The sequence below is a fragment of the Acipenser ruthenus genome, chromosome 4 (assembly GCF_902713425.1).
Source record: "Acipenser ruthenus chromosome 4, fAciRut3.2 maternal haplotype, whole genome shotgun sequence".
Taxonomy (NCBI): domain Eukaryota; kingdom Metazoa; phylum Chordata; class Actinopteri; order Acipenseriformes; family Acipenseridae; genus Acipenser; species Acipenser ruthenus.
In genome coordinates, this window is record NC_081192.1 from 69,498,222 (window position 1) to 69,570,310 (window position 72,089).

The following is a 72,089-nucleotide window of genomic DNA, read 5'->3' on the forward strand; positions in this document are numbered from 1 at the left end:
CGAAGGTGTCTCATTTCCAGCGGAATCCTCGGATGTCTTGCGCAGTGTGGTAGTGATGGAGTGAGGGTCATTGCCGCCTTCTGTACATTTCTTGAAAAAAGTTGATATACTTTTTTGTTTAGCACCCATGTCTTATAACTATTTTGTTTCTTCTTCACTCATGATTCAAAGTTGCAGTAGCAAAACATTGTGACACTTAACCGATGTGACACATGCATCATTTTAGTTTTTGAAGTGGCGGTGTAATGGCAAATTCCCCCTCCCCCATAAAAGTATATTAACAAACATTATTAATACACGTCAAGACAACCATTGGTGTGTATGTATGAGACTAAATGAGTTAATAAAATGTATTCAAATTAGGTTCAGGGTTTCAATATAATAATTACAAATAATAACAATGTTACGCATAAATACGTAAACATACACACACGTGCATGTAGGGTTTAATTATGATTATATATATATTAGATAGATAGATAGATAGATAGATAGATAGATAGATAGATAGATAGATAGATAGATAGATAGATATAGGAGCACAGTGCAGCTCTGACCTGGATTTCAGGTGGCGGAGCATCGCTCCGGTGCACTCGATCAGCACTACACCCCTGATTGGGGGCTTTTTGGGGGTGAAGGTGGGGGCCCCACTATAGAATCTGATGCGATTAAACTGTCTTTCATTTTTTCTATATATATAATATTATTAAAATAGGTAAAATGAAGATGGAACAGAATATTGTACAGATGACGTTTAGATTTAACAAAAACAATGTTATTTTGATTCTTACACCCTTGCATGTATAGACGTTGTGTGAAGGGTGCTGCTCATTGTGAAGGGTGTCATGACCCCTTGGTTAACTAGTGCAACCGCTCCTCCAATCCATGGCTGTCACGTCATTTCCCTTCCGGGTCGATGATTTAGTGTGTAGTAGCTCCGCCCCCTTTCTAGATGACCGACGTCCTTCTAACCCTGGGAATAAATGGTCTGGCCATCCAGTCCAGGGCACTCTGTACCCTTTACACAGCGCCCTCACAGGTCGGGAGAGAGATTTATCACCAAGAATCATTCTTTCTCTGTCACACTTGTGTATTTCAAACTATTTATTTGATTGTTTATTAGTAGTAGTATTTAGTTGTTTCATAAATAAGTATACATTTGAAACATTTTACGTGTGTGTTTACTTAAGCACAACAACTAATTACATTCAGAAAAATAATCCATGTGATCTTCCTTGGTATGTTCTGATAACATTGCGAGTAGGTGTGTGTTTTGGAGTGATTGTGCTTGGTATTTTCTGATAATATTGTGAGTAGATGTTGTGTGTTTTGGAGTGATTGTGCTTGGTATTTTCTGATAATACTGTGAGTAGGTGTCGTGTGTTTTGGAGTGATTCTATGTAACTGGTGTCAGGGATGACAATATATTATATTACACTTTTTCCAGGTGCAATGTGATCACTTCAACAGATGGGCACACACGGGTACTCTGCTGGAGAGTTAACAAATAGTGATTTTTCATTTATGTACAAAAAATGTGTCCTCAATGGGTAGAAGAATGTCTTTGCTTTGTTATTTTTTGTGTTTGTAATTAAGGTGTAAAGGTATGCTACTATTTTTTTATTTACTGCACCTTATATACTCGTTGCATACTGTAATTTGTTCAATTGTTGTTGTACCTAAGATGCATTTGTAACTGTACTTATTCTGTATCTAATATGTTGTTACCACTGTAAGTTTATAAATAATAACTTCCTCGATATGCTGGTTGTGATCTATCTACCCTGCAATCTAAAACTACACACAAAGCCTTGTTTTCTGTGTTAGAAGCATCTACATTCCACTTCCAAATACACATCGCCGTTATCAAGTTAATTTTCCTGCCCCTGCAAATGAGCTATCCAGGCTTCAGTCGAAACACATTTCTTATTATCATTATCATCTCCAAGAAAGAGCATCGACAGTGACTTAACTCCACATCGCTGTAGTTACAGCACGGCAATTATTGAATTTAGCTGCGTTTAAAAGTTGAACACCCAATGCACGTCTGTGTAGGACTCGGAGGGGCGTTCCTAACAGAGTCTATTTCATCAGCCAGTCTGTATTACAATGTGTTGACCTAATAGGGGGAAGGGTTCTCACGATGTCATTCCTTTTTTTTAATTTTTTTTTCCATTTCCTGAGCCACGCTGCAATACAGATTTGTTTTCTTCAAAAATATTACAAATTGCGCTGCATTTGAGATTCCTGTACAACGGAACAAAGCTTATATAAAATCTTGGTGGGAGAAAAAGTCCAACACAACTAGACCCCTGTCAACACGACATCAACATCTTGAACAGGATCACACATTTCAGGAAGTGGAGGTAAGGGGACATGTAGCCTTAGTATATTTTCTATTAAACACATATTTGCGGCAAAACGGAGCCCCACGTAACTGAAAGCAGGGACTTATCATTTGTTAAATACTTAAGATGTTTCAATTTAAAATAATGGAAGTGAAGTCAGAGTATGGTATGACACTTGAAATCATTGTTTCCGTGATGCTCGATAAAGCTAAATTACCGGCACTTTGCTTTAAATTTAGTGCAGTTTGGGAGTAAACACACCTATACATTTATTTTTCAATATTCAAGTCAAAGATTGAAATCTAAGTTATTCATATATTTCCTACTGTAAGATTAGAAGCTTTCGACTAGATTTTTTTTTTTTTGGTTCCAAGCACCGGGACACGTGTTTGTAATTTTTGTATTGAGCATTTATTTATTTTTATTTTATTACAGTATGTCCGCAACCCGCTTTTGTCAAATTATTTTATTCAGTTACAGTATTAATTACTTCAACCAAGTTTTAATTTACTGAATTAAAACTTGGTGAACATTAAGGAATGTTGCAGATATTTCACTCTGTATTTGGAACTTCAAAATTGCTAAATATGTGAGGTTCACCATGTTGTTGTTTTAACAGAATAATTATTTTCTAACTTGATGTTGTTGTTTTAACAGAATAATTATTTTCTAACTTGATGTACAATAATCTTAATGAGAAGTCGCATCCACGTGGGATTGTGATGTTTTTTTTAAAAAAAACCCTAGTGGTAGGCCTATTTTTTGCACATTTTTCAAGTTTCATATCGCAATGGATAATTAACCCTAACATATAGACAGTTTTAAACGATCTTGTTGCACCTTTTTTTCCTTGTTAAAAAAGCGAAAACATTTTTTCTGGAAGACAGGTCTAACTGTTCATTTGCAATCTTATAAGCAGCATCAACTAGCCTATGGCACTGCCTTGAAATTAGCTAGATCATCATTTTTCTCTAACCTTATTGAAGGAGGTAGTGGTAATTCTAAGCTGCTTTTCTCTACTATTCATCATATGTTAGAGCCAGCATGTACACTTTCATTACCACCCTTTATTGACCAGTGTAAAAGTTTACTGGAGTTTTTGACAGAATAAAATTGACAATATTAAACTTCAAATTCTTTTAAAACTGATGCTGCTCTAACTGCTGATCTTGCTGTCTTTACTCAGACTCTTTTAATTGATTTTGTAGAGGTTACTCCCTTATGTTTATATGAGCTAGTTGTTAAAATGAATTCTACCACCAATTCTCTTGATCCTGTTCAGCCCCTTTTAAGACTTGTTTCTCAGTTTTGTGTTCTTTTGTTACTAGCTTAATTAATGAATCACTGAGATCTGGTCTTGTGCACTCACTTCTCAAATTGGCTGCTGTTACTCCTGTACTGAAAAAAACAAATCTAGGTACTGAGGCTTTATGTAATTACAGGCCAATTTCAAATGTACCTTTCTTGGAAAACATTTTAGAATGGGTGGTAGTGTCCCGCTTCAGTCTCATCTAGTGCTTAATCAGCTTCATGAACCTTTCCAATCTTTCTGGTACTGTCCTTCAGTGGTTCACTTCCTACTTGTCTAATAGAAAGCAGTTTGTTACCTTAGGTGGGTTTAAGTCTGATGTCAGTTCTCTTCCATCTGGTGTTCCACAGGGTTCCGTTCTGGGACCGGTATTATTCAATATTTACATGCTTCCACTTAGTCAAATAATCAGAAGCCATGGCAGTCATTATCACTGCTATGCTCATGACACACAAATTTATCTGCAGACTAAACCTGATGTTTCTTTGGCTGTTTCTGCACTCAATAACTGTTTAGCTGATATAAAACTTGGATGCAGCAAAATTTGTTGCAATTAAACTGTAATAAAACAGAGGTCTTGTTATTGGGTTCTCCCCTTCAGGTTAGCACAGCTGGTCATTTTAAATTGGTTATTGATGGGTGTGAGATCAGTCCAACCTCTGAAGTTACTAACCTAGGCGTGAGGCTGGATTCTACCCTTTCTTTTGAGGCTGAACATCTGCAAAGTGTCCTCCTTTCATTTACAAATCATTGCTCACCTTAGATCATCTTTATCTTTGCCTGATGTTGAGAAACTAATACATGCCTTTATTTCATCAAGGTTGGACTATTGTAATGCTCTGCTTTCTGGTGTCTCTTCAGAACTCATTCATAGGCTGCAGTATGTGCAAAATAGTGCTGCACGGGTTTTGACGAGAACAAGAAAGCGTGATCACATATCTTCAATCGGCATCTCTTCATTGGTTGCCAGTAAAATTTAGAGTCGATTTAGAAGATCTTGCTGCTGACTTTTAAAACCTTACATGGCCTTGCCCCAATCTATTATAAGGACATGCTCTCTCATTATGTACCGCAGCAGAGTCTGCGGTCTGCCAGTAGTGCTCAACTGTTTATGCCTAGGGCAAGACTGTGCACTTTGGCCCCTCGCCTCTGGAATAACCTGCCTGGACAGTTGAAGGACTGTGAAACTATTTAGGCTTTTAAATCTGGACTAAGGACTTCTTTATATCAACTGGTGTTTTTGTAATGTTTTTATTGTTTTTAGGTTTGTTTTAATCTTTCTATAAAGTGCTTTGACATTTCTGTAATGAAAGGTGCTATATAAAATACATCTATAATCTTTTGCTTATTTTACATGGCTTGCATGCAGCTATTTAGGGAAGTGCTGTTTTGAAGCGTGCTCTCCCTCCCTGGAAGTGGTAGGACTCTGGGGTTTTAAGCTTGTATAAAAAGGGGTTAAAGTTGTGTAAAAATCACAATTGTTGTCTTGTTTTGTACAAGGATTGCTGATAGTGAGCTACAGACGTATCCGTTTTGGAACTGGAATGTTTATCTACAATGATTTAAATGGTTGCCAAACATGTGTCTGCAAAGTTACTCGTGTGCATTATAATCAGGTGTGGTAAAATCCAGCGTGGCGCATAGATCCTGTCCAACATAATAAACTGTTGATTTAGTTATAAACCTCAGTGTTTTTTGTTTCCGTGTTTGTGCATTGCTAATAATTTTGGTGTCTGGGGGTTACCCCAGAGTGGTTAAACAGTACGTGTAACTGTGCTGCTCTGGCCTTTGGGGCGTGTGTGACTGAATATCAGGCCTGTAAATCTGTTTTATTAGGGTAATAGGACAGAAAGGTAACATTTGTTACATTTACTACAATAAAAATTATAATAAAAATGGTTTTAAAAAGACCAAATTACCTTTTTTTGATTACGTATTATTTTGCAGGACAGCGCTATAAGATCATTATCTTTATATAAAAAAATGTGCACTGATTAATCTACCGGTCAATCAACTAATGCCCACAAATTAACTGATCAAAATGTATCGCGTGACAGAGGTCACATTAACACAAAATTTTGCAGGACGCACAGAATGCGAAAGAGACGCAGACATGTATATTTGTAGTCATCTATTACACTGCAGCAACATGACCGTAAAATACTTGTTTTAAATGGTTTATTCAGTCTTTTCAAAAGCGAGAGTGTCTTGAGGCACGCTGATTGGTTTATTAAATCTTTCCAGAACTGCCGTCCTATCATTGACTCGTTTTGTATTTTGATTTCCACCAGTGCACCTCATTGCTAAAATGGCATGTAAACAAAACTGTGAAATATGCCGCTCTTTCTCTTGCTACAAAAGTTGTAAATATTTCTTGCTCTTGAAAAAAACCTGAATCTGACACAAGTTGCCAAGGAATTTGATGTCTCCCGTTCTGGTGAGTTGCTTCACCATTCTGTTTAAATAATGTGCATGTCTTGTATATCGCTGCTGCATTTTAACATGTGTAGGGGTGGTGTGTCAATTTAGTTTGACAGTTAGTTTGTCTGTTACTTAATTATTATAGTTTATTACCATACACATACTTATTCACTTAAGTTCATATGTTGATGCACGTGCATCATGACAAGTAATAAATAGTAATAAGCAGTGTGGAGTAGTGGTTAAGGCTCTGGACTCTTGACCGGAGGGTCGTGGGTTCAATCCCAGTTGGGGGACACTGCTGCTGTACCCTTGAGCAAGGTACTTTACCTAGATTGCTCTAGTATAAGCCCAACTGTATAAATGGGTATGTGGCAGGAAATGACCGAGGTTGGGACTCAGAGACAGTTTGAAGTTCAAAATAAAGCTTTTTAATAAACAAAAATAATCAAATAAATAAACCGACACGAGGGCCAAACAAAAAGGTTTTCAACAGAAATAGACAATAAACACAAAACAAAACTTATAACCAAATAAGACTTCCAGGCTGGGCGTTGCCTTCACTGGTTACCAAGCAAAAAAACAGCACACACAGAAAAAACTTTCTAGAACTCTCCTTCCCCAAAGGGGAGGCTGAGGCCTCCTTTTATGCCAGGTGGCTGGGTCCTTAATTGAATGATTAATGGGTTGATTGCTCCCACCTGACGCAATCAATCTTTGCAGGGAGGAGAATTTAACTCCTTCCCTGCCAGTATTTCTAAGGGCAGAGCCCTGCTCTGCCACAGGGTAATTGTATGTAAAAAATAATGTGATATCATGTAACAATTGTAAGTCGCCCTGGATAAGGGCGTCTGCTAAGAAATAATGTAATGTAATTTATTGATTCGTCTTGTGTCTGGTGGTGAACTCCGTCTTGCTTCCCGAGAGGGGTTCTCTTAGCCGGAGACTACTGTACTACAGTGACCAAAGCAGTAGTAATACAGAAAAATGCAAATTAAAAATACATTCTTATAATTCTGAATGGGAGATGAAGTATCCGTGGCTTGTTTATCGAGATGGCAAGATGTACTGTAGTGTGTGAAAGAGCTGCTGGGCATACACACACAGATGTACAGATTTTCAAGAATCTTCACTTAAGACACAGACACGGCGATGCTGTTATTGCAGAAAAAGATGAAAACACACGTAGATGAAGGCAACAGACACTGCTTAGAATCCCGTCTCGTTGTCATGGGAACTGTTGGTATACTAGCATAAAGTGTGTCTGTATTCATATGTGTGTTTATACAAAGTAGGCTTGTAACGATAATCAAGTTTTATCTTTTGATTGGGACCCCACGATAACAAATCGATAATATTTTAATGAAATTGAATATTCCATGAAATTAAAAACGTGTCTTGTATATATTAACTTACTGTCAAGAACGTAATCTATGTTGTTGCTTCTAAAAGTTACTGAGAATGTGTCTGTGAACAAATACAGGATGATGATGCAGAGATCAAGAGTAACCTATTATTTTGTTTTAAGTGACCAAACTGTAGCGTCTGTCTTAAGCGAAACTAATAATATTTATCATTACTACGTTGTCAAGTGCCGCTGTTTCAGAAAACCTTTTTTTTTTACCTTTTCGTTTTGAAGCAATGCACTATCCGCAACCTTTTTCGTTTTTGATTGCTGTCTGAGTCTAAATGCTGCTGGATCGTAGCTTGATGTATGTGATCCGATGAAACATTGCAGGTTGTACAAAATAGTTTGCCACCAGTAGAATGCAAAACAAAAATCATTATAAAGCAAACATAGAATTACGATTTTAAATTGGGAGGTTTATCTTTTATAAAAATCCCCAAATCCAAGCAGGTCATGCTTTGTGGGCAGCAGTGTGGAGTAGTGGTTAGGGCTCTGGACTCCTGACTAGAGGGTTGTGGGTTCAATCCCAGGTGGGGGACATTGCTGCTGTACCCTTGAGCAAGGTTTTATTGTTTATTTAGCAGATGCCTTTATCCAAGGCGACTTACAGAGACTAGGGTGTGTGAACTATGCATCAGCTGCAGAGTCACTTACAATTACATCTCACCCGAAAGACGGAGCACAAGGAGGTTAAGTGACTTGCTCAGGGTCACACAATGAGTCAGTGGCTGAGGTGGGATTTGAACCGGGGACCTCCTGGTTACAAGCCCTTTTCTTTAACCACTGGACCACACAGCCTCCTAAGTACTTTACTTAGATTGCTCCAGTAAAAACCCAACTGTATAAATGGGTAATTGTATGTAAAATTAATGTATAAAAAATAATGTAATTGTATGTAAAAATAATGTGATATCTTGTAACAATTGTAAGTCACCCTGGATAAGGGTGTCTGCTAAGAAATAAATAATAATAATAATATATAAATACTTGCAATCATAATTGTCAAGGCTCTGCTGTTACCATAGACACGGTCTGAAGGGAAAGGGAATCTCTGACTAGCACTTGCGCAGATGTATAATTTGGAGCGAGTCTGTAGTGACCGAGCAAGTAAGAATTAGACAGTCAGGAGTACGAAAAAGCAGACTGACGTTTTATTCTCCCGCCATCTTGGCACTATATCTTTTCACAACACTCGTTACATTTTCGTATCCCATTTTCTACTAGCGCCCTCAAACGGACGAAGCTGAATATTATTATTTAAGTTTGTAGACACAACATTTCCCCTGTTTGTAGAATCAACCATATATTTAAACAGTAACCTTCCCTGTATAAACACTAAATAATAACATCATGTAACGTAAATTAATAATCACCAGTAAGCCCTGTATTACTAGACTGTAAGGAAAATTATTCAACTTACAAATGGTTTATATTTATTTCGTTTCTGTCCAGTTCACATTTGCTATTGAACATAGTCCTTGAGCCAAGCTGGGTTACGTCTTATCCGTTGTGTTCTTGCTGGTGCATCTGAAGGTGTTCCAAGGCGTTTCGGTACTTGAACTGTGGTTGAAGTTGGTGTAAGTGACAGTTGGCATAACAGTCTTAAGTGATTTTGGCCATCCGTGTGCAATCTGGTTACGTAAAGCACTGTTTAGGGCAAGCTGCACAAGCCGAAGCAAAATCAGAGACTGAGAGCGAACTATGCACAGTGGAAAGTAAAGCAATGAATTCAGGTTCCATGTCCAGTTCCGAATCAGGAGCAGCAGGTAAAGGTGGTCTGGAGAGGCAGTCAGCAGTTGCATTCTGAGAACCTGGAGAGCAAAGCAACCGTGTCGACCATCTGGCAATGCGCATTCCTGCGCGTCCTATGCCTTTAGTGGCAAGCAATGTAGTCAGTGCTTGATGATCCGTGCGAAGAGTAAAGCGGCTGCCCCACAAGTACGTTCTCCATTTTTCCACTGCCCAAACACAAGCAAGTGCCTCTTTCTCAGCTGTTGAGTATTTGCGTTCAGCAGCAGAAAGCGTGCGTGAAGCAAACGCTGCTGTACGTTCAGTTCCATCCGTGTGTATCTGAGTTAAGACTGCGCCCAAGCCGTAGTCGGAAGCATCGGTAGAAACTAACGTTTGCAAAGCAGGGTCGAAAATAGCAAGTGCGGAACTGTACACAATCAGGTGTTTAATTTGCTCAAAGCTGCGCTGTGTATCATCAGTCCATACGAATTCCATCTCCTTCCTGAGACAAGCACGCATAGCTTCAACCACAGTGGCATAATTCGGCAAGAATTTTGAGTACCACGAGGTAAGTCCCAGAAAAGAACGTAGTGTAGATGCATCAGTTGGGGCAGGTGCATTAAGGATAGCAGCGACATGTTCAGTGTTGGGCAGTAGTCCGTTTGCAGTGATCACATGACCGAGAAAGCGGAGACTGTCCTGGTGAAAAGTACATTTCTCAGCATTGAGTTGTAATCCTGACTCTTCCAGTCGTTGTAAAACAGCCTGCAGGTTACGGTCGTGATCAAGTGAAGATTCCCCATATATTATGATATCATCTAAGTAGTTTTGCACTCCAGGAAGTCCTTGCAGGATTAATGACATCATTTTCTGAAAGGCAGCTGGAGCCGATGCTAACCCGTAGGGCACACGGCAGTACCTGAACAGTCCTTCATGCGTAATAAACGCAGTTAAGTCACGGCTCTCTTCATGCAAAAGAACCAGATGGTAAGCACTCTGTAAATCAATAGTAGAAAAGATAGTGGCACCTCGGAGTTCAGAAAACAGTTCTTCAATGTGTGGAAGCGGGTAGCTATCAATGATAATGGCCTTGTTAGGTTCACGTAAGTCCACACACAACCGATTGTCCCCAGATTTCTTTTGAGTAACCACAATAGGTGAAACCCAGGCAGACGCATCAATACGCTCTATGATGTCAGCATCCAGCAATCGTTGTATTTCAGCCGAGACTGCGCTTCTGACAGATAGCGGCAGCCGGCGTAACTTTTGTTGCACAGGAGTCACGGTAGTATGGATCTTAACACTGTGCACAAAGCCCTTCGCGCATCCCACCATCTTAGGGTTGCTGGAACTGGAAGCAGACAACTGTAACACAGGTGCAGGCAAAGTAGATTTGGAAGACTGAACTGTATTCCCTGAAATTTGTAAGTGTAAAGCAGTTACTAAGTCCATGCCTAGTAAGGGAGTGCCTAGCTTGACGATATAGAAAGTTGCTGGAGCAGTTACATCATCGTGCAGTACTTGTGCGGAAAGACAACCGAGCACCGGTAAGTTAGTTTTTGTGTAGGTGACAAGTTTCACTGTAGGTGGTGTCAGAGGAGAGTCACTGAAGTAACGCAGGTAAAGGCTTTCAGGCAGGACTGATACAGAAGCGCCAGTGTCAACAACAAGGTCAATAGGGTATGCGATTGCATCCGACATTTGAATAGTAATAGTGCACACTATTTTATTTTTTCTTTGCACGGTGTCATGTAAGCACAGAACTGTAAGCTCTGGAACTTTCACTTTAGGGTTATTCACTTTAGGGTTAAAGTAGGTTTTTAATGTGGCAACAGCGTCATCATACGTCGTCCCTGTATCTGGCAACGTGTAAAAGATCCGCTGTCCTTCTGTCCCCAAGCAGTGAAGCAGGACTGCATGTTTTCTTGTCTCAGGCCAGTCATCCCCCGTAGCATTGATAACAAGTAGGTAGTTATCAAACATCTTCATCCATGTCGGGAACGATATTGCAGGCTCCCCAACACACGGAAGAAATAAAGCAGGTAGCGGAACAGCAGCCGTAGCCATCCTCGTCGCCAATTTGTAGTGACCGAGCAAGTAAGAATTAGACAGAGTCAGGAGTACAAAAAAGCAGATGGACGTTTTATTCTCCAGCCATCTTAGCACTATATCTTTTCACAACACTCGTTACATTTTCGTATCCCATTTTCTACTGGCGCCCTCAAGCGGACGAAGCTGAATATTATTATTTAAGTTTGTAGACACAACAGAGTCGTTTGGGAAGATACCTTCGTTAAGAATTGGCTGTTTATTCCTTTTCCTTTTGTGGAAAATATGGCTTGTTTGCTTCTATTTTGTATTATAAACCTGTTGGATGAATACAACTGGAATGCTGTCTTCTGATTAGTTGCTGTAGAGGGAATTAATGGCCAGGAACTGCCCTCAGAATGTCCACACAACCATCACTGATAAAATACAGTAAAGTGTCAATCCAGCAAAAAGAACATCAAGTATAACTGTCAACTGTCAGAACCACAACAAATACATGAAATAATGGCTATAACCTGTCACAAAAATGAGTCCTCTATAAATAAATTACTGGCTCCATCGCTATCCCAACAAACGAGAATGGTCTTCACATCTTTCCAATGTCTTAACTCCAGCAATTATTGATGTCTACCAGCTGTCAATAGCTGAAAATCAGCAGCAAACCTTCCAACAAACTGCAAACGCACATTCAAAAACCAAAGCCCAGTGCTTTGCTCCACACTTGGAAATTTCAGCCCAGAACATACCCACTGTTTTAAAACTGCACTTTCACAAGAAACGTGCAATTCAACTTGAAATAAACTTAAATGAACTTTACAAAATAAATAACTCAAATATTTTAAATTACTAATTAATTTGTTTCTTTAAGAGTAAATAAATGTGTTTAATAATACTGTTAGCTATAGAATCGTTTTGTTATATTTACCTATTTTAAAACTGTAACTTTTTGTAAAAGCAGACGAAACCCAACAGTCTTAAATAAATTAAAGACTAAACTGTATTTTGATTTTTTTAAATGTTTGGTTTATTTGTTAAGAAAAAATAGTTCCCTTCTCTGTTGATAGGCAGAACTATACCGCCGAAGAACTGCTGGCAGCAGCATGGGACCAGTGCTGCAGGACATAAAAAAATAACAATAAAAGCTTAGAAATCTGAATGTCATTGCTGTTAAAACCATAACGACGGTTTACAATAGCAATAATAAAAAATAAAAAGAAAGCGTAGGTACACAGCACTATGTACTCATACTGGTGTAGGAGTAAATACAGCATATATTATATAATATTATTTAGGAACTGGCAAGAAATGTAATACATTTTAGTTGTAATGGAAATCGTGAAATCCATGCTCACCATGAAAAAATACAGCTTTAGTGATACAACAGCACAGATAAGCAATGTCAGTGAAAGGAAAGCTTAAGAAAAAAAAAAAAAAGATTTTCTGGCAAACTGACAGAAGATTTCATGGTTGGAGTTTAATAACAATAGTGGTCAAATGAGTTGTTCGGTCAGCAGTGTCTGTGCTACTGTAGTTTGCTAAACGCCGTTACAAAACCTGTACAAACAACGCAGCTTTGAAGAGGGGGGCAAAATAAATAAATAAATTTAAACTTGCAATAGAAACTTTGTCAAGGAAATAGAGATTGCTCACAATGACAAACAGCTGGATGTACATAATGTTAGATGTTTACATTTGAGAGACTTTATATAGTTTCACAGTTCTTGAAATGTACAGTTGCAAAGGATTTGCAGGTTTGTTATGGTGCATTGCTGGACACACAATTCAGGAAAAAAAAAAGAAAAGAAACACATGCTGTTTTTAAGCATACACATTCTAACCCCTTTTGTGAAAGCACAAAAACAAAATAAACAAAACAAACACCTAGCTCGTTCCTTGAGCACTAACTAAACACAAAACAGAAACCTAAACTATCTTACAGGACAGCTAAGCCATTTACCTGCCAATTAAACAAAATGTTCAAACAAAACCACACAGGTTTACCAAAATACCCAGGCGTACACCCAATACCTGGCTTGTGACTGTTCAGCAGCAGGGCACCCTCCTTCCTGCTTCCTTCTACTCAGCAGCCCAGGACAGACTGGCTGCTTTCCTTTTATACCCTGCACCTGGCTCTAATTTATAATAATCACCAGGTGCAGGGGATAATCACTAATAAAACAAGTAACAAAAATAAATTAAACAATTAAACAAATAAAGGCTTTTTAGCCTGTGACCTTCTGGGAGATGTAGTCCTTATTTTCCCCCAGGACTACACTCTCAGACACACGTTTTACAAGTTAAAAAGCAGAACTATGTACGGTAGTGAGAATATATAATTGATCCACTTCTCAAGATTGTGTTTCGTTCAACATTATGTTATCTCTCCTACTCGTTGTATAACGCAGGGAGCTGCTACTTGAACCACGTATAGCTAGTCTGTGTGTGTGTGTGTGTGTGTGTGTGTGTGTGTGTGTGTGGTTTTTTTTTTGGTTTAAGAATTTGAACAAAACTAATAATTATCTAGCTACTGTGTTCATTTTTAGCATTGGTGTTTTGGGGGATATAACAGTGAGTTACAAATGCAGCAACGGTCATTGAAATGTCTATAAATTAGAAATTGATATACACTGAAGACATGAAATGACTTAATGTATTGTACTGTTGCATTTTAAAGTATTGCAATTTTAAGCACATAATCTCTTATACCATATATGGTCATAGAATATGTGATTGTGTAATGTGGTATGTTATATGTGAGCCAAACACAGTGGAATGTAAACTGTGCAATTGGCTCTTAACATATGAAGGTACAGCCAATTTCTGCAGTACTTGACAACTGTAAGTTCACATTAATATTATTATTATTATCGGGGACGAATTGTTGTGCACCAATTTCTTACGTGAACATTGGGTAAATCCGATGTTCAGTGTGGCAGCTCTTCTTCCTCCTTTTCTTTTAAAATGTTTTTGAAGTTGGCATGGGCCTCACAGATGGAAAAATCACACAGTGACCCTGCCAGTGAACATGTGATTGAAAATCCCTGGAAGTGCAGTCGTATTGAGCTCAGTCTAAAGGTCTCCACACACCAGATGCGATGCCATTTTTTAAATTGGCGAGACACTTTTGCAGCGACATGACCATACACACCAGAAGCGACACAGAGGTGATGCAACAGGTTTGAAAACTGCCAGATCTATACAACTGTTAAAAATTGCTATTGACAAAAATGTGATCAAGACTGGTACATATTCGTCCACATGATGTAGTAATTATGAGTGTCTTCTCTGACAAACATGGCAATAAATCATACACACAAGGCTTGTCCAGTTCCTTTTGAAATGGACTCCCATATATTGTCTTTCAAATCTCGCTCTGTAGTCACACATAGTATTCTATTGAGCGTATGTCCTGTTCCTATATTATGTAGCCATTGTTTTGTTATAGCCGCCCGTTGTTGGTTTAAAGGCTTACACACAAAAGTACTTTTTTTGTTACTGTTTTTCCTTTTGTTATTTTTGCACCCGAACTCTTTGCATTCCGACATAATTCACCCTGCCGGCGTTCACTGGTGTGGGTGTCTGTCAACGATATGATGTAACAGCGGTGCCAGAAAGGATCCAATATGGCGACGGTCTGCATTTCCAGCTGACAAAAAAAAATTAAATACTGGCTAAATGCTTTACTTTTTAACAAAAGTGTCGCAGCGAGACGCATTTGTTATGTATATGGAGCATTTAGAGAGCCTTGTTATTTTGGGTAAGAACATAAGAAAGTTTACAAACGAGAGGAGGTCATTTGGTCCATCTTGCTTGTTTGGTTATTAGTAGCTTATTGATCCCAGAATCTCATCAAGCAGCTTCTTGAAGGATCTCAGGGTGTCAGCTTCAACAACATTACTGGGGAGTTGGTTCCAGACCCTCAATGCTCTGTGTACAAAAGTACCTCCTGTTTTCTGTTCTGAATGCCCCTTTATCTAATCTCCATTTGTGACCCCCGGTCCTTGTTTCTTTTTTCAGGTCAAAAAAGTCCCCTGGGTCGACATTGTCTATACCGTTTAGGATTTTGAATACTTGAATCAGATCATTGCGTAGTCTTCTTTGTTCAAGACTGAATAGATTCAATTATTTTAGCCTGTCTGCATACGACATGCCTTTAAAACCCGGGATAATTCTGGTCGCTCTTCTTTGCACTCTTTCTAGAGAAGCAATATCCTTTTTGTAACGAGGTGACCAGAACTGAACACAATATTCTAGATGAGGTCTTACTAATGTATTGTAAAGTTTTAACATTACTTCCCTTGATTTAAATTCAACACTTTTCACAATATATCCGAGCATCTTGTTGGCCTTTTTTATAGCTTCCCCACATTGTCTAGATGAAGACATTTCTGAGTCAATTTCAGTATCTCCCATATGATATTTTATAATGCACATTTTTATTGCCTGCGTGCAGTACCTTACACTTTTCTCTAAATGTCATTTGCCATGTGTCTGCCCAGTTCTGAATGCTGTCTAGATCATTTTTAATGTGTTTGCCACTCCTCCTATTTTTGTGTCGTCTGCAAATTTAACAAGTTTTGCTTAATATACCAGAATCAAAATCATTAATGTAGATTAGGAATAGCAGAGGACCTAATACTAATCCCTGTGGTACACCACTGGTTACCTCGCTCCATTTTTAGGTTTCTCCTCTAATCAGTATTTTCTGTTTTCTACATGTTAACCACTCCCTAATCCATGTGCATGCATTTCCTTGAATCCCTACTGTGTTCATTTTGAGCATTAATCTCTTATGCAGGACTTTGTCAAAAGCTTTCTGGAAATCTAAATAAACCATGTCATATGCTTTGCAATTATCCATTGAAGATGTTGCATCCTCAAAAAAAATCAAGCAGGTTACTTAGACACAATCTCCCTTTCCTAAAACCCTGTTGACTGTCTCCCAGGATACTGTTACCATATAGGTAATTTTACATTTTATATAATAGAAGTCAGGCTTATTGGTCTGTAGTTACCTGGTTCGGTTTTGTCTCCCGTTTTGTGGAACGGTATTACGTTTGCAATTTTCCAGTCTGTCAGTACAACCCCTGTGTCAAGAAGCTGTTGCATGATCTTGGTTAGTGGTTTGTAAGTAACTTCTTTCATTTCTTTGAGTAGTATTAGGAGGATCTCATCCGGCCCAGGGGATTTGTTTATTTTAAAAGCTACTAGTCCCTTTAACACTTCAGCCTCTATTATGCTAAAGTTATTTAAAACTGGATAGGAACAGGTCGGCATGTGGGACATGTTGTCCGTATCCTCCTTTGTAAAAACTTCTGAAAAGTAATCATTTAATATATTTGCTATTTTTTTTTCTTCATCTATGATTTTGCCATTTGTATCTCTGACATTTAACCTCCTCTTTTGAATGTTCTCTTGCTGTTATAATATTGGAAAAAACATTTTGGAATTGGTTTTAGCCCCCTTAGCTATGTTCATTTCTATCTCTCTCTTGACCTTTCTAACTTCCTTTTTGACTTGCGTTTGCAATTCCAAGTACCCTTTCTGTGTAGTTTGTTTTTGGTCCCTTTTAAACGCTCTGTAAAGTGCCTTTTTTCGCTGTATATTTTTCAAAATGTATCTATTAAACCATTTTGGCCATTTTGTTTTAGATTTAGATTTGTCTACTTTTGGGATGTAATTGTTTTGCGCCTCTAGTACTACATTTTTTAAAAACAGCCATCCTTTTTCTGTGGATGTTTTATCTATTTTACTCAAAGCTACTTCTGTTAGTCTCTGTTTTGTACCTTCATAGTTTGCTTTTCTAAAATTGTAAACCTTAGCTTTAGTCATTACTTTTTGGGTTTTAAAAATCACTTCAAATGAATGTTATTTGAAAAGACTAAATCAAGGCATGCCTCCCCTCTAGTCGGTGCCTTGACAAATTGCGCTAGGAAGCAGTTATTTCCATTTGTCAGTTCCCCTTTTAAGAATTTAGAGTCAACTGATTTACAGTAGCAGTATGTACAGCTCTGTTAATTTAAAGTGGTAGGTTCTTGGCAGATAATACATTTAATAAGTACAGAATGTGCCCTTCATGCTATCTCCAGCTGTAGCACCCCTCGGTCCTTTTCACATTTTTCATTTCAGAGTAAGCTTAAAATAGTAAGGTGTATCCCTTCTTTCCTGCCAGTGTACCTGCCAAGATTTAAAGGAACCTAAGACATTTGGTTAGGGGCGGGGTGGCGGGGGGTGGGGACGACATCTGGCATTTTAATGCTTACTTTTATTGATTTTCATAAAATATTCATGCTTCCAGCATATTTCAATCCACACAATCACACACAAAAATACAGTACTATTTTATTAATCTGTACATTGTTATAATCACAGTCCATGCAATATCCAAACAGTCCAAGCAATAAGAGCTTTCATATAAAATGCCTAAAATATTATTATTATTTAGCAGACGCCTTTATCCAAGGCGACATACAGAGACTAGGGTGTGTGAACTATGCATCAGCTGCAGAGTCACTTACAATTACGTCTCACCCGAAAGACGGAGCACAAGGAGGTTAAGTGACTTGCTCAGGGTCACACAAAGAGTCAGTAGCTGAGGGGGGATTTGAACCGGGGACCTCCTGGTTACAAGCCTGTTTCTTTAACCACTGGACCACACAGCCTCCATACAGGACCATTGGGTTCACTGGCTGTACCGATCAATAAAACAACAATCCTTGAAAAAGCACTAATTTCACAATTAGTCAGTTAGAGTACTAACCATTGCTTTTTTAAAATCAAACACTCAACCTCTTATTTGCTGTTACTGGTTACCCTTTTATTAATTATGCTGAGATTATTTTGGTTTGGGTATCAGATAATACAAACACAATACACTTAAGTCACTAGGTATCAGGAACCAGAAGCAACGTTTCAACTGCATATTCCAAATTGTTGCTTTAGAAGTATAAAATACAAACAAACCAAAAGGGGGTTTAATCAGAATCCTTTGTAAAGGAATACGATAGTTCTAATACAAGGTAAGAAATGGATTTTAAAACCTTGGTTAGCACTCCTTTAATGGATGTCCTTTAAAGTTGTTAGAGGGTTATTAGTGTGACAAAAAGGACACAGAAACTACTGCTTGGAGACTTTTTAACTGAGGCCGGGCATTTAAAAATCTGTTAATGTATTTGAACACTGCTACACTGTAAATGTCAGCAGCTATATTTCATTCAAAGTTATCCAATTTAAGGTTAAACATTGTATAACACGCTACTTGTTAGTCATACAGTGTGTTCAAGCAGAAAATCTATTGAGGTTTAGCTGAGCACTGTTCACACAGAGTAAACTGCACACTATAGAAATGATTGTGCACACAACTTACAACTTGTATTTAATCATTTACCTTTAAGTACATTTTACATTAACCAAAGCATGCCCAATTGATTTTAAATGTTTCTCAGAAGTGCCAAAGGAACCTATTTTTATATATTGTACTTGCTGACCAATGTTAGAGTAAATAGCAGGGTTCTGAAAAATATAGCGTTTTATGTCCACAACTGTTTAAATAACGTACCTGTAATTTGTCTTTTTCATTGTTAACATCCTGACATCTTTTTACACTTACAACTTTAAAGTCTTTTTCAAACCTCTTTTCAAAATGTCTGCTATAGTGCACTGGGGTTTGAGAGCTGTCCTCTAAATCACTGCAGGAAGAGTGATTTAAATAAATAAATAAATAAATAAGGCGTGCTCTGGCTTTTCTGTTCCGTACCACATCATGGATCGTTATTGCTGTATTACCTGTTTGACAATGTGCGCAATAATCCTTACACTATCAGTGCACTAGGGCTGCCATTTTGAAGAGCTTTGAAACAGACTTTAAAGTTATGTAAGTGTAAAAATGTGCAACAAGTAAAACTGCAGCGATGCTACAAAATTAATAGAATATACACTTTTTTGATAAGTATCTTTCACACAACAGGCGACACAGGAATGACGCAAAATAATTAGGATTGAATCAGAGAACAGTGTCAATGCACGGTGTCCACCAGGGAGAAGCGGTATCCAAAATAAGGAAAAAATAATACTTCCTTCGGAAAAATACCAAGATCATTGCAATTATAAAGATCCAGAGATGAAAGATAATGTATGGGAGTCCATTTCAAAGGAACTGGGTTTTATAGATCTGGCAGTTTTTCAATCTGTCGCATTGCATCTATGTCTCTTCAGGTGTGTGTGATCATATCGCTGGTACAAGTATCTTGTTTCCCGATGAAAAGTCGCATCGCATCTGGTGTGTAGCAGTCTTTACTTTGGTCGAGTTATCTTTACAGTCCTGTGTGCAGTAGTTTATTTGTTTTGGGTACAGCCTTTTATTGATATAGCAAGCTTAGTATTTGAAAATGAACTATAGATCACCTGGTGCAAAACTGTAAAGTGTGTAGCTGTAAATAAATAACTCATTAAAAAAAATAACTATTCCAATAGTTTATTAAACACTGACCAATTTTTCGTTCATTTTTTATTTCTCGCCGAGTGAATATCCTGTTACTGTATGTGTGTTCTCTGTTGTTCTTTTATGCATATATTCAGCACTCCCATGTCCGACCCTATAAAATTGACATCGGTGACGGTTAAGAGTGTGACGCATATCTGATTATTTAATTTTGACCCGTGCCAACCCTTGTCCATTTTTCAGGGAACACAGAGTTGCAATGTCAAAAATACATGGCTGAAAGGATTGTGTTTTAAAAGAAGTAGACTTACATTTAGATGTACTGTAATTGGTTTTGTTGGTACAGTACTATAAATTCAACAGAAGTATTTTAATTCAGAACAATATGATTTTAAAAATGTCACTTGCCAAAAGAGATGACTGGACATGTGGACTGTAATACAGTACATACTTTTAAATCTGGTACGTATTGTAGCAGCATGTAAAATTCCCCATTAACGACCCAACAGCAAAATTAAACCAAAATGTTACCCATGCACAGAACTGCATAAAACATAAAAGGCAATTTAGCAAAAGATTGAAAAAAAGGAGTGTTTCCAGAATTGTCAGTATTCAAAATTGCAGAATATAGTGCTCGATAAGGCCCTAATGTCACAGTTCACTTTCAAATGAAAATGCACAAAAGCAACTAAAGATCACAGATTAAAATAAAAATATATCACAGTATCTAAAACTGTTTAATGATTAACTGTTGTACATTTACAGTAGCTGGTTTGATTCGCATTGCTGTTGCTGCTCTGTGTAACTAGGATTTACCTAATGTTCAGGTAAGAAAACAACAATTGGGTGCACAACAATTCGTCCCTGACAATAATAATATTAATGTGAACTTACAGTACTGCAGAAATTGGTTGTGCCTTCATATATTAAGAGCCACTTGTACAGTTTGCACTTCAATGTGTTTGGATCACTTAGGCATTTCACAAAAAAATATCAAACATCAGAGGGTTTTCAGGCCATTTTTTTAGCAGCTGCAATTTAATTTCTTTTTGATGCTTTGCTGTCTGCTATTTCACATACACGTGAATATCCTTCAAAGAATATTTAAATGTCCCTCTAATTTACAGCTTAGTAAAAAAACACATAACGTATACCACATTACATATAAACACATATTCTATGATCATATGATATAAGGAGATCTGATTCTATGCTTAAAATTGCAGTACTTTAAAATGCAATGGTACTATACACATTCTAACTCATTTCATGTCTTCAGTGTATATAAATTGCTAATTTTATATAGACATTTCAGTGACCGTTGCTATTTTGTAATTGTTATCCATCCCCCCCCCCACACAAAACACCAACGCTAAAAATAAACCCACAATAGATAGATAATTATTAGTTTTGCTTAAATTCTTACACCAAAAAAATGAGCAGTTGAAGTAGCTATGACATGGTTCAAGTAGCAGCTCCCTCTGTTCTGAAACATGGAGAGAGAACAGAATAGTGAACGAAACAGTCTTAAAGTGCATAGATTTCTGTTTTTTGTTTTTTTTTTCTAGTAAAATGTGTGCTTTCACGGGTTAGAATGTGTATGCTTAAAAACAGCATACCTTTTTTTTCCCTGAATAGTGTCCAGCAATGCACCATAACAAAACTGTAAATCCTTTGCAACTGCAAATGTCAAGAACTGTGAAACTATATAACGTCTCTTAAATGTAAACCACCTAACATGATGTGCATCCAGCTATTCATCGTTGTGATGCAGAGCACTCTGAATTGCCTGACGGAAGTTTCTGTTTTGAGGTTTTTTCTTTTCAAAGTTGCGTTTTTCCACTCTTGAACAGTTTCCTTTCTGTCATTAACCACAGTAACTGCTTCTTTCAATGATTGACCAATCATTTCATTAGCTATAACCCCTTTATCCACAGTGTATCCTTGGGTGAACTCATTTTTAGTACAGTTTTCGAGTACTGTACAAGTGTTAAATGAATGTACAGTATAACCCAATACTTTAACTGAAGAAGCAAAAATACTGGAGGTATGGCAGTTATGTAGCATTAGTGCCAAATCCAATTAAATTACATACATTTTTTAATATTTTTTTTTTATTTTAACCACCAGGAATCCAGATTTAGGGTCGGACCAAATCAAACCCTGATCACTCTTGCGAAAGAGTGTTTGTGTGATAATATCACTAGTTTCCATATCGCATTTTCTTTATCCCAAAACCAACATTTTTTAGGAGGCTGTGTGGTCCAGCCTGTAACCAGGAGTTCCCCGGTTCAAATCCCACCTCAGCCACTGACTCATTGTGTGACCCTTAGCAAGTCACTTAACCTCCTTGTGCTCCGTCTTTCGGGTGAGACGTATTTGTAAGTGACTCTGCAGCTGATGCATAGTTCACACACCCTAGTCTGTGTAAGTCGCCTTGGATAAAGACGTCTGCTAAATAAACAAATAATAATAATAATTTCGTAAAAACAAGTTGGTGGCCAGACCTGATTTTCATTCTTAAATTTAAAACCACTTCAGTTGAAAAATGGTTTATTTGATTAACTCCAATGTTGACAAGCATCATCCCTGTGTCAATACAAGTGACTTTTTCAAAAATGGTGTGCGTAAACCAATATGGCCACGTGTCGCTTTTCTTTTAAAAACCTTTCAAAATCTTCGGTCAAATGTAAAACTAGCTTATAACTCCTTACAGTGCGCATAGGGTTATGGTTACTATACAACACATTTAGGAACCCATATTTGCTGTATTCAAAAATTACCTTGATCGTGACCTTTGACCTCTCCTTAAGGTTAAATGTAAAATGTGCTTTAAAGTTGAAAAGCATCACGAAATAATGAACTAATGCAGTATTTTGAATTGAAACTGCTCCATAAAACTCATATTGCTGACACTTGCTACAGCTTGCCAAAATGTTCATCTGGTGCTGAGCTTGGAAGCCGTAAAACTGCCTGGCAGTTCTAGTTGTTGTTATTATTATTATTATTTCTTCTGTCAAACCCAAAGCAAATTAAAAAAACTTAGTCTTATTATGATGACAGTTAGGCTACCATTATAGGTATTATGTAATTTTGTTATCTACACGGATTTATATGTTTCGAGGGGACTGCTTGGCATGCTGACACGGTATAACCAAAGTAAAAATGTGCTCCCTTGTACTGGAATGGTGGGCTTGTTCTTATATGCCGAGAATTTGGGCTTCATAATGTTTCTGTGTAGGCCTACATGTTGAAGTACTTTACGAGAGTAACTAAATGTTAAAAACTAAAAGTTAATATCTTAAAGTGGTTAGTATTCTAGTTGGTTTACATTTGCTAGCATTGAGTTTGATCTAAGTTTAATGTAATGGAGCACTGTGCCTTTAAGAAATGAATAATTTGAACAGAAGTAGGTGACGTCACAGATGACGTGTGAGTATGTCCATGGACTTAAAAATAAAAATGTACCATAGTCGTAGCTTACTACAAAGATAAGAAATAAAAGAAAATATATCTAAAAAGCTTTACCATCACAGCTCTCTGTGAGTAGAGAAGAGTTTATTGTTTGTACGTATTAAAGAAATAATACGTATTGCTTTATTAAACATTTAACTCAAACTGGCAAAAAAACAGTCTTGTGCGTGTTTTGTTTAAGGGTGCAACAAACACAACATATATTATGATAATGGAAAGAATACATATAATAATATTTGATACTGTAAATTATTTAATTTTAAATTATTTAGTGTTGTGTGCAAGTGTTTGTTATGAGGTCAGTGGAGTGTCTTGAGGGTTGTTGGGGTTTTTTTTGGTTTTTTTGCAAATATCAGGATGTTTAGTGTTATTTTTTTTACTATTTGCTTAATACACGATAGCTTTCGACAACTTCGAAGGTGACTACAAAATCTGGTCCTGCGACAGTCTTGCGATGTGATTTATAGCTGGAATTGATTAGATTTGGTTGGGCGATAGCAAACCACTCCCCGTTCTCAACCCACTTGTAGTCAACAAGCGATGGCTGCTTTTTGAAGGGCGAAAAGGGCTTGTTTTTGGTTCCGCGAGATTTCGCTTGGAATTTTTCTTGTGTTTTATTACCGCGAATGCTTTCGCGTCCTCATTCGTTAAGTTTCCCTTACTTTCTCTGAAACTAAATAAATATAAATCTTTTAGGTGTGCTCCTTACAGGCAGCAGGGGATCATGGTGTTATAGTCTGCTTATTAAAGTGACTCTGGGACTAGAAGTCTAGTCAGAGGATTAAAATCTCTTGCAGTCATGCTGTGAAGCTTGTGGAATTTAAGTAATCCTTTTACTTACTGTGCTAATGAGGAGCTCGGGGCTCTTGCTGTGCCTGTCTCGTCATCAGAGACATGCACTACAGTATGTCAGGGTGTATTAGAACTGTCCTGCTGAGAAGCACTGGAGACCAGTGAAAGTTCTCTGTTCCTATTCAGTGCTTTTTGACTGTAGGGATCACACATGTAGGATGCCTAAAAATACTGCTAGTGTTGAGACAAATGTATGTTCGAATTATCTTTCCAATTTAAACAATAGAACAGTTGTAGAATGTAGTAATGCAGTATATATTATATAATATATCTACACACACACACACACACACACACACACACAGCATTTTCATGTTCTGGTATTTGCTTCTAATTTAAATATTCATTCGTTTTCAAAAAAAAATAATAAAAGCCATTATATTAAGAACATAAGAACATAAGAACATAAGAAAGTTTACAAACGAGAGGAGGCCATTCAGCCCATCTTGCTCGTTTGGTTGTTAGTAGCTTATTGATCCCAGAATCTCATCAAGCAGCTTCTTGAAGGATCCCAGGGTGTCAGCTTCAACAACATTACTGGGGAGTTGGTTCCAGACCCTCACAATTCTCTGTGTAAAAAAGTGCCTCCTATTTTCTGTTCTGAATGCCCCTTTATCTAATCTCCATTTATGACCCCTGGTCCTTTTTTCTTTTTTCAAGTCAAAGAAGTCCCCCGGGTTGACATTGTCTATACCTTTTAGGATTTTGAATGTTTGAATCAGATCGCCGCGTAGTCTTCTTTGTTCAAGACTGAATAGATTCAATTCTTTTAGCATACGACATGCCTTTTAAACCCGGGATAATTCTGGTCGCTCTTCTTTGCACTCTTTCTAGAGCAGCAATATCCTTTTTGTAACGAGGTGACCAGAACTGAACACAATATTCTAGGTGAGGTCTTACTAATGCATTGTAGAGTTTTAACATTACTTCCCTTGATTTAAATTCAACACTTCTCACAATATATCCAAGCATCTTGTTAGCCTTTTTTATAGCTTCCCCACATTGTCTAGATGAAGACATTTCTGAGTCAACATAAACTCCTAGGTCTTTTTCATAGTTCCCTTCTTCAATTTCACTATCTCCCATATGATATTTATAATGCATATTTTTATTGCCCGCATGCAATGCTTTACACTTTTCTTTATTAAATTTCATTTGCCATGTGTCTGCCCAATTTTGAATGCTGTCTAGATCATTTTGAATGACCTTTGCTGCTTCAACAGTGTTTGCCACTCCTCCTATTTTTGTGTCGTCTGCAAATTTAACGAGTTTGCTTACTATATCAGAGTCTAAATCATTAATGTAGATTAGGAATAGCAGAGGACCTAATACTGATCCCTGTGGTACACCACTGGTTACCTCGCTCCATTTCGAGGTTTCTCCTCTAATCAGTACTTTCTGTTTTCTACCTGTTAACCACTCCCTAATCCATGTGCATGCATTTCCTTGAATCCCTACTGCGTTCAGTTTCAGAATTAATCTTTTATGCGGGACTTTGTCAAAAGCTTTCTGGAAATCTAAATAAACCATGTCGTATGCTTTGCAGTTATCCATTTTCAATGTTGCATCCTCAAAAAAGTCAAGTAGGTTAGTTAGACATGATCTCCCTTTCCTAAAACCATGCTGGCTGTCTCCCAGGATATTGTTACCATATAGGTAATTTTCCATTTTGGATCTTATTATAGTTTCCATAAGTTTACATATAATAGAAGTCAGGCTTATTGGTCTGTAGTTACCTGGTTCGGTTTTGTCTCCCTTTTTGTGGATCGGTATTACGTTTGCTATTTTCCAGTCTGTCGGTACAACCCCTGTGTCAAGAGACTGTTGCATGATCTTGGTTAGTGGTTTGTAAATAACTTCTTTCATTTCTTTGAGTACTATTGGGAGGATCTCATCTGGCCCAGCACAGTACAAGCACATGGACTCCTCCGGATGGAAGAGATAAATGGTTAGATATGTATATTGAAGTAGTTAAACAAGAAATAATAGTAGGACTAAAGAAAAGATGTAAACTTAATTTAACCAATATTGAAGAACAAGCTATGACTAAGTTGTTAAATGATGATGATATAATGATAAGACCAGCAGATAAAGGCTCAGGAATAGTGATAATGAACACAGATGACTATATGAAATCTGTAGAATGTGAATTAAATAATACATATACATATGAAGAAGTTAAAAGCAATAAGATCAATAAATCGGTAAAAGAGGTTAAGGAAATTGCGGAGAGACTATACAATAAAGGCATTATATCAAAAGAATTAAAAAAATACATGCAGCCACATAATGCAAGAACAGGCCTAGCAAGAGGAAATCCTAAAATGCACAAAGAAAATCACCCTATGCGAATGATAGTCAGTACAATTGATAATCCAACACACATAATAGCTGAAATAGCAGAAAAACAACTTAGGTCGCACGTTGAGAAATTACCAAGCTATGTTAAGGATACAACACAATTTTTAAAAAGACTTGAATCAATAAAACACAACCTTCCAGAGAATACAATTTTATTTTGCATGGATGTAAAATCCTTGTACCCAAGTGTCCCTCGTAAAGAAACTTTAGAAGCTTGTCAAAAAGCACTAGATAATAGACTAGATAAATCAATAGCTACAGCAGAGGTACTGAACATGATCAACATAGTTTTAGAAAACAGTTATTTTACATTTGTTGATAAGAATTACAAACAAAACGATGGTACCGCAATAGGATCTAAATTAGGAATGCATTTTGCCAGTACACACATGGGGAAATGGGAAGAACAATTACTTAGAAAATCAAAAAGAGAACCTTTAGAATACATTCGGTTTGTAGATGATATTTTTGGGGTTTGGACACATGGAGAAGAATCTCTTTTCCAGTTTCATAAAATGGCAAATGAAATACACAGTAATATTAAGGTGGACCTTCGATGGACAAGGAAAGAAATAGAATTTTTAGATACCATAGTAAAACTTGAAGAAGGTTCAATTGAGACTGACCTCTTCTGTAAACCTACTGACATGCACCAGTATTTACACATGTCCTCTGCACATCCGATACACACTAAAAGGGCAATCCCAAAGGGTCTAGGAATAAGAATACGAAGAATATGCTCAAAAGAATGTGACTATGTAAAACAAAGAAATGTATTAAAAACAAATCTTAAAAAAAAGAGGATACAAAGAAAGAATTATAGAGACGGAGTTAAGAAAAGTGGATAAACTAAAAAGAGATGATCTACTAGATTATAAAAATAGAGATAAAAAGGTCAAAAGAGTCCCATTAATAATGACTTACTCTAAACTTTTGCCCAATATTTCTAAGATAGTTTGGAAACACTTGCGGATTCTACATAATTCAGAAAAATTAAAAGTATTTCTTAAGGCCCCAGTTGTAGCATTCAAAAGAGAAGCTAATTTAGGTGATATTTTAGTTCACAGTAAACATAAAAGAATAATTGACAAAACAGGTTCTACGAACATATGCACTAGTAGATGTAAAGTGTGTAAATACATAGACAAACGTAAAAATATAATTAAACATAAGAACACCACATATCCACTAAAAACTAATACCTACTGTAAAAATAGCAATGTTGTTTATGGAATAGCCTGTGAAAAATGTGATGAAATATGTTGGAGAGACTGGAACTACTTTATATAAAAGAATTCAGAACCACCTTTCATTAATTAGAAATAAAAAAATGAATGAACCAATAGTACAGCACTTCACCAGTCAGGGACATGACATAAATGATGTAAAGTTTGTAGTATTAGAACAGCTCAAATTAGACAATGCGACATATAGAAGAATAAAAGAAAGTAAATGGATAAATAGACTGAACACGATTATGCCAGCGGGACTCAACAGAAAAGAATGAACTAATTAACTTCAATAAATATATAACATTTAAATAAATAAACAAAATTCATTCAAAAGTTGTGCATGCTGATGCGCTGGGGAGGCCAAATCTAGACTGATCCTCAAAGCCAGCATTGCATGATATAATAAAAATATAAGTTTATATAAAGTAGTGTTAATTAGAATTAATACAGATTCAAAGATAGAAGTAAAAATGATGTCACAATATATAGAACACCATTACATCATGTAAGAATAAATCATGAATTTGAATGTAAACAATAACAAGTAGTTGTCATGCCGTCAAAAACCTATAAATACCTCCAATGTTTGGATTCAAACACAGGCTCCCTTGAGAAAGATATGTACAACATATTGAAACGTTGGGCAGCTGGCTCTTTGAGCTAAAATATATATATATATATATATATATATATATATATATACAGATACAGTGCTGTGAAAAAGTATTTGCCCCGTCTGATTTTCTGCATTTTTGCATATTTTTGACACTATGTTATCAGATCTTCAGCCAAAACCTAATATTAGATAAAAAGGACCCTGAGTGAACAAATAACACACAAATGTATTTATTAAAGAAAGTTATGCAACACCCAATGCCCCCGTGTGAAAAAGTAATTGCCCCCTTAGACTCAATAACTGGTTACGCCACCTTTAACAGCAATAACTGCAACCAAACGCTTCCTGTAGTTATTGATCAGTCTCTCACAGCGCCGTGGAGGAATTTTGGCCCACTCCTCCGTGCAGAACTGCTTCAACTCGGTGATATTTGTGGGTTTTCGAGCATGAACTGCTCGTTTCAGGTCCTGCCACAACATCTCAATGGGGTTTAGGTCTGGACTAGGCCATTCCAAAACTTTAAATTTCTTGTTCTTCAACCATTCTGATGTAGACTTGCTTTTGTGTTTCTGATCATTGTCTTGCTGCATGACCCAGCTGCGCTTCAGCTTCAGCTCACAGACGGATGGCCTGACATTCTCCTGTAGAATTCTCAGAGCAGAATTCATGGTTCCTTCAATGATGGCAAGGCTTCCAGGTCCTGATGCAGCAAAGCATTCCCAAACCCTGACACTACCACCACCATGCTTGACCGTTGGTATGAGGTTCTTACAGTGGAATGCAGTGTTTGGTTTTCGCCACACATAACAGGGCCCATGTCGGCCAAAAAGTTCCACTTTTGACTTATCTGTCCATAGGACATTGTTCCAGAACTCTTGAGGATCATCCAGGTGCTTTTTGGCAAACTTGAGATGAGCATTCATGTTCTTCTTAGTGAGCAATGGTTTCCGCCTTGCTATTCTGCCATGAATCCCATTTTTGCCGAGTGTCTTTCTGATGGTGGAGTCATGAACACTGACCTTAGCCAAGGCGAGAGAGGCCTGCAGATCCCTGGATGTTGTTCTAGGGTTCTTTGTGACTTCCTGGACGATTTTACGCCTTGCTCTTGGAGAGATTTTGGCAGGACGGCCACTCCTGGGAAGATTCACTACTGTCCAAAACTTTCTCCATTTGGACAATATGGCTCGGACTGTGGTTCGGTGGAGCCCCAGAGCCTTAGAAATGGCGTTGTAACCCTTTTCAACAACTTTTTTTCCGGAGGTCTTCAGGAATTTCTTTTGTTTGTGGCATGATGTGCCTCTAGAACCTGTGTGCTGACAACTTCACTCTGATGGTAAGGGCCAAAGTTAGTCAGATTTATATAGGGCAGGGCTGGCCGAAATCAGGCCTGGTTGTTAACCAAAGTACTCAAACAGCTGACCCTAATTATTCCTTTTAGGGGGGTGTCACAAAGACGGCCGGAGTGGGTGGCGTCAGACCAGAAACAGGAACACAATAAACAGAGAGATGTGGTTTGGTATAAGCTGGGCGCGTGATCGCGCTCAGCATTTAATAAACAGAAAATAAAAGGTTTGAAACACAAAAACACGGGACACGGCACTATACGCCAAAATAAAGAGACAAACAAAACAGACTAAACAGTGAACAGACAAACGGACAAACACGGTGAGTGAAAACACTAATTACTTTACTTTACTTTTGACTTTCTTTTCTCCTTCTCTCTCTCCCGTTCTCCACTCACCGAACACCAACCCCGACTGAGTGAAACTGTGCATCTATATATACTGTTGTGCTGGGATTCAATTACTAATTAATTACTCACTTGAATCCCAGCACGTGAATTCATTACGTGCAACCCCGTGCCACACATTATACACATTTTATCTGCACGTGAAGTGATGTGCCATCCTCGTGCCTAAATATAATTATACACTTTAAACACACGTGAAACACAGACCCGTTTATATCCCGTGTACCAATCTATACACCAACATTAACATACGCACGCAACATACATACACAGAACACACAAATGCACACAGGGGCGGGGCACTTTGCCACATATACCCCCCCTTGTGCGCAGCACACATGGCCTCAACGGCCACCTCCCCCCTTAAAAATCCAGCAGTCCAGGACAAAGTCTCGGGCTGGGAAGGGAGGCTCCAGTGGGCCCATGGCTGGCCATGCTGTCAGCACCCCTGCCGGTAGTGGCACGGCTGACAGCCTGTTGGTCCTGTCCTGCAGCGAAAAAGCTGCGGGGGCAGGTGGTCCCCCGACCTCCCCCTTCTTCGTAGCCGGCAGCTCCTTCCTGTGGGGCTCCGGCCACAAGAACTCCTACAGCGAAACTGCTGCTGGGGAAAGTGGTCTCCAGACCTCGTCCCCCTTCGTGGCCGGCAGCTCCCCTTTCTGGGGCTCCGGCCACCGTACTCCCTGCGGAGGTACGGGCAGCAGAGGCAGCTCCAGCTCCTCTGCTCCTGGCGGTGGTGGTGGCGGAGGCAGAGGCAGCTCCTGCTCCTCTGCTCCTTGCGGTGGTGGTGGCAGAGGCAGCTCCTGCTCCTCTGCTCCTGGAGGTGGTGGAGGCAGAGGCAGCTCCTGCTCCTCTGCTCCTGGAGGTGGTGGAGGTAGAGGCAGCTCCAGCTCCTCTGCTCCTGGCGGTGCTGGCTCCCTCTGCTGTGGCGGCTGGGCATGTGCACGCCGTGCTGCCTTCAGCAGCATAGCGAGAGGCTGCTGGGGGACACCAGCATCCTGCCCTTCTCCCCCCCAAAAATTTTCAGGGGGTTGAGCCTGTAACTCCTCCCCTTCTGGCTCCTGGGGCTGAACCAGCAGGCATTTTCCCTCTGCTGGTGGCTTGGGTCCCAGGGCTGTGGAAGCCCCGACTTGCCTCCCTTTGGGCTGTGGAAGCCCCGACTTGCCTCCCTTTGGGCTGTGGACGCCCCGACTCCTCCCTGTTGGGCTGTGGACGCCCCGACTCCTCCCTGTTGGGCTGTGGACGCCCCGACTCCTCCCTGTTGGGCTGTGGACGTTCGGGCTCCCCCCACTCAGGCGTAGGACGTTCGGGCTCCTCCCACTCAGGCGTAGGACGTTCGGGCTCCTCCCACTCAGGCGTAGGACGGTCGGGCTCCTCCCACTCAGGCGTAGGACGGTCGGGCTCCTCCCACTCAGGCGTAGGACGTTCGGGCTCCTCCCACTCAGGCGTAGGACATTCGGGCTCCTTCCGCTTGGGCTCCTCCCATTTGGGCTGTGGATGCTCAGGCTCCTCCCATTTGGGCTGTGGAGGCAAAACCAGCAGGCATTCACCCTCTGCTGGTGGAGATGGGGACAGCAGGTACTCACCCTCTGCTGGTGGAGATGGGGACAGCAGGTACTCACCCTCTGCTGGTGGAGATGGGGACAGCAGGTACTCCTCTGCTGGTGGTCCTGCTACCTGGGCTGCTGTTCCATTTATGGTTGCCTCCAGGTAGCTGAGGACAAACTCCACACCTTCCTCCAAGGTGTTTGGGGTGTGTTCCTCCTGATAGGCCTCCCATCTCTCACAGTCCATCATCCACAGGGCCTGGACGACTATGGGCAGAGACTGGGCCTCCAGCCCAGCATTCTCCAGCATCCAGTCCCGCACTTTGATGGCGTCTTCTGCCATTTTTTTTTTTTTTTTTTTTTTTTCTTTTTTTTTAAATCCAAACTGCGGTTCCTGCTCTGGCCTGAGTCCTGGAGGCGCTGTCGATCCCACGCAGGACACCACGTGTCACAAAGACGGCCGGAGTGGGTGGCGTCAGACCAGAAACAGGAACACAATAAACAGAGAGATGTGGTTTGGTATAAGCTGGGCGCGTGATCGCGCTCAGCATTTAATAAACAGAAAATAAAAGGTTTGAAACACAAAAACACGGGACACGGCACTATACGCCAAAATAAAGAGACAAACAAAACAGACTAAACAGTGAACAGACAAACGGACAAACACGGTGAGTGAAAACACTAATTACTTTACTTTACTTTTGACTTTCTTTTCTCCTTCTCTCTCTCCCGTTCTCCACTCACCGAACACCAACCCCGACTGAGTGAAACTGTGCATCTATATATACTGTTGTGCTGGGATTCAATTACTAATTAATTACTCACTTGAATCCCAGCACGTGAATTCAGTACGTGCAACCCCGTGCCACACATTATACACATTTTATCTGCACGTGAAGTGATGTGCCATCCTCGTGCCTAAATATAATTATACACTTTAAACACACGTGAAACACAGACCCGTTTATATCCCGTGTACCAATCTATACACCAACATTAACATACGCACGCAACATACATACACAGAACACACAAATGCACACAGGGGCGGGGCACTTTGCCACAGGGGGCGAATAACTTTTTCACACCTGAAGATTGCATGTTTGATTACCTTGCACACCAAGCAAATGAAAGAAGCACCAAACTTTGGTGTCATTTTTTTCTCTGACTCCCTCTGTATACTACTACAACCCACAAAAAAATCTGACCAAATACAATGTGAAAAATGTGCAATAATGCAGAAAATCAGACGGGGCAAATACTTTTTCATGGCACTGCACATGTACCGTCCTGTTTAAATCTGTCCTTTATTGTCGACAGTGTTTTATCCACCAAAGACAGTCTTAGGAACCCAGAACTGTGTTCAAATGTATACTGTAAATAAAGAAGCTTTGTCACTAATTGGTAATTATGAACAAAAAATGTACATAATGTTAATGTATAATTGTATTGCATTACTAGCAAATGATATGAAATGCTAAGGTGCAATCACAAGCCCTGTTCTAAGTGTTACGTTTTAAATGTGTAATAGTATAATTAGGGCTTCTGATTTTCGGTGGTTTACCCCGACTTTTCTACTCTCCTTTAAGAATTCATTTGATACCTGTTAAACCATTTGTGTATCTCAATCACAACTGAGAAACGTACAATAGTAAAATTGATTTAATTTACAGTTTTTTTTCTGTGAAACCATATTGGCCAAGCCTTCGCTTTTGATTTTAACAAGCAGGACGTACAAACGAGATCGCAACATGTTAATAAGCGACTAATCTTTATTACAATCATTCTGCATGACTATATTTACATAAATAAAGAGGAGTCACTTTTGCTTTGAAATGAAAAAGTAAGACTTACGATTTAAAAGTCCATTTTAGTTGTTTGATAAAAAACACCCTGTAGATTAAATTAAATTAATTTTACTATTAACACGTTTATCAGTTGTGGTTTGAGATACACAAAATGCTTAACAGGTATCAATTGAATTAAAGGAAAGTAGAAAATCAGAAGCCCTAACTATAACTTGCGTAATAAAATGGTATTCGCTTTTCTGTTGAATTGTTCTGACTTGTTTTGATGAATCCACAGTTTTTTCTGTAGCTTCATATCACAAACTGGATATATCTGCCCTGCACTACCCTTCTCCTCTTCAAAGCCACAAATGTTTTAACTGTAAAAAAGTTACAGGAAATAGTTTGTTCTAATTTACAGTGCTGATCCGTTTATTGTTGGATAACACTGCCTGATTGATTATTACTATTTTACTAATTGCAAGAAACATTTTTCTTCTTTTGTCTCTTTTTCAGAATCCTGAGTACAAAGTCTTGGCTTGATGATTTGTATTTGCTTACTACTGTAACAGCTTGACTAGATGAAACAAGACATGGCGGGTGATTCTGACAAAATCTCCAGTAATTCCTTCCGACTCAAGAAGGAGATCTCCTTGCTGCATGGCGTCTGCCTCATCGTAGGAAACATGATTGGCTCTGGGATTTTTGTTTCACCAAAAGGAGTTTTATTATACACTGGGTCCTATGGACTTTCTCTGGTCATATGGGCAGCAGGAGGGGTATTTTCAGTCTTCGGTGCTCTCTGCTATGCAGAACTTGGTACCACAATTAGGAAATCTGGAGCCAGCTATGCCTACATCCTGGAGTCCTTTGGTGGCTTTTTGGCGTTTCTTAGACTGTGGACCTCCTTGCTGATTGTAGAGCCTGCATGCCAGGCTGTTATTGCATTGACATTCTCAAACTACCTGGTCCAGCCTTTTTACCCTACTTGCCATCCACCTTATATTGCTGTCCGCCTCATAGCTGCCCTTATCATATGTAAGTGCTAATCATTCTTTTGTTGAGAATCTTTTCATTTTGCATTAAAGTCATTATAGGTATCTAAATAATTAGATCGGTGTGGCAAAGTGGTTAACAGTGTGCAGATGCAAGTGATCAATGAAAAGGCAATTGTAATCCAGGTGCAGAGTTGTTTAATGGGTTTGTATGTCCAGTGCCTGACGGCAAAACAAGAAGTAAACAATAATGATGGTAAGCAATACAGTGGCGTGTATTACTTACTTTGTAATCCCTGGGTTTGTCCCGAAATAATAGTCCCATTTATTGTACACCCACACGAAACACAAAACACATACACAAGTCTGTTAGTGCGTGAATTAGTGCTCGTGGTGAAAGTACAGTTATTTGTGATACAAGTGCAGTGCTGTTCTGGGTTTGTGCTGGCCTCTGGCAACAGCTCCGTAACACGTTAGCTGTCTAATAATAACAAGTAACAATTAGACAAAACAAACAAACACTCACGATACGGATACACAAAACACAGGTCCTTCCGGGTTTTTTTTCATAAACCAAAACGAAGGAACAGATTACGTTGCTTCGACCCCTACTTATACCGTCACTCATGAACCTTTGGTAAACGATTGCAGCCGCTCCTCCAATCTGCTGCTGCCACATGATTTCCCTTCCGGGTCGATGAGTTAATGTACCGAAGCTCAACCCCTTTTCAAAACGACTGACTTCCTTTTAACCATAGGAACGAAGTGTCAGGCAAAGCAGTCCAGGGCACTCTGTTCTCGTTACTTAGCGCCCTCACAGGTCTGGAGGGAGATTTACCGCCAAGAATCATTCTTTCCGTCACAATCGGCTAAATCTGTTAAGCATGTTGCTATAAACGTGTTTCTTTCAAAACTGTACGTTTTGAGAGCTATGTAGCTAACGGAAGGGCAAAACATAATATTTAAAGGAATTATTTTGCTAGCTACAATTATATTGCCATACAAGCTAAACGGTGCTATTGTAAACAGAACAAAACTGCACTGTAGAAGAATGTAACCTCTGTGTTGCAGGTGTTGAAAATTGTACTTAACATAGTCATTGAATTCCAAAGCATAGCTACAACCTACAAAAGATGTTTATTACAGCAACCAATCACAAGGACTCTTACTTCATGTTATGGTTCGTGTTTAGTAGCTGTGCTCTCTTCTTTAATTCCTATGTGGAGTGTAAAATAAGTTATATAACACCAGTAGAGGGCATGCGGTTATTTCACTGCCAAGCACTCAATACATTTGTCTTGTACATTTCTTTTGTCCTGAGAAAACGTGAAGCCTATCATTACAGTATTCAGAGGACATTTATAAACAATCACAATACATTCTCACTACACAAACATATCGGTTTGACCCAAGGTTGGCACCGACCCTAATGTTGGGTAACAAAAAAACAATTGTGATAACGGGCAGGTGGTCGGTCAGGAGAGAGGACTGCACGAAATATTAATACTTAAATACAGTATATGTAGGCATATGTTTTGTATTTATTACTTGTAAAAGAGAGTAAGACCATTATTAAAAGAAAAAAGGTAAGGAAGAGAGTATCAGACCGTTATTAAAAAAATGAACAAATGTTGGGTTTTAGAATGGGAAAAATTAGGTTCATGAACAAGAACAAGTTAAAGTTCAAATCTTTTTTTTTTTTTTTTTTTACTTGTATTAAGCAGTAGTAAATATGTCAAAGTGACATTTCAAAATCACATAAGCCTGATTTTTACTTTTATTTTGTAACATAGTTGTTCTTTTGCTGATATTAATGTTCAGCTTTCATATCAAAACGTGTACTTACTAATCATTTAAACTCGCATTCTTCTAATAATAAACATGTAGGTATATTATATCCCTGAATGACTAAAACATGTAGAAATGTATGCTGTTTGATAAAAAAAGGCGACTCAATATTTAACCATGTAGCTCATGAAATACTAAAATCTCTTGGATTTCAGTGTATCATTGGTCTGGAGTAGGTAAATTTTACATATTCGCGCATCAGTTTTTATTAATTTATTTATTTTGGTGCCTGTGATAGGATGGCTGAGGTTGGTGACGTCAGTCCAGAAGCAGGAACTGCAAACACAGGCAGTACTCGGGTGCAAAGCGCACTGCTGCACTGTTTTTATTATATATTATTTGGCTGGCATTCAGGTTAGACAGTATGAAACTGTTTGGTGAGACTACATGGCAAATGCAAAATAAAATACAGTAGTTAGCAAATAGACTTTCAAAACAGATTTCCTTATTATTTCACACTTCAGTGTAGTTTATTTGTGGGATATTTGTTACAACTGAAAAAGTAGCGCTTATGACCATTTCCCTTGCCTTATTTTTGTTTTAATGCTTTTGTTTTGTCACTAAACTTATTTTGTTTTTGTGAGTTCTGTTTGGTTACCACAGTAAATTCAGTTGCTGTACTGGTATTTGATGAATTTTCCTGTTTTCACCGTTTTCTTCCTGGTATGCTTTTAGTAAATTTATATCACTCAACTAATGTCTTTTTTTCTTGAGGCATTTTCCTGATTTTCAGTGAACATGTCTCTGTATTCATCAGTAATCTGGTTGTCATTAATTTTGTTAAACTGCCAGTTTGCGTGATGTGATGGTCAGTTAAGGTGCCCATGCGACTTATTGGTGAGATCCTAGATATATTACGTTTGTTTCCTATGCTCCATTGTGTTTAAATGTCGAGCTTCTTGTTGAGTGTAATTGGCAGGAAAATGGGAAAAGGAATAGGGGGTGAGAGGTGAGCTTCCCACATCCTTGTTATTGTTAGGGTCTCTTTTCTGCATTGCTGTTTCCAGGCTTCTCATAACAACAGTTTAAAAGGATCAGTGATGCCTGAGCTGAATACAGCTAAACCCTGGCTGAAATATCACGAGGGAATTCGACAAGTTGATAATCTTATTGTATGACTGTTAACAATTAACCATATACAGTACTGTGCAAAAGTTTTAGGCAGGTGTGAAAAAATGCTGTAAAGTAAGAATGCTTTCAAAAATAGACATGTTAATAGATTATATTTATCAATTAACTAAATGCAAAGTGAGTGAACAGAAGAAAAATCGAAATCAAATCCATATTTGGTATGACCACCCTTTGCCTTCAAAACAGCACCAATTCTTCTAGGTACACTTGCACAAAGTCAGGGATTTTGTAGGCATATAGTCAAGTATATGATTAAACAATTATACCAAACAGGTGCTAATGATCATCAATTCAATATGTAGGTTGAAACACAATCATTAACTGAAACAGAAACAGCTGTGTAGGAGGAATAAAACTGGGTGAGGAACAGCCAAACTCAGCTAACAAGGTGAGGTTGCTGAAGACAGTTTACTATCAAAAGTCATACACCATGGCAAGACTGAGCACAGCAACAAGACACAAGGTAGTTATACTGCATCAGCAAGGTCTCTCCCAGGCAGAAATTTCAAGGCAGACAGGGGTTTCCAGGTGTGCTGTCCAAGCTCTTTTGAAGAAGCACAAAGAACCGGGCAACTTTGAGGACCGTAGACGCAGTGGTCGGCCAAGGAAACTTACTGCAGCAGATGAAAGACACATCATGCTTAGTTCCCTTTGCAATCGGAAGATGTCCAGCAGTGCCATCAGCTCAGAATTGGCAGAAAACAGTGGGACCCTGGTACACCCATCTACTGTCCGGAGAAGTCTGGTCAGAAGTGGCCTTCATGGAAGACTTGCGGCCAAAAAGCCATACCTCCGACGTGGAAACAAGGCCAAGCGACTCAACTATGCACGAAAACACAGGAACTGGGGTGCAGAAAAATGGCAGCAGGTGCTCTGGAGTGATGAGTCAAAATTTGAAATATTTGGCTGTAGCAGAAGGCAGTTTGTTCGCCGAAGGGCTGCAGAGCGGTACACGAATGAGTGTCTGCAGGCAACAATGAAGCATGGTGGAGGTTCCTTGCAAGTTTGGGGCTGCATTTCTGCAAATGGAGTTGGGGATTTGGTCAGAATTAATGGTCTCCTCAATGCTGAGAAGTACAGGCAAATACTTATCCATCATGCAATACCATCAGGGAGGCATCTCATTGGCCCCAAATTTATTCTGCAGCATGACAACGACCCCAAACATACAGCGAAAGTCATTAAGAACTATCTTCAGCGTAAAGAAGAACAAGGAGTCCTGGAAGTGATGGTATGGCCCCCACAGAGCCCTGATCTCAACATCATCGAGTCTGTCTGGGATTACATGAAGAGAGAGAAGCAACTGAGGCTGCCTGAATCCACAGAAGAACTGTGGTTAGTTCTCCAAGATGTTTGGGCCAACCTACCTGCCGAGTTCCTTCAAAAACTGTGTGCAAGTGTACCTAGAAGAATTGATGCTGTTTTGAAGGCAAAGGGTGGTCACACCAAATATTGATTTGATGTAGATTTTTCTTCTGTTCACTCACTTTGCATTTTGTTAACTGATAAATATAAACTATTTTTGAAAGCATTCTTACTTTATAGCATTTTTTCACACCTGCCTAAAACTTTTGCACAGTACTGTACATACTTTGTAAAGAAGAGATTATGGTCTCTAAAACACTGGGTATTGATGTGGGGGTGGGGGGTCTATCCTATATATTTGACCCCCTCAAACAGTATAGGAATAAGGTAATACTAACATGAGCCTAATTATATTCCTGAGTTAAAAATCCATGTAATTCAAGCATTGTTTTTGTAAACTTTCCACAGGTCTCTTGACATTTGTGAACTGTATGAAAGTGAAATGGGGTGCAGTGCTGCAGGTGGCTTCAACATTTGCCAAAGTAGTTGCCCTGATCATCATCATCATTGCTGGTTTAGTGAAGCTGGGTCAAGGTAAATTTCAACCGCATTTTGTAATCACAGAGGTTAGTGTAATAACTGTATAACAGTGAAATATTATGTAACAGTTCATTTATGTATGAAAAGTTAACAGTGCAATGTAAACACAATTGTTTGGGTGCAATCTTCTGAATGAGACTGCCACAGTAATAATGTGTCTTAAGTGTTTGTCAAGCTCTATTTATTTATTGTTTCCCCACCCCTTTTTTCTCCGACTCTGCATTAGCATCTGCTATTTAGTCCTGCAGCCACCAGAGTTAAATTACTGTAAACTGATACAACCACCACCCCCCACCCCACCCAAAAAGGCGAATAGCTATATTAGGATAACTTGCATTGCCAACTGTAATTCGTCAAACTTTTATATATGACATTTACCAGGGATGGAAATAAGACTCCTATTGCACAGCAGTTTCACCTATTCCAGGTTTTACTAGGGCTTGATTAACCCCAGTGTGTAGGTATCAAGCTCAGGTGTGTCTTATTAAACTCCTAGTAAAACCAGGAATGGATCAAACCGCTATGCAATGGGAGTCATATTTCCATCCCTGCATATACATATTAACAAAATACTTTAAACCCTCTGAAATTGCATCAGTTTATTAACCCATCCTGATCTTATTATTTGGCATCATATATAGTCACCAGAATGTTTTCAGTCAGTCTTTGACGAAGAGGTGAAAATAACCACTTGGGTTTGCACCCTTAACTTGATAAAGATTTGCAGTGGATAATTATGATAGGGGGTGTGGGTTATCTACTGACAGACAGGGAGAGACACAGGAAGTGGCAGTTGTGATGCTGCTTGGGGCTCAGAATTTATTTTAAATAAACACAAGGGAAACCGTGTGACACTACCAGCAATGGTACATCATAGGTGACTGTACAACTAGTGTACAGAAAATCTAAACAAAACACTACAAAAGCAGCTAAAAATAAAAGGTTTCTGTGAGCACGGCGGTGTGCTGCTATAAAGGAGGTCCTGCTGACACACCCTTCCTAGCTATACTTTTAAAGTGGTATTTAAAAATATAAAAAAATCCCTAAACTAATCCCTTTTCTTTTCATTTCAGGTGAATTTAAATCATAAAAACCCTGGTCCCGTTTTCTGGCTCTGTGATCAGCGGTTTTAATGTTCTGTTTTTCCTCTGTTTGCACACCACACAATCCAACTGTCATGAATCTATTTTATTTATTTATTTATTTTTAATCCTATAGTAAACATAAAATGTACAAAGTATTTTCAATGTTTTAAGCTGGGACTGTGAGTGAGTAAAATTAGAACCTTTTTGATGGGAGCCAGTTACTGTATGTTGGTGTATGGCTGTTTGCAGTTACTGTAGGTTGGTGTATGGCTATTTGCAGTTACTGTAGGTTGGTGTATGGCTATTTGCAGTTACTGTATGTTGGTGTATGGCTATTTGCAGTTACTGTATGTTGGTGTATGGCTGTTTGCAGGTAACACTGGGAATTTTGACAACTCTTTTGACGGCTCCATGCTGGATGCAGGCAATATGGCCTTGGCTCTTTACTCGGCTCTGTACTCGTACTCTGGCTGGGACACACTCAACTTTGTTACTGAAGAAATCAAAAACCCAGAAAGGTACAGACTACAGTAATCTACACTTCAGTAAACCTTACTACAGTGAAATTCTACTGTCAGAATATCAGATCTGAAACATGTCTCTGTGCAGGATATGAAGACCCTCATGTTAGCTCTCCAGGCAGAATGTTTCCATTTATTGAAGTGTTTGCAGCTAACAATTATTCCATTGATCTTACCTGTCATGCACTTCCATGTGCTGTACAGTACAGTATCAGATGTGCAGTTTGGAAAGAAATGCATGATATAGCATGATCTCTGGTATAACACTTGCTTTCAAGTAGTCCTTGCATTTCCTTGGTCATTTCAACTGGAGAGTGAAATTGCCCCTATCCCTTCAACGCTCTTAACCTGTCATTAAGCAATCGGCTACTTAGCATGACTGAAAACACTGCTAATGTGAAAAGAACTGAAATAGACACTTCTTGAAAATGGCAAGCACATGGAGTACTTCTTTTTTTTTTTTTTTTTTTTTTTAAACCTAGTGTAGCACAACAACATTTTAAATTTGAAAAAAAAATGTCAGCTATATAACAAATGTGCATTATTATATAATTATAATAATAATAATAATAATAATACATTGTAAGGTTAAATTGCTCCATGATAAATATTTATTTCAGAAGTGATGTTCTGCTTTGCCATTTACCTGTGGGTTGTCTGGCTCTGTTTAAAAAGTCCCTGAGGTTTAGTCCACTAACCTTGTGGCTTTTGTTCTAATGCTTTGCATGAGTGTGTAATCTCATTAACAGCAAATTACACATTTTCACATTTTGTTCCAGATCTGCTCTACATCGTAATCTACAGTAGACTTACAGCACCTAATCAAAAGCATGTTTCTGTTTAAATGAAAGCAAAAACAATATTTTACTGTGTATTATCAAAATATGAATCACAAAGCATGTACTGTATTAGTAATATTGTATTTATTCTGGATTGCCAAAGTGTCATTATTGAGGTTTAACACATTTTCCTGTGATTTACAGTTGGGAAATAGGGACAGGATCAAATTTTTTAACCTGTGATTTTAACTGTTCTTACTTTTGAATTTTCTACAATACATTTAAATTGGTAACAGGTAGACTATTCTATAGAGATTGACATTAAGATACAATTCATTTAATTTAACAGTTGATGTTTCTGTGAGGTCTCTTATCTGCCAGTTATTCAGTTAAACACAGACATTTACAACTTTGTGTTTGTGCTTTATGTTTTAATCAGATGTCTTTGATAAGACACTAGTAAACTGACTCTTTTTTTTTTTATTAAACTGAACTAAATCTTTCGCTTCTTTTAACTTTTCCCGACAGGAACCTGCCATTATCAATTGCCATTTCCATGCCTATAGTTACAGTTATCTATATCCTGACAAATGTTGCTTATTACACAGTCTTGGACCTGGATACAGTCTTAAGCAGTCACGCTGTAGCAGTGGTAAGTTCACCATGTTTATCTTCAAGATCTTAATGTAATCAGTTTAGAGCTACTATAGGTCTACAGTATGTAGGATTTAGCATCTTGAGAGCAGTCAGTGAGACACCTGCTGGATACTCTGGGAACCACCTCCAGGGAAACTGAGAGCTTTGGAAAGCATAGAAAAGCATATTTACATTAAAAACTAATATCAAGGACCTGGTTGCCTGCATAGAAAAATACTCCCAGTGGATATTTGTTTCAGCTGCATCACGTTTTACTGTGAGCTTAGGCCTGGGAAGTATCTATTGAAATGTGGTAGAGAATCTGCGTAGGAAGGAGGAAATAAATATAAGCTTAGCACACAAGTTCTGGTGCTTCTGAGTGATACTGAATTTATTGCGTGCCAATTCATACAAGTAGCACCAAAATGTTGGGCTCAGGATAATGGCTAACAACAAGCATAAAAACAAGCTAGGAAACCAACTTCATGGCTAATTTAACTGTTCAGCCTTTTTCAAATCTGCAATACATTGTAAGACTAGTAAAGTCCTCCCTCATTTCTGCACATCACGAAATGTGTATGGTGTACAGTTTATGGTCAATGTGGCCTAACCGTGGATTAACTACATTTTGTGAATGATCAAATTGTGAAATCTAGAGGGAGCACTGTGTATAAATACACTTGTTTGTCAACAGTAGAATGAAAACAGTAGTTCAACTAGCATAAATTAGGGGAATGGGTTAACTGTACTCTTCAAATCATCTAAAATCTGAAGTCCGTGCCCCCAACTTCCCAGCCTTTGCCAGGGTGAAGGACTTGAGCTTGGCTTGGAAAGGAGCTTGCAGTAACGTGTGGCTCACACAGCTAGACACAATAGAAGTTTGATTCCCATCCCTGTGTTTGGAACCAAGATCTATACTACAAGGTCCTGTAGGTTTGGTATCTCTGCTCCGGTTAGTGTGGGAGTAAGATAGTGTAGTTTTTAAACATTAGCTACATTTACAACTTTTGGCACCCAGAATGGATTTTTTTTCTTCTAGATTCATGTCATCATACCGTCATCTTACTATAGTTTAATAGATTTTTGAAATGCGTGGAACACATGGAGGACTCAGGCCACTGCCAATTTGGGAAGATTTAACATCATTTCATGTGTCAAAATGCGTCAAATTCAAGGGACAAATTGGAGTATCGAGACAGAAATACACTTCCTACTGTAATCCCGTGGCAAATCTTGTGTTAAGAAATGCATGTTACACTACATCAAAACAAACAATGCAAGGGCCGATGACACTCAGTATAAAAAAAAAAAAAAATGCTAACCAGGGACAGGGCACACAATTGCCAAAAGTACATTCTCAGGAATTTGAAAACATACATATCTGAATAATGTCAAAACAGGTTAATCTGTTTGTAAATGTTTTGTACATACTGTATAAATTAGGAATGCAATATACAAGTTGATATACATGCCTCCAGACTGTGGCTGATAAATCACTGAAATCACAGCAACGAGCTGAGCTCTCCATTTAAATCAATTAATAAACCCTTAGCTTACCGTCCTTAAGATCATAGCATCGAATCACGCTTTTGAAAAATATTTTAATACAAAAAGAGACATATTACCTTACGTAGTTTTAAAAAACAAATTGAATTAGTAGTAGTGGTAGCATGTTGCCACAACTTTAGAACAGCACGTTATGAATCCCTTTTGTACTATAAGGGAATAGTAAAAGAAACATTTAACAAATAATTACATTTAACCATCCTTGGAGATATACAGAAAGACAGATGATGACCAGTTGAATCTGCTGTAAATCCGTATGGCCACAATTAGTAAATACAAATGTGTAATGTCCTTCTAAAATCTTGCAAAGTAGTTGTAAACACCCTTTTTAATGCAATGCACACTTAATTATTGGAACGTTTTTATGATGTGTGCTGTATGACATATTAGCACAGCTCCTCAATTACCATGAAATCACACCTAATAGTGCGGCACTTACACGTTTGTTGTAAAGCCTTGTCAAATATAAAAGTCCAGGGTTGAGGTATTGTTTTTATGAATAATAGCGCAACAATCCTAGTGTGCTACCTTTTTTTGTTGTCACTTGGATGGAGAGATCCTGGATGCCAAGCTAATGAGACTATAACCTGATCCTATTTAAGGAGGCTGTGTGGTCCAGTGGTTAAAGAAAAGGGCTTGTAACCAGGAGGTCCCCGGTTCAAATCCCACCTCAGCCACTGACTCATTGTGTGACCTTGAGCAAGTCACTTAACCTCCTTGTGCTCCGTCTTTCGGGTGAGATGTAATTGTAAGTGACTCTGCAGCTGATGCATAGTTCACACACCCTAGTCTCTAAGTCGCCTTGGATAAAGGCGTCTGCTAAATAAACAAATAATAATAAAAGGGACGGCTGATTTGTTTTGAGCTACTGAGAGTTGTAAAGTGGTCTTTAAATTACAGTAACTGTTTTGTAAGTATTTTGTACAAGTCTTTACTGGCTTGGTTGCTATAACAAGCTTGATCTAGATGTGCGAGATGTTTGTGTTGGATTATTGAGCAAGGTAAATAACTGAATCCAATTATACCCCCTGTCATTAATCCTAATAATATGATTTTAAGAATGATGTGTTCTCAACTGCATAAGAACCTGTTTATATTGTAAAATCTTTCTTGCAGACATTTGCAGATGAAGTTCTTGGCTTTGTTAAATGGCTGATCCCATTATCGGTGGCAATATCATGCTATGGTGGGCTGAATTCATCAATTATAGCTGCCTCCAGGTAAGCAAGTCCATAAATGCATGCTTGTTGGTACCTGTAATTTTATTTGTATAGGAATAGAAAGAAGACAAGCATTGACAACAGAACTGGCAGAAGGCACAGATGTTGTTGTCCATCAGATCAACTGTACGAAGGTCACTCTTAAAATCAGGACTAAAGGCTGTGTTGCAGTAAGAATACCTCTGTTAAGAAAGGGGAACAAGACTAAAAGGCTAAAATATGCACAAGAACACAGAAATTGGACTATGGAACAATTGTCAAAGGTGCTTTGGACTGTTGATGGATGGACAACGGCACCTGTGCCTTCTGCAAGTTTTGTTGTCAGTTCAACACTTGTCTTCTTTCTATTCCTTAAGGATATTATCTTCAAGTATTGCTCATCCTTGTTAGACAGCTTATTGGGTCTTCAAGTCCTGGGTTTGTCAATTACAGATAAGAACATAAGAACATAAGAAAGTTTACAACCGAGAGGAGGCCATTCAGCCCATCTTGCTCGTTTGGTTGTTAGTAGCTTATTGATCCCAGAATCTCATTAAGCAGCTTTTTGAAGGATCCCAGGGTGTCAGCTTCAACAACATTACTAGGAAGTTGGTTCCAGACCCTCACAATTCACTGTGTAAAAATGTGCCTCCTATTTTCTGTTCTGAATGCCCCTTTATCTAATCTCCATTTGTGACCCCTGGTCCTTGTTTCTTTTTTCAGGTCAAAAAAGTCCCCTGGGTCGATATTGTCTATACCTTTTAGGATTTTGAATGCTTGAATCAGATCACCGCATAGTCTTCTTTGTTCAAGACTGAATAGATTCAATTCTTTTAGCCTGTCTGCATACAACATGCCTTTTAAACCCGGGATAATTCTGGTTGCTCTTCTTTGCACTCTTTCTAGAGCAGCAATATCCTTTTTGTAACGAGGTGACCAGAACTGAACAGAATATTCTAGGTGAGGTCTTACTAATGCATTGTAAAGTTTTAACATTACTTCCCTTGATTTATATTCAACACTTCTCACAATATATCCAAGCATCTTGTTGGCCTTTTTTATAGCTTCCCCACATTGTCTAGATGAAGACATTTCTGAGTCAACATAAACTCCTAGGTCTTTTTCATAGATTCCTTCTTCAATTTCAGTATCTTCCATATGATATTTATAATGCACATTTTTATTGCCTGTGTGCAGTACTTTACACTTTTCTCTATTAAATGTCATTTGCCATGTGTCCTCCCAGTTATGAATGCTGTCTAGAGCTGCAACAGTGTTTGCCACTCCTCCTATTTTTGTGTCATCTGCAAATTTAACAAGTTTGCTTACTATACCAGAATCTAAATCATTAATGTAGATTAGGAATAGCAGAGGACCTAATACTGATCCCTGTGGTACTCCACTGGTTACCTCGCTCCATTTTGAGGTTTCTCCTCTAATTATTACTTTGTTTGCTACATGTTAACCACTCCCTAATCCATGTGCATGCATTTCCTTAAATCACTACTGCGTCCAGTTTGAGAATTCATCTTTTATGCGGGACTTTGTCAAAAGCTTTCTGGAAATCTAAATAAACCATGTCATATGCTTTGCAATTATCCATTATCGATGTTGCATCCTCAAAAAAATCAAGCAGGTTAGTTAGCCATGATCTCCCTTTCCTAAAACCATGCTCACTGTCTCCCAGGATATTGTTACCATATAGGTAATTTTACATTTTGGATCTTATTATAGTTTCCATAAGTTTTACATATAATAGAAGTCAGGCTTATTGGTCTGTAGTTACCTGGTTCGGTTTTGTCTCCCTTTTTGTGGATCAGTATTACGTTTGCAATTTTCCAGTCTGTAGGTACAACCCCTGTGTCAAGAGACTGTTGCATGATCTTGGTTAGCGGTTTGTAAATAACTTCTTTCATTTCTTTGAGTACTATTGGGAGGATCTCATCCGGCCCAGGAGATTTGTTTATTTTAAGAGCTCCTAGTCACTTTAACACTTCTGTCTTTGCTAAAGTTATTTAACCCTTTGCGGTCCATTTATTAAATGCGCGTCAGGCACGCCAGGTCTAATTTATTTTTACACGCGCAGTTAATTTTAGACGCGCTGTTTAAAAGTATTTTTTCACAGTCAAGCGGGTTTAAATGGCCCTGCATATCAACAAAGCACTCACTAGGCATCTCCAGCCCCGCCCCACCCTTTCGTTCGCTATAGCTTTCACCTATGTAAGAAATAAATAATAATAATAATAGTCGTACATACCGATCAATCATCTCCTGATCACTCATTTTATCACCAAACTCCTCAATAATGCGATCCAAGTCATTATTTTATTACTATAACATCTCAAAAAAGCTCTGCAAATGTCCGTGTTCTCTGTGCGCTGATTCACAGGCAGCCAACTTGTTTACTTACGACCGCCCCGTTATCTGATACCAGGGCCATGTATGACTAATCATGAGATATGCCTTTTTATTTTTATTTTTTTTCGACTTGTCTCGGCTCCTGTCGTTCCCACTCGGCCATTGAATGGTTTTCTCAACTTCTTTTTCCGGAGAAAAAACGACTAAAACACGTTTTTTGCGTTTCTATAATGATGTCGGACAGGGTCCGACAATGGACCTGATAGGAATAATTGCAATGTCGGACCAGGTCCGACAGTGGACCGCAAAGGGTTAAAACTGGATAGGAACAGGTCGACATGTGGGACATGTTGTCCGTATCCTCCTTTGTAAAAACTTGTGAAAAGTAATCATTTAATATAGTTGCTATTTTTTTTTCTTTGTCTATGATTTTGCCATTTGTATCTCTTTGACATTTAACCTCCTCTTTTGAATGTTCTCTTGCTGTTTATAATATTGGAAAAACATTTTGGAATTGGTTTTAGCCCCCTTAGCAATATTGATTTCTATCTCTCTCTTGGCCTTTCTAACTTCCTTTTTGACTTGTGTTTGCAGTTCCAAGTACTCTTTCTGTGTACTTTTGTTTTTGGTCCCTTTTAAATGCTCTGTAAAGTGCCTTTTTTCACTGAATATTTTTTTTAATTGATCTATTAAACCAGTTTGGCCATTTTGTTTTAGATTTAGATTTGTCTACCTTTGGGATATAATTGTTATGTACCTTTAGTACTACATTTTTAAAAAACAGCCATCCTTTTTCTGTGGATGTTTTCTCTATTTTACTCCAAGCTACTTCTGTTAGCCTGTTTCATACCTTCATAGTTTGCTTTTCTAAAATTGTAAACCGTAGCTTTCGTCATTACGTTTGGGGTTTTAAAAATCACTTCAAATGAGACCATGTTGTGGTCTGAGTTTGCCAATGGCTCTCTGACCTCTGTTTTAGTTATGTCTTCGTTATTTGAAAAGACTAGATCAAGACAGAATGTTTCTCTGTACTTGTTGATTATGCTTCGGATACCACACCTTGAAAATCAAGTGATGCGAGCTATTTCACTCAATGTTTTCCCTTCTTTATGCAAGTCAAGGTTGTTATAATAGTAGAAAACACTAGTGGAGGCTTTGAGTAAATTGTTGATGCCCTTAATGCATCAGAGTAGAAACATGCAACATGTCTAAGACTTTTGCACAGCAGTGTATATATTTTTCAATTGTCTAAATCCTAAAATTATAGGTGATGCAAAATATTTGGCCGTCGCTGTAGAGTATTTGATTGACATATGATATGTGTCATTAAGTGCCCCATCAGGTAGAAATGTGCTGCCTTGACCACATAAATACACCATATGACTGAAAAAAAGTATGCGCTAGCTCATAAAATTAGTTCGAAAAGTATTTCTATTGCATTTGTGTGCATCATTTATCATACAGGATACATTTTTATCCACCCCTTTTGAAAGCATTTTTTTTTCTGTTTGCTCACAAAAATGTGCCGGTTTCTATCACAATTGGCATGCTTTTTTTTCAAAAGCACAAAAAAAAGTTTGATCGGAAATCTGCAGCTGGATTAGCTCTGTCTGCCAAAAATAAACAAACAAAAAAACCAAACTGTTCCCTATCAAGTATGAAATGTAACCATTACCTTATGGGTATTAATCCTCTTAAGAGGGCATAAAAGGACTGCTGACACTGACGCCTTTATCATTTTTCCTTTCACTGCCTGAGAGAGATCTGTAAACAGATGAGTGTTGAATAAAATACTTGTATCTGCTTTTTTGCTTGTGTATTACACTGTTAATGCGATTTTAAATTACATATTGTAGTAATTACTTCACGTATTGTGCACTCAACCGTGGTTTTTCGTTAAGTCCCTAAGCGGCCTTGTGCTAAGCGCAAAGCCGGCAGCTCTGCTGCCCCCTTCCCTGGGATCGAACACCTTAAGTTGGCTACTTGTGCTCTCTCTTAAGCTGCTAGCTTAATTATTGTTTGCCATAGAAACGGGTTTTCAATGAGAGCACCAAATACCTTCGGAACTCACTACAGATACACCATTATATAGCAATCGCAATTTTTTTAAAGCAACTTTTAAAATGTTAAATAAGTTGTGATGAGTCAAGAAAGATGTATTGCTATGAAATAATAAATAACATCCACTTTTTTTTAAATTTACAGTAATGTTTGAACCATAATTACTTTATATTGAGAATTCACGTACGTTAGAGAAACTGAAATAACGCAAGTTGTTCTGTTTAAATAAATGCTTTAAATGCCCCGACAGAGTAAGTTGTACACAAATATATCAACGTGCATCATACATGTTTAAGCAAAAAAAATATCTTTGGGCTTCAGGTATCATGGTCATATCCTAGCTCTTAAAAGCTACCCTAGGTGCCACATTTAAAACAATGTAAACACCAGATAAAAACCTTCCCTTTTTTAATTAATAAAATAAATCATAGTAACAGTGAACATAATCAGTTTCATTGCCGCTCTGGTTTCTGCTTGCAGCACCACTGCAAAGGCTTCCTTCAGAGAACCCAGCTTGAGTCTCAACTCGCGTGTTTTTTTATCTTTTTATGGGTTTTTGATACAAGTTCTGTATACTGATATGTTTGAAAGGTCACAAAATTAGTGAAATGGTTTCAGCCTGTGTGTACTCAGAGTGGTTTAACTTGTAGATCATTTGTAGATTGAGAAGAGGAGGGGTCCCAGGACACATCAGGAAACCTTGGAGTTGGAATTGCTCAGAGCTTGAGCCCCTTCATTTGAAGCATCTAGACATTATAATAGCATAATACATTAGATACATTTACTATCCAGTATAATAAACAATCATTTAGTCAAGTGTTCCTTTATGTACTTTATATTGCAGAACATGTTAAACCAATATTTATATAATCTACTTTTTTTTCTTATCTCTTAAGGACAAACACATAAGGTTGTTCTTATGAGTGTCTACTGTAGCTATGGGCAGCACTGTACAGTTAATATACACTACGCTGTTTCTTCATCTATAAACACAATTTCTGATGCTTGCCAGTCACATGAATCATTTATCTGCTCACGTTTTGTTGTAGAGGGGTGCATGTCATTACACTTTTTTGCTCTTGACGATGAATAACATTACTTTATGCTTGCAGGTTATTCTTTGTGGGTTCCCGGGAGGGCCACCTTCCAAGCATTCTCTGCATGATCCATGTCTTGAGATACACTCCTATTCCTGCTTTGCTGTTCAATGTAAGTATTCCTGAACTTGGAAACTACCAACTAATGTACACATTAATAGTTAGGTTTATATTTCTTCAGTTATTAGCTTCAGTACATTTTGCAAGCACCAATCAGTCTAAGTTTCATGTCTCACTGACTATTTTAAAAATAATTTCTGAAGGTCAATCAGTAAAGGACAGCCCTCTTTTTTTTTCCAGCTGATTAGCTCTAGGATTACCTTAGCTAAGAAACCTTTGGTAGTGCTAATCAGGGGCTGTGAAACAGCAAAAATGTATTGTATGTATTGAGAATGACACTTTGCTGTACAGATTGTGTGTGTGTGTGTGTGTATAGGGTGGGGGTGTATGTGTATGGGGTGGGGGCTTCAACAGGTGAGAACCAACAGAGTGAGCTAGCCTGTAGTGTTCAACCTTTACGGTTAGGATACCCTATAATAATGAGTTAATAATGAGTGAAACCTCAGAACTACAGTAAAAGAGAAGCTTTTAAGAGTAGCTTTAAAGAGTAGCTTTTACAAAAGTGAAATGAAAGTAAATGGTCAACTACCACACAGTAAAATCCTAATCAGGGTTGCTTAAATAAGAAGGACAGTAAAAGAGCCAAAGCTAACTTACAGGTAAGGATGTTGGAGTTTTAGTTAGGCTGTGCTTGTATGTTCTAAACAGCTAGTGTTCCACATGATTTTACATTCAATAAAGGGACTTCTTCATTTTTCATAACCTTAACACAAAAGAGATTATGTATGCAGTATTAAATATGCAATTCAAAAAGGAGCATTTTACATATAAATATACATTACTTTATTGTTTTGTTTCTTTTCATTAGTTCCATGTTTATACATCAGTGTTTTATAAGCTTACTTATTTGATTTGTATATGTTTGTACTCTTCAGTTTTCATAAGAACTCTCAGCATCCTGAATAATACTGACATAAGCTTAGTGCTACTGATATAAACCTTAATCAAAACAGACTTTAAGTGTAGAGTAGTGGTTAGGGCTTTAGACTCTTGACCGGAGGGTCGTGGGTTCAATCCCAGTTGGGAGATACTGCTGCTGTACCCTTGAGCAAGGTACTTTACCTAGATTGCTCCAGCAAAAACCCAACTGTATAAATGGGTAATTGTATGTAAAAATAATGTGATATCTTGTAAACAATTGTAAGTCGCCCTGGATAAGGGCGTCTGCTAAGAAATAAATAATAATAATAATAATAATAATATATCAGGAGTGACTGATTTATTTTTGTAATTGATCTCCTTTCAATCTTTGTATTCCTACTTTTGTTTTCTCCTAGGGAGGGATGTCCTTGATTTACCTTTGTGTGGAAGATGTATTTCAGCTCATTAATTATTTCAGTTTTAACTACTGGCTTTTCATTGGTCTCTCCATTGCCAGTCAAATATACCTCAGAGTAAAATACCCAGACATGCCCAGGCCGGTGAAGGTAAGTGCAGCTCTTGAGTAATGTGGCTTGAGTTTGTCAGGCCTCATGCTTGTGGTTAAAGTTGTTATCTAAGGGCTCATTTCATTAACCCTGATTATCACTAATCTTGGACTAACTAATGTTATTTTGAGTAAAGTTACTAATGCTAATTGTGTTCTGTGAAACCACTCGTAAGAGTTATTTTCTTAGTCCTCAGTTCACAGTATAACAATAAATCATGTCACAAAACTACAACACATCCCAGCATAATGTGCCAGTCTTTGCTTGGAGAAGCAGGATAGTGAATACAGTAATCCGTCGCGTATCCAACTGTGGTGGGACCAGAGTAAGGGTGGTTATGTAAAAAGTCTGATGAATGAATCCTGTTTTAAATACCATTATACACAGCTGTAACAATTACCATGTTCACACAATTACTGTTTTGAGATTCAGCTTTTATTAGGGAGTTCCCCTAAATCCTTTGTTTAGAAAGCTACAGGGTATTAATGCTTATGACGGGGTATCCGTCTGCCGTGTGGATGCGTGCATTTGCTGCTGAGTGACAGGCAGGAGATCGAGACGGAGGTTGAATTTGATACACCCCGCAGTCGAACAGGATTTATTTACATATCAACACACTGAACAGCTCACATGACACTACCAGCAATGGTAGCGCACAGAGTACATACAACACAGTGTACGAAAACTTTGGTGGGATCTACAATCTCTGAACTAATCTTCTGTCTTCAGTAATAAACTCCGGCTACTCACCCGGCTGTCGGCAGTTTCGACTTGCTTACTCACTCTTCGGTTCTCACTCACTCACACACTCACTCACTCACTCTGCTGAAGAGCTTGATCATGGCGGATAAACGGTTAGGGCAGATATGTGACGGGCGGGTACACGATGGATTACTGTATTCAGGTGTGTTCATGTTGTTTCTGTCCTCAAGGTATGATTAATAGCAAGTGCCAAAAATGTACATTTTTAACTAAAGAAAATAACTAAATAGGAAACCCTTGGTTATTTCCTATAAAGTAACCTAAAATATAATCTTTTTTTCCTCACAGCTGAGCCTATTTTTCCCTATAGTGTACTGCATCTGCAGCATATTCCTAGTGGTGGTACCCCTCTACAGCGACACTGTAAACTCGCTGGTTGGTATAGGCGTTGCCCTCTCTGGGGCCCCTGTGTATTACTTCTGTATCTACCTCACCCCAGAGATGAGGCCTGCATTCCTGGGAAAATTACTGGGTATGTTTTTAACAGGCTAACATTTCAGTTATCAATGCGAAATTAATGCAAATCATGACATTTGAAAAGGAAAGGTTCATTTACTGAATTTCCATGTCACAGTGTTGTGAGAGAGTCCTTATGCAAAACAGCTCAAAAGCAATACTTTCACAATTTGTAATTTTATCATTGAAATACCTTTTGTTAGATGTTCTACACAGTTTCAGAGCAATTTCAGTCAACATTTTGTTGAGAAATACTGTAATATCTAGGCACTCTTATAAAAGGTGCTGTCACTTGCCCTTTTGTAGGTTTTCTCTCGCTGAACACCCAGAAGATATGCATGTGTTGTCTGGTTGATGCTGAGTTGGATCTGGACGATGCTAAGGAACACGAACCAAAGCGAGAATAAGGATCTGCTGGAGAAATTTCAACTCTTCAAATGTACTGCAAGATTTTATGCAGGTTATACAGTTAAATTAACTTGTTGGTGAATGGTAGCTCAAGTCCTGTTTATTTGCTTTAGTATTATCATTTTTAGTCCTGCTTATTCTGGTCCCGTTTTATTTAAGTTAACGCTACTGAACGATTTCAATTTGTGGTATATGCAGTGGTAGTACTAAGCAATCTAGCAATTTGGCTTCACAACAAATGTAACTTGATAATAGACCACTGTGATAGTCTACTGCCCAGCCTGCAGTACTTAGAGTAAGTAGCAAGGTTCTGAAAAATAGCATTACATGTCCCCATGTGGTGCTACAAGTGTTTTAAATAACTTACCTTGTTACTTGAAAAAAAAATAATAATTACCACTCTTCCTGCAGTGATTTAGGACAGATCTCAAAACCCAATGCACTAGAGCGGCCATTTAGAAACAGACTTTAAAGTTAGAAGTGTAAGAAGTTGTCAGGATGTTAACAATGAAAAAAACAATTACAGATATGTTATTTAAATGGTTGTGGCAACAGCTGGGGACATGTAATGCTATATTACTTATGCTAACTTACTCTTTAAGCCTCTATACAGTAGCCGATGTGAAACCTCTTGAATGCTCTGCTGTTAGAAGACTCATTGAGCTATATTCTGTAGTATTTATGCCTCTCTCTCTCTCTCTCTCTCTCTCTCTCTCTCTCTCTCTCTCTCTCTCTCTCTCTCTCTCTCTCTCTCTCTCTCTCTCTCTCTCTCTCTCTCTCTCTCTCTATATATATATATATATATATATATATATATATATATATATATATATATATAATATATATATATATATACACATATAATATATACACATATAATATATATACACACACAGAGCTAATCAAAGAAACTACAAAATAATATTGCAAAAGTCTACCTGAAGCCATAATAGTAGTACAGTATTTCTTGTTAGATTTCAAAATGTCAGTATGTTAACGTAACATTCAGCAGGTTCCATTCGACTATGAAGGACAATGTGTTAATTCCATAGGGTAATGCAAAATGTTTGGGCATAGCTGTGTGTGTGTGTATAATTTATATATATATATATATATAAACTCCCATATGGAATGTTTTGGCTAAAGTTTTTATAGTTATGGGTGACCTAGTTCCAGCATGTAATCTTTTGTTGATTTCAAATCACCTTTATTGAAATGTGTTTTTAGGTTACTATCAAACTGTGGATATCCACTAGATAATCAGTCTTTTATTTTTCATTTTTATTATGTTCTATTGTGCTTAGAAAAGTTATGCTGTTAAAATAAACACAAAATTGACATTTTGTTGCTTTTATAATTGTATTTACTGAGGTTTACTTTACATTGTTATTGAAAATAAAAATGTTCAACATACTGCAGTGACCAACCATTGACCTTTGAGCATCCAAGACACTCAACTAAAAAATTGAAGGTCCCAGAGAATTTTGGGAGTCCAATTGAAAATGTTGGGGGTCCCAATAAAATCCAAAGACTTAATGTTACTGTGGGAAGGTGTGGGGAATTCACTGACATGGGAGACAGAGAGTTTATTTGAGACCATCTCACCAGCATCCAATTTTTATTTTCACTGCACACACAAGAGGGCACTGTTGCACCATGGAGGAACAATACCAGCAATGGTAAGGTTCCTCTGGTTAGTCCCGCTATGATGCACTCGCAGGTGCTGAAATAATAATCAACACCAAAGGCGAAAGAAAAAGGTAAAATAAAACTAGAAACAAAAGGTGCTGCTCCATGCAACGTCCTACAACCGCTGATACCTGTACGGCTCAGGTCTTCAGCCTAGGCTTTGCTATTCCCTCACTATATTGTCAGGGTGCCCAGGTTTGTCCCCCTTACCTACACGTCCTGTTAGTGTATGTAATAATAAATATTTTCTTGTGATAGGATCGGCTGCTTTCCTCAGCCTGGTTTGGTTGAAGAAGCAAGTGCTTATAACGTATTCATTTTTGCGATTCTGCAGCTGAAACAGCATATGGGTATTTTTTTTAATTTATTTAGTTGTTGCCAATTATTTTTTATTATTTTCTCCCAATTTAGAATGGCCAATTTATTTTTTAGGCTCAGCTCACCGCTACCACCCCTGCGCTGACTCAGGAGTGCAAAGACGAACACATGCTGTCCTCCGAAGCGTGTGCCGTTAGACACTTTACACACTGCGGACTCACCATGCAGCCACCCAAGAGTTACAGCGTCGGAGGACAACACAGCTCTCGGGCAGCTTACAGGCAAGCCCGCAGGCATCCGGCCAGACTACAGGGGTCGCTGGTGCGCGGTGAGCCGAGGACACCCTGGCCGACCTAACCCTCCCTCCCCCCGGGCGACGCTCGGCCAATTGTGCGCCGCCCCCTGGGAGCTCCCGTCCACGGACGGCTGTGGAATAGCCTGGACTTGAACCGGCGCCGTCCAGGCTATAGAGCGCATTCTGCACTCCACGCAGAGTGCCTTTACCGGATGCGCCACTCGGGAGCCCCCACCGTATGGGTATTTAATTCAAATATCTAGGGCCGACCTCCGCAGTACGAGGTTCTTGTGGTATAAATTCCGGACCCCATCCTTTGCCCTGGGCTGCAGGCCACTAAGAGTTCAAAACAAGCACTGCTGGCCCACAGGCCAACATCATTCCCTCAAGTCTCTAAATACTAACCCATATTCTTCACGCAGCCCTAGCTCCCGCCTGTGAAAAAGAAGTAGTGTTTTAATTCAGAACAATATGATTCTGAAAATATCACTTGCCAAAAGAGACGACACGTAGACTGTAATGCAGTACATACTTTTAAATCCGGTACGTATTGTAGCAGCATGTAAAATTCCCCATTAACGACACAACAGCAAAATGAAATCAAAATGTTTCCCATGCACAGAACTGTTTTAAAATGTAAAAGGCAATGCAATTTAGAAATAGATTTAAAAATAACACCAGTTTCCAGAATTAAAACAGTATCCAAAGTCTTCAAAATTGCAGAATATCATACTCGATAAGGCCGTAATGTCACAGTTCACTTGCAAATGAAAATGCACAAAAGCAACTAAAGACCATAGATTTAAAAAAAAAAAAGCATCACAGTATCTAAAACTGTTTGATTAACTTTTTATATTACCGTGCTTTCTCTCGTTCGCGTTGATTTTGGAGGAAGTGCTGTGTAACTGCAGTGCACAATAAAGACAGACTGATTTGCCTTGCCAGAAAAACAACCAAAAAAAAGTCAGTTGTAACATTGAAGAGATGGGCTTTGTATCAGAAAACTAATGATGGAGTCAGACATCGTGTGTGACGGGTAAGTGCAATAATTTGTTACATACTGTATATATAATGGGGATTTATTTTATTCTTAATACAAGGATGGTAAGACACAACTGACGTGTATCTGAGTGTCGTATATATCCAAGTGCTGACTGTAATACATATACAAAATAATACAAAACATGATATGCACAGGGGCAGGGTGTACCCCGTCACACTGCCTCATCGATTATTTAATTCAGTCACACTACTCTGAACAGGTCCAAAGTGCTAGAATCTAAATACATTAATAAAGTTTCAAGGTAAAAGGTGTAAATAAATACCTTAAACTAAAAGTGCATCAAAATAGCACACAGGTTGTAATAACAGACCTACACTATTCATAGTGTAGCATTCCGTGGAAACAAAAGGGAGCCAGATGACCACAGCAAGATCACATTCTTTATTCATGAGGTCAGGACAACACAACACAACAAACAGCCCCGAGCTGCATGCAGGCAGCTCCTAAATAGGGCTCCCCTATTTAGAGAGAGGGTATTTCATACCTGCATTACCCTCTTTGATTTAAATGAAGACTAAATTAAGCACAGGTACAGCTATCCCTGCAGTGGTCAAACTTTTGTTCACTCTGCAATATCTTGCCTCTGGGTCCTTTCAGGGGACTGAGGCAGCTGTTGCTGGCATTTCTGAGTCTGCTTTTTCTTGTGTGTTACCAGTTGTGCTCAATGCATTTTTGAGGCTAACACCCAAATACCTACTTTTCCCTAAAAGCAGCGTGTACTTGCCTTACCTTGAAAACAAATGTCTATGACATTTCTGGTTTCCCCAATGTGTTGGGAGCAATAGACTGCACACATGTGCCGCTAACCCCTCCAGCTCATTCTAAGCATCTGTATAGGAGTAGGAAACACACTTATTTTATTAATATCCAGGTGGTTTGTAATTGTGCACAATTTAGCACTGCACCACGGACTAACTTAAATAAAAACTGACAGTAAACATTTGGCTTATGAGCTACTCATGCTAATACAAATTAGTGGTATAATGCAACATTTGTTGCTGGTTCCTTGAAATTCATATTAACAAGAATTGACTGTCTTCCTGTAAGTATTGTAGTGAGCACAGGAGTAATGGACACACACTAACATCAGCTAGCACCATCCACACACTCAGACACACTCACAAACAGGCCATCCATACACCTCAGAGCACTACACCAACTCCCAGGGTGACACACTCAACAAAGACATAACAGAGGAAGGGTTCAACAATTTCAGGACTGTACAACAATAAATGCACTTTCGACAATAACGAAAACAGTGAAATACAACTATAATAAACAGTTTACCCACAATAATTCCCACTCCCAGCGTCCTCTGTTGCTAATTTGCATGCCAGCCTGTCCATGAGAGTCTGACTCCGGGCGCGGCACCCGATCTGAAAACAGGCAGCAACGGCAAGTCAGTCTGACAGTGCTCGCTACAGTATCATAACTTGTCAATGCGGCACCATGATCTATTTTGTGCTCATCCACATCCAAAAAAGAGCACTAAAATTCTGGATGCATCTCCGCACAAGCCCTCCAGCCTCACTACAGTACAAGGCCCTGCAAACCCAAGAGCTCAGCCCAGAAAAGAGTCCCCTCAGTCAACTGGCTCTAAAGCTCACTGCACTGACCCCCACTAACACTAACCAGCTTCCAATCAGAGTCAACCAAGTTATAAAACAAAACAAAGCATCTTATCTGAAATTAACTCCGTACCACTCTGTTACCAAATGCAAGGTTTTATCAGGATCAACTTGAGATGTCCGCTGTATCAATCGGAGTGTGGTCAGCTGATATGAAAGTACTCGTGAACCCCTGTCTATTATTAATAAGTATTGTTTTTATTATTTATTATTATTACTACTAGTAGCAGTTTTACTTTATACAAGGCTGTTACAAGAAATTATATATAATATAAATACAATAATATAGGATGTTGTAAACATTAAATACTTTCATACTGTACACAATATAACTACGTTATATACATACACGGGACGTTAGACACCACTGGTAAATAAATGTTAGGGGCTGTCATGTTATTGTAAACGCAATTTTCAATCCTTTAACATCCAACCAGTTAGTTCAGATCAGTCACCCAGTTTTCAATTTATATTAAATCCTCATTTTGTTGGACGTAGTCAATGCCTCCGCTGTAAAAGCCGATTCGAAACTTAAATAAATAAAATATTCTAATAATATAATCAAATGAACAATTAAAAATGGCAGTAAATACCAATCCTGTAGACAGAGCTACGGAACGCCCATTCAAAATGTTTCTTTCCGCAGCAGACTCAGTACTCTGGGCTGAGTGGGCTCCCACTAAGCCCCGCCCACTCTGTCCAATCCTTATTCTTATTAGCCTTGGTCTGACGTCACCGTTCAGTACAGCTTGCTACACACACTTGTTTTTGTTTTGTTTTGTTTCCCGCAGTTTTTTTTTAAATTTTTTTTTTTAATTTTTTGGGCTGCACTTGCAGTGCTTTACCATAATAACTTTGTGGAAACCAAGTTTAAGAAAGCAAATTGCAACTCAGATAGAAATATTTAAATATACCCTCCTGTATTTTAATATTAATTAGGTTATTAGCATTTGGAATGAGAATTTCTCTGGCTAAGAGAAATCTACATGGAAACACACATAAGCTGAAAGTACTACCAAAATAGAGTGAGAAAAAGATTAGACTTGTTTTTCTTTTTCCATGGAAGCTGCCCCAATGTCTTTATTATCTATGTACATGAAGGGTTTTGGTAGAACTACAATTCATATTTTATTATTATTATTATTTATTTCTTAGCAGACGCCCTTATCCAGGGCGACTTACAATTGTTACAAGCTATCATGTTTTTTTTACATACAATTACCCATTTATACAGTTGGGTTTTTACTGGAGCAATCTAGGTAAAGTACCTTGCTCAAGGGTACAGCAGCAGTGTCCCGACCTGGGATTGAACCCACAACCCTCCGGTCAAGAGTCCAGAGCCCTAACCGCTACTCCACACAATTATTTTATGTAATTATATCAATCATCAGTATATAATTTGCATAACTGAGTTGAGATGAACACTACATTAACTGTGATGGTGACTAAAACATTATATTGGAGTAGTGTTGTGATTCTAAAGGATGTACAGCACACAGAAATATCTTGATTCTGTTTTATTCCCTAGCCACTAGATGGCACTCTGGTTAAAGCGTTTTTTTTTGGTTGTTTTTTTTCTGGTACACCATGCAGCAGACTCGAATATTACTTTTGTGTGAAAGGTCAAGTTTATTAACTTATTATAATGCATTTTTGCGGAGGCAAAATAAGCTGATCCCTGGAGCCAGCATTACACTTCAGCCATCAACACCAGGCAGAAGGATATCTACATCATCAGATGGAAGGAAACGCAAATGGATGGAGACGCAGATGGATCACGTTAGTTTGCTGTAAAGCTACGTCTTAGTTGGTGCTTATCTTGGCGAGAGCCGAGTTCAAATCAGCATGAAGTTTTAACATCTACTCTCATGTAATGGAAATCATTATTTTTAAACTCTTCTATACAACTTTATGTTGCTGTGTCCCATTCCCATGTTTTATGTTGCATGACTTTCTTGGTATTCATTCTTCTGTTGTCTGTTGCATAGACCATTCAGTTGCATTCAGTTTATCCTTGTTTTTATTCCCAAGGCAGTTTCAGCTTGCCACTCCATCAATCTGTGTGATTTATTGGGCCAGTGCACTTTTTACATAAAGGGCCTTTTTATTTTTATCTGTAAGAAAATACTCCCATTCCCATTGTTCTTTTAAATTGAATAAGTGGTAATTCTTGGATTTGAGACATCAAACAGTCCATCAATTAAGGAATCGATAACTTCTACATAAATAAATGGGTTGGCATTGTTCTGCTGAAAAATTGTACCTATGAGAATATGAGAGACTGCAGAAACAAACACATACATGTAAAAGGGGGAGCTATCAAATAATAACACTGCAACTTTCCAAATGGCCTACTTTTTTTTCATATAAACAACATGCATATATTTAACATACCATAACCTTTTACGATAATGAGTGATTTAGGGTTAAAGGGTTGAAACGAAGTTAGTAGGGAAGACACCTGTGCAAATGGTGGTGGCGTTGGGTATCAAGAATGATTATTTCCTGCTATCTATTGTACCCTGAGGGACTGCAGAGGCTGATAAATCCACCGTAACAGCAGTAATAGAAAACAAACCATCCATTTGGAAGCCAGAACTGAGTTGCTAGCTGTCTGTCTCTCTTTTTTCCTCACTTGTTACACTGCACCTAAAACCACTGATGGCAGTAATGGACAGATAATAGCAGCTCTGTACCAACAGGCTTTTGTAAACACTATCCAGTTAGGGATCGCATTTCCACATGATGCTTCACTGCAGCTGGTTCTCTCTCCAAATGACTGCTTAGACCTGGAGGAAGCAGACTAATTATGAGCATTGGGTGGAAGAAATTACGTCCTAGATCATGCATAAAACATTGAGCTGAAGAAAGAATGAGACGAGTGAGTATATAGTGTTGCAGCAGAGGGATCAAAGTAGATCGTTTTTTTTTTTTTTTTTAATCCGTAAATAAAAGTATTCTTCACAGGTTAATCCTGAAGAATTTGCTAACTGGTATTTTCCTCAAGGGGTGATGCTCTTGGTAAAGTTTGATATTTCCCCTGCAAAGCGGTACATTTTCAAGAGGCCATGGATTTATCAGGACGACTATACTGGATTCGAAATCGACCTTGGAGGAACAGGGCCAACAGACGTCAATTTAGCAGTAAGTGTTATAATATCCTTCATGAGATCAAAGCACTGGCCCATTCTTTCATGTTATGAATCTCTATATCACCTTTTTATTTTATTTTTCCTATTAATATAATACCCTTCAAGCAATAACAAAACAAAGGGTATAAGCACTCTTGGTATAAACATGCTATGTTGAAGCATTGTTGCTTGATTATTTGTTTAAATTTGTATCCTTGTGGATGACAGATAAATGATTTCAAGTATACCTTTTGTACAAAAATAAGATACCATAGTAGTGTTTATTCAGTATGTATTCAGTATGGCCACAACAACTTTGTAACTTGCCAGTGTAGGAGATAGATTGGAGGGGGGGGGGGGGGGGGGCTGTTCATTACCCACCTTTAATTGTGTTACACAAAGAACATCACATATATATATATATATATATATATATATATATATATATATATATATATAATCCATATACACACACATGTATTTACATTGACTAAAACAAAAATATATCCTGTCATTTGTGAGAAACTGTTCTTTACCTGCTGTTTACAGTTTTCGGGTTTAACCGATAAACAAAAAACACCCCCGATACAAAAGAAATGAGATAGGTTATATCCAATAAACACCGGGAAAACACTGGAAATGGTTATTCAATTCACGTTGACTTGACCGCTTTCCCTCTGAAAAAACTTTGTGCAGTGCAGTTGGACAATGTCCCTCCTTCTTGATTTGTATCTCACATTTATTTGTTCTGAATACTTTAACCCACCCCACATACTGAGTGGATGCAAATCCCAACATTTCTATTGGAGGATTGTAACACGCTTGTGAGATTTATAATGAGATTACAAGAAACGGAGGATTGTTCTTGCTCATGAGATTTAAAGGTATAGTCCAGTTCGATACAGAGTATTTACACGCTGGTGGAATTTAAAACAGAATTGCAAATTGTGGTGAATTGTAAAAAAATGCCTAAACACACAAAACCCCCAGAAGAATATGTCAGTGACCATAAGGATTTAGTTGTGGAAGACAGCAAAGGAAATAAGGTACAAGTACTGTCGAGTTACTATACATATTATGACAAAAAAAAAAAAGCAAAAGCCCTGCATGTAAATAAATGTGGTGTTTGTTTAAGCATGGATGAATGCATGGTATTATTTAAAAGAGAAATGTATTTATGTTTATTTTAGAACGTAGGGTTAAATGTATTTTGTGTTTTAAGGAAACAATGTTTTATGATTTAAAAAGGAAATGTATTTTGTGTTTCGTTACAAACACTCTGTTTTGTTGTTATTGTTTGAATGTGGTCTGGCAGAGGCGGTGTTAGCAGCTCTTCTCTGCCAGACAGCTCGTGTGAATGCACGGTCAGCAGTCAGTGATTATTGACTGTCGGCCATGCAAACAAAAACCCTGTGCAGAAGGTGACCGTCTCTAGATTAATTAATTGATTAATTTATTGCTAGTCTGGAGATGGTCACTGGTATATAAGTCTACAGCTTTCCTTGTTCAGGGTGGGTGAAGGAGGAACTGTGCAAGAGTGAGCGAGAAACGAAACAAAACAGAAAGTAAAGAATAACAATTGCTACGCGTGCTGGAAGCACCAGCACGGTACTTCTTCATTTGTTTGGTGTCTGTGATTTGTTTTTGTTCACCTTTTTATTTTGCTCTGTGAGCAGAGATTTTCATTCAAATATGTATTTTAATTTTGTTTAAAAAATAAACATATTTATAACTAACAATGATAAACTTTTTATTCCAGAGACTCTGTATAACTTTCCGTGGCTTGGCACTTTCTGTAGACTTGTGGCAGGGCGGAAGCCCTACACATGGGGAAATATGTTGTTTTATTGTATAGTTTTGCATTATTTGTTGTAAATTGATTTAATTAACTGTTTAATTGATGTTGCGCTCCGCCGTGGATGATTACCTGTCTGCGTGGAGCAGCAGCTGAAAGCAATGAGCTGTTCCAGCAGGCAGGTGGGCGTGTCTTGGCAGAGCGTTAGTATAAAAACATAGAGATCACTGTGATCGGGGCTGCTGTAAGGCCTGCCGTTTTCACGGCACCTTTGATTTATAGTTTGTTGTATTGTGTTTTATTTTGAGTGTTTGTACAGTCATGTATCGTCCTCTGTGCGCTACCATCGCTGGTAGCGTCACATGACATTATTGTTTACTTTTTGTTTATGTTTATTGATTAAATCCTGTGCGCCTGTGTCGGCGTATTAACGTCAATCTCTATCTCAGTCTCGTCTGTGTTCTCCTCGGCTACCTGAGGCAAGTATACCAGGACTCTATCACAATTTGGTGTCAGAAAGGGATTGCTGTATCCTGCGCAATGGAAAATCGACCAGCGACAGAGAGACATTGAGGAGCAAACCCCTGAATTTTTTTGGGGGGGAGCAGGAGCAAGCCAACGACCACCAGCTTCAACCCGAGCGTGAGAGACGGTGGAGCTTCATGTCTGAAGGACTGGGAGGGAGGAGTGTCCAGCCCGAATGCCCGAGCGACAGGAGCCCAGTCCAATGAGGGCGGTGCGTCCTACCGAGCGTCGGAAGAGAGAGGAGGAGCTCCGGCCCCCAGAGCCTGAGGAGGTGGGCCAACCACTTGAGGAGTTTCTGCCTTCAGTCCAGCCGTTGCAGCTGAAGCCGTCACTCACGTTCTCTGACGTCATGGGACTAACACGCACGCAGGAGTGTTGCTGCCTTTGGTCCAGCCGTAGCTGCCAGAGCCATCACTCCCGTGCTGCGATTTCACGAACAAGCAGTTTGAAAGACTTGACTGCCGCAGGGGCTGCCCTCTGCAGAGGAGCCCCGCGAAGGGACACAGGGTTTAGGGGGTCACCATGGGGTTAGACGGGCACCCCGGAATTAAAAGCCCAGAGAGAAAATAATGGTGGTGGTGAGGGTAAATGTAATAATTTTGATAATTAATAGTTGTGATTAATGATAATGTTTAGAAATATAATTATAGTGACGCTGATGGATTTGATGCTTGATTGGAAGCTAACATTGAAGCCTGGCGTGTGTTGATTGTTGTTGCTGGCTCCAATGTTCCCTCCCACCCACCCTTGTAATTTGTTTGTGTGTTTAAAAAAATATATATATAAAAATTGTCGAATGGACCCCTAGGGGTTCCATTCTGAGCGGGAGGATATGTGGCAGGGCGAAAGCCCTACACATGGGGAAATATGTAGTTATTGTATAGTTTTGCATTATTTGTTGTAAATAGATTTAATTAATTGTTTAACTGATGTTGCGCTCCGCCGTGGACAATTACCTGTCTGTGTGGAGCAGCAGCTGAAAGCAATGAGCTGTTCCAGCAGGCAGGTGGGCGTGTCTCGGCAGAGCGTTAGTATAAAGACATAGAGATCGCTGTGATCGGGGCTGCTGCAAGGCCTGCCGTTTTCACGGCACCTTTGATTTATAGTTTGTTGTATTGTGCGCTACCATCGCTGGTAGCGTCACATGACATTACTGTTTACTTTTTGTTTATGTTTATTGATTAAATCCCGTGCGCCTGTGTCGGCGTATCAACGTCAATCTCTATCTCAGTCTCGTCTGTGTTCTCCTCGGCTACCTGAGGCAAGTATACCAGGACTCTATCACAATTCTCTTTTGTGTTTTCTTCCTTCGTATACATTTCTGACTCTAGAATGGACTCTACCAAATACTTAAAACAAATCCAACCAGTCGCTATTGCTGTTACTGAAATGCAGCTGCGCCTAATAAATAAAACACAAAAAGTCAAAGTATGAGTATTGTGATTATTATTTATGTTTACCAGAGCATTTATACTTCTAAAAAATGCCGAAAGATTGTGCTTCACTGATTAGTATTCAATTACACGACGCATTGAAAACGGCAAAGTTTATGAACAACACAGAGCGCTCTCCATAGGTAGAATCACCAGACAGACGCCTGCTTCACCCACCCTAATGTCAGAGTGGAAATCCATTCAATCAAAGTCATGCATGTGTACAGGTGAATGACATTTTGGAACTGTACAGTTAGATTGTAACCTTTGAGCTGCTAAACAAAAATGAAATATTTATGCACAGTGGTTTATTGATTATATATAATACCGTTAAATCAATTCAAGATCATCATTTAGTTTTACTTTCATTTTTGCATTTCGAGTCATCTTGCGTAACCCCTTGACCCCCAGAGGCACCCCCAAGGGTACATGTACCCCCGGTTGAAAACCTCTGCTCTGCAGACAGCACCATTCACAAACTTACTGCTTACAACAATGGAAGATCAACCTAAAGGGTATGCAGCCATGGATGTTCTTGGTGCATTTTTGATTATGAACCAACAACAACCACATGATATACTAGAAATCAGTTGTTTTAAATTATAGGACTTTGTCATTTATGATATTTCTCTTGTAAGCAATGCTACGATTCTTACACCCTTTACCTTGGTTGTTGCTGTGTTGTCCGAAAGCAACCTTCTTTTGATCATTTTGTTACTGTAGTCTTTCAGCATTTTAATTAGCTGTTAAAAGTAAGCCTTACCATTTCATTACAGTAATTTACTGGAGCTGGAGCTCTTTCTCTCAATAGCTTGATTGCAGGTCTGAGTAGATCATTGTATTCACCGTACTGAAATGAGTTTTGATTACCTTATCATTATTCACAGCATAATGTGTGGATTTTAATATTCATACTCAAAGTCCCTTGCTATCCATGTATTATTTAATGTGGAAAATATTGTCCAGATTTATTAGTCAGTGGGATTAGGTACAGCCATATGCAGAAAGACTTACTTCAATTTATGTAAAAAAAATAATATCATATCTAAATACATTTTTGGAAAGTTTTTTTTTTTAATACACTTACTGAGGTTTTGTATGCACACAGTTACAAAAGCAAGGATTTGTAGGAAGAAGCTCTTTGATGGTTGTTGTTGTTGTTAATGAAGCTTAGTCCCAGAGGGTGCCTCACAAGTATGCAGCTTTGTGTTTAGTGGAATGCAAATAGCTGTTATCAGAATATCATATAGGTCATAACTAGGACAACAGGCATTTGCTGTATATTAATGTTTCCCACAGAGCATGGCAACCATTATCAACTTTTCTTATGTAAACTAACCAACAATGGCGGCATTTACATGCACAAGTCATGACAGTTTTCCTCACAATGTGTTTGCCGTACTTTTCAGGAAATATGTTGCTATGCAGTTCTGATTTAGGAAAAAAAATGGTCTGTACCAATGCAGATTACTTAATTCATAGTCATTTAGGAGAGGGGATATTTAAATTCCCGTGTCTGCCCAGTAAACATCATAACGTTGGCCCAATGTCAGGCATTACCAGTGTTAGGCCTGCGTATTTTTGCTCATCAGCAGAACGTTGGCACAGCATTGTTTGGCGATGTAAATATCACGTTGGGCCAACGGTGGTCCAACACTGTTTTTACGTTAGCAATTCATCGAATATCACGTTTGCCCAATGTACTGTAGGTGTGTTAATAACCATGATTAATTTAGGTGGTTTATAACAACTAATTTATACAATAGTAGAACAAAAGCACATTTATCGAGTCATATCTTCTTTTTTTTTTTTAAATGGGGAGCACACATTTGTATTGTGCAATTTTGCTTTATTATTGCATGTATGGTCTATTTGTTTATATAGCTCTTTGGGATGTTAGCTTTTGTATTCATATTTTTGAATATATCACCCTGTGTACCGGCATATATTATCTGGGGCTATATTAGCATTAAATTGCACATACATTGCACATGAGTGGTGGGTTATCATGTCATAAAATATATCCATGCTTAAACAACTCTAAAATTACTGTTTATATAAGAAACATGCCATTTATTGGTTAAAATATGTATTTGTTTTCAGACACATTTTTACAGACATTTTATCTTTAAGAAGCAATAAAATCAAAAAGAAAACTAAACAAGAACTTTGTTGCTGGGTTAAAACAATTAACTATAAACTGCTCAAGTATAAAAATAAATAAAAAAAACACCACCTAAAAATCCCCTTCCGCATTTTGTCTGGCATCAGAGCGCTGCTATCTCCCACCATTCCCGTCCTTGGAGTACCGAAGCCAGTTCATCGCATAGATTTGTATTTCTTCTTAGAACATAAGAAAGTTTACAAACGAGAGGAGGCCATTCAGCCCATCTTGCTTGTTTGGTTATTAGTACCTTATTGATCCCAGAATCTCATCAAGCAGCTTCTTGAAGGATCCCAGGGTGTCAGCTTCAACAACATTACTGGGGAGTTGGTTCCAGACCATCACAATTCTCTGTGTAAAAAAGTGCCTCCTATTTTTCTGTTTTGAATGCCCCTTTATCTAATATCCATTTGTGACCCTTGATCCTTGTTTCTTTTTTCAGGTCGAAAAAGTCCCCTGGGTCGACATTGTCAATACCTTTTAGAATTTTGAATGCTTGAATCAGATCACTGTGTAGTCTTAATAGGTTAAATTATTTTAGCCTGTCTGCATATTACATGCCTTTTAAACCCGGGACAATTCTGGTCACTCTTCTTTTCACTCTTTCTAGAGCAGCAATATCCTTTTTGTAATGAGGTGACCAGAACTGAACACAATATTCTAGGTGAGGTCTTACTAATGCATTGTAAAGTTTTAACATTACTTCCCTTGATGTAAATTCAACACTTTTCACAATATATCCGAACATCTTGTTGGCCTTTTTTATAGCTTCCCCACATTGTCTAGATGAAGACATTTCTGAGTCAACATAAACTCCTAGGTCTTTTTCATAGATTCCTTCTTCATGATATTTATTATGCACATTTTTATTGTCTGCGTGCAGTACCTTACGCGTTTCTCTATTAACATGTAGAAAACAGAAAGTACCGATTAGAGGAGAAACCTCAAAATAGAACAAGGTAACCAGTGGTGTACCACAGGGATCAGTATTAGGGCCTCTGCTATTCCTAATCTACATTAATGATTTAGATTCTGGTATAGTAAGCAAACTTGTTAAATTTGCAGACGACACAAAAATAGAAGGAGTGGCAAACACTGTTGCAGCAGCAAAGGTCATTCAAAATGATCTAGACAGCATTCAGAACTGGGCATACACATGGCAAATGACATTTAATAGAGAAAAGTGTAAGGTACTGCTACATCAGTCATATTGACTCAAAACATTATTGGCTTAATTTTTCACTGTGGACAAATTGTTCATGTAATACATTTCCTGTGGCATGGTCACTTTGCCTTTTAATTTGCCACAGTGGAAAACACAGACCTATACATTGGGCCCAATTTACAAAACGTCCAAACTTTATGGTATGCGATAATTGCAGTTACTGTGCCCGTTAATAATTTCCGTATTTACTATTGCAATTTTATTAATTATTGCGTGTAATACTTGGCACATTATGGCATGCACTACATTTAGTGCTTCACACTATGGTAATCAGAATGAATATGTGATTTTTTATGGTAATGCATGCTGATGTATTTAAATGAGCATCCAGCTCAGAATAATGAGATGAGCTGTATTCACATGGTATTTACTAAAGGGCATTCATTTTAGTGCACGCACTAAAGTGATCATTTATTAGTGCGTATAGAGACCAGGCTTTAACCACTGATAGGCGAGCTATATAAACCATTTTTCTGGGCTGAAAACTAGTGATGTGCAGTTCGATTCTTTTTACTGACTTGATTTGTTTGATTCACTGATTCACTAAAGCGAAATACATACAGTTGGCTGAATTACTTGGTTATGAAAATGTGTTTGAATGAAAAAAGTCCACAAATGATAATTGATTGTCTAGGTCAGGGGTGTCAAACTCCTCTGGCAGCAAGGGCTATTTAAGTTAAGACTGTTCATTTGGTGGGCCACAACGTTAAAAAAAAAAAGGTTATACATCATAAAGTACCTGAACATGTTTATAGAAATTGTATGTAGGCCAATATACTTAAATATACTACTTTACACAAAACACACATTACCCCCACTGCACGATTCCTAGTCATCAATAAGTATGCAGGCACAGTTTTAATTAATTTCTGACCAGATGGAGAATTTGGTGATTTGTAGTAAGTGTACCGCCCCTTTAAGGAATGAATCTATGCAAACCGTAATTGAAAAAAAAAAAACACACACACACACACACACATCTAGAGCAGACGTCCTGTTTATATACATTATCTGAATCCTAAGCCATCCGAGAGGCCACCTACCGCTTTCCTTTCTGTACTTTAGTATGTTTTGAATAACTACAAACTCATTCTGCCAAAATAATAAATTCCAGACAAAACGACCCCAAGAAGCTTTATGTCCGAGTCTTTATTGATCGAACTGAAAGACCATCGGGCTACAAATTAATCAACATATTACTTAATGTATTTTATTTATAGTACAAAAATTGGCAGATAAAACTAGAAGCAGCTTTCCTAGAAATTACAAAAAAAGTGTCAGAGTATATAATAAGTCTAAAGATTTAACTTGTATGCCAAAATAGAAAGTTTTTAACACCACTGGAAAAAAAAAAGATATGGAAAGCTGTGAAAATGCGAAAAGTAAAACTGTACCTCCTATGAAATGTACAGTGCCGGAAAAAGCATTTGCCCCCTCTGATTTTCTGCATTTTTGCACGTTTTTCACATTGTATTTGGTCATATTTTTTTGTGGGTTGTAGTAGTATATAGAGGGAGTCTGAGAGAAAAAATGACACCAAAGTTTGGTGCTTCTTTCATTTGTTTGGTGTGCAAGATAATCAAACACGCAATCTTCAGGTGTGAAAAAGTTATTGCCCCCCCTAATCAACTCAATCCAATTAAAGGGATAATTAGGGTCAGCTGTTTAAATACTTTGGTTAACAAACAGGCCTGATTTGGGCCAGCCCTGCCCAATATAATCTGACTAACTTTGGCCCTTACCTTCAGAGTGAAGTTGTCAGCACACAGGTTCTAGAGGCACATCATGCCATGAACAAAAGAAATTCCTGAAGACCTCAGGAAAAAGTTGTTGGTGCTTATCAGTCTGGAAAGGGTTACAAAGCCATTTCTAAGGCTCTGGAGCTCCACTGAACCACAGTTAGAGCCATATTGTCCAAATGGAGAAAGTTTTGGACAGTAGTGAATCTTCCCAGGAGTGGCCGTCCTGCCAAAATCTCTCCAAGAACAAGACGTAAAATCGTCCAGGAAGTCACAAAGAACCCTAGAACAACATCCAGAGATCTGCAGGCCTCTCTCACCTCAGTTAAGGTCAGTGTTCATGACTCCACCATCAGAAAGATGCAGGGCAAAAATGGGATTCATGGCAGAGTAGCAAAGCGGAAACCATTGCTCACTAAGAACATGAATGCTCATCTCAAGTTTGTCAAAAAGCACCTGGATGATCCTCAAGAGTTCTTGAACAATGTTCTATGGACAGATGAGTCAAAAGTGGAACTTTTTGGCCGACATGGGCCCCGTTATGTCTGGCGAAAACCAAACACTGCATTCCACAGGAAGAACCTCATACCAACGGTCAAGCATGGTGGTGGTAGTGTCATGGTTTGGGGATGCTTTGCTGCATCAGGACCGGGACGCCTTGCTATCATTGAAGGAACCATGAATTCTGCTCTGTATCAGAGAATTCTACAGGAGAATGTCAGGCCATCCGTCTGTGAGCTGAAGCGCAGCTGGGTCATGCAGCAAGACAATGATCCGAAACACACAAGCAAGTCTACATCAGAATGGTCGAAGAACAAGAAATTTAAAGTTTTGTTATGGCCTAGTCAAAGTCCAGACCTAAACCCCATTGAGTTGTTGTGGCAGGACCTGAAAGGAGCAGTTCATGCTCGAAAACACACAAATGTCACTGAGTTGAAGCAGTTCTGTACGGAGGAGTGGGCCAAAATTCCTCCACAGTGCTGCGAGACTAATCAATAACTACAGGAAGCGTTTCGTTGCAGTTATTGCTGCTAAAGGTGGTGCAACCAGTTATTGAGTCTAAGGGTGCGATTTTACTTTTTCACACGGGGGCATTGGGTTTTGCATAACTTTCTTTAATAAATAAATGAAATATGTATCACATTTTTGTGTTATTTGTTCACTCAGGGTCCCTTTTATCTAATATTAGGGTTTGGTTGAAGATCTGATAACATTCAGTGTCAAAAATATGCAAAAATGCAGAAAATCAGACAGGGGGCAAATACTTTTTCACGGCACTGTACCTTTTTGTGACTTCTGTCCGGACACTGCACACATGATAACAATGCTCATTACATGTTCTGATTCTGCAACTTTTCCACATAATGCCTGTTGATGCAGAATCCAGTGTAAGAAAATTGGCACTTCA

The 72,089-nt window shown here is 38.5% G+C and overlaps 1 protein-coding gene across 1 annotated transcript; it reads left to right on the plus strand.

Moving 5' to 3' along the window:
* Nucleotides 1-2,070: 2,070 nt before the first annotated feature.
* si:dkeyp-120h9.1 (Y+L amino acid transporter 2-like) lies at nucleotides 2,071-54,069 on the plus strand. The gene is made up of 10 exons (XM_034001073.3): nucleotides 2,071-2,366; nucleotides 33,839-34,360; nucleotides 39,070-39,195; nucleotides 40,660-40,804; nucleotides 42,115-42,238; nucleotides 44,905-45,008; nucleotides 50,519-50,615; nucleotides 51,901-52,050; nucleotides 53,101-53,284; nucleotides 53,575-54,069. Exons 2-10 carry the CDS (start codon nucleotides 33,904-33,906, stop codon nucleotides 53,673-53,675), a joined length of 1,488 nt encoding a protein of 495 aa, XP_033856964.3. The 5' UTR covers nucleotides 2,071-2,366; nucleotides 33,839-33,903; the 3' UTR covers nucleotides 53,676-54,069.
* The last annotated feature ends 18,020 nt before the right edge of the window (nucleotides 54,070-72,089 follow it).

Bases quoted from the DNA above. Each gene is read 5' to 3' on its own strand.
- si:dkeyp-120h9.1 (XM_034001073.3), top strand. From the start codon at position 33,904: ATGAAACAAGACATGGCGGGTGATTCTGACAAAATCTCCAGTAATTCC. The intron at 52,051-53,100 runs GTAAGTGCAGCT...TTTTCCTCACAG, and splicing joins ACATGCCCAGGCCGGTGAAG to CTGAGCCTATTTTTCCCTAT. The intron at 53,285-53,574 runs GTATGTTTTTAA...GCCCTTTTGTAG, and splicing joins ATTCCTGGGAAAATTACTGG to GTTTTCTCTCGCTGAACACC.